At 39.3% G+C, this 72,089-nt stretch overlaps 1 protein-coding gene across 1 annotated transcript; it reads right to left on the bottom strand.

Moving 5' to 3' along the window:
- Positions 1-19,822: 19,822 nt before the first annotated feature.
- On the bottom strand, positions 19,823-50,584 carry LOC148015516 (CBL-interacting protein kinase 32-like). The gene is made up of 14 exons (XM_087665629.1): positions 49,803-50,584; positions 49,411-49,473; positions 40,982-41,053; positions 40,776-40,883; positions 40,602-40,682; positions 39,427-39,480; positions 39,226-39,351; positions 21,459-21,548; positions 21,199-21,321; positions 21,011-21,121; positions 20,821-20,940; positions 20,344-20,400; positions 20,186-20,260; positions 19,823-20,093 (listed from the first exon to the last, which is right to left on the bottom strand). Exons 1-14 carry the CDS (start codon positions 49,971-49,973, stop codon positions 20,019-20,021), a joined length of 1,326 nt encoding a protein of 441 aa, XP_087521755.1. The 5' UTR covers positions 49,974-50,584; the 3' UTR covers positions 19,823-20,018.
- Positions 50,585-72,089: the final 21,505 nt, after the last annotated feature.

Raw genomic sequence — 72,089 nt, 5'->3', positions numbered from 1 at the left:
ACATCTATTTATGGTCAGATCTCATACCACACTTAATCTTAAATTTTAATATTTCATTTTAGAGAAGAGTCCCTTTGGAGTATATTTATCATGTATTTTGTAAAAATCTTGTGGTGTTGTGTTTTCAATTTTCAACCTAGAAATCTTATACATTTATTTAGGTTTTGTTAATTTTGATTATTTGTAGATCCACTTTTGTTTGATAACATTTTCTCTTTGTAGAACTATTCAATGTGGCAAAGAAAGATGGCAAATCCAAAAAGGAGACCCAACCCATTGATGGAGTTAGTTGTGATTTTGTGTATCCATGGTATGTGGATGTTTATGATAGTCAAGGAAAAAGGGCTAACAATGTTCTCTTATTTACTTTACAAAGCGATATTGCATTTTTTCAACAAGATTGTGTCATAGAGAAGATAACATATGGATGTGTTGGAAAGGAGGGAATACCATGTGTCATAGAGAAGATAACATATGGATGTGTTGGAAAGGAGGGAATACCATGTAATCTTATTAAGATCAAGGGTAAAAATATAGTATACAAACGTGATCATTTTTCATTTCACTTTGCACGTATTAAAGAGAATGAAGAATACTCTTTGAAAAAAATGGGTTGGACCTTATTTGAGGAGGTAAAGGGCATAGACATTATATCAGCATTCCAAGCTATCCAAAATAGTGAGCTTCTTTCCCTATCAAGAAAAGGTGATTGCCCCAACAAAAGAATGGAGCTCCAAGATAAACAAATAGACTTGAGATCTTCAGTTGCTCCTCAAGAAGAAAATAATTCACCGAATCCCACATGCTCAAAGTCAAAATCACCTCAACAAAGTTCCTTGTCACAAGCTCTAGTTGTTAGTATGGCTGCTAACACTACTGAGAATGATGTCACTTCAGCTTCCATGCTGGAAGTTACACCTGCAAAGCCAATAATTTTTCTTTAGGTCAAGGGAGTAGAAAGAACATTTGACTTTCCTAAGATACTTAAGAAGAAGGGTAAGAAGGAAGAATCTGGATTTCACATGCTTGAAAATTTCTTTCCATTTGGTCCAACAACACAATTTCATATTCTCATTGATAGGTGCTATGAGGCACTCCTTTGTATGCTTATAGGTCAATATGTTGGGATTATGTGGAGAAGCTAACCACGTCATTCATAAAGAATCCCATGAATCCAGCAACAAAATAGCATATCTTATGCCTTTTATACAAGACAACAATGAGAAGAGACCCATGCATCATGATGAGCTGGATGCTACTAAGTTGGTGGACACTTATAGTTATTGGATTATATTAGCGCTTCACTGAATTCATGCAGTAAAGATATATATTCAAAGTAATACTGCACGTTGTCTAGCAACCAAGCATTTATACACCATGAGAAATGCTAGAATACTAGTTAATTGTCTTGCCAAAATGTGCATTAAGCTTTCACGAATGACAAATATGGAATCACATAATGTTATGAAGAATGCCGCTTATGTTGAACAACTTCAACAATTAAGAGATCAGTGGCTAGTATTTGGTTCTCCACCAAAACCCCAACAAGGGCTTTCTAAGATAGGCTCTCAAAGAGTACCATTGCAGGTAATCACATATAAGCTTACCTTCTCTTTTTGTGAAGATTAGTGTGATGATCTTTCTTATGTTCTATGCTCACTATTTTGATCTTTTTTTGCAGAGATTTATGGCATACATTGGAGAAAATTATACATCTAGAGATTGCCATATGATTGTTAGCTCCCAAGAAATATTTAATAGTTGGATCAAAATCATGAAGAGATACTCTAGAGGTGAGCTTATATCCTAGGAGGAGAGTTCGAGAAAGAAGGGAAGGCAACCTTCTCCTACTGCATTTCGTTGCCTTATGGATCTAAAGGATGGAGACATTCTTACACTACAAGAGGAGATCAATGAAGGTCACATCCTTTTTCTTCGAAATGAATGGGACAAGGAAGATATGATTGACATGGAAACAAGGGCTAAGCAAATCAAGCAAGATAGGGTCCTAAAGGAGGAATTAGTCACTCTTTTCAATGCCTCAATTCCAACAAGTAGTGTCATAATGAAGACTTGGGAAGAGCTTGTTGATGACTATGATATTAATGATGGTCTATACAAATATTTTAGGCATTTGCAATGATTGGGTATCAAAGAAGCTCACATGTGGAGCTGATGCAGGGTCCCTATCAAATGGAGCAAAAGATATTGTGAACTTCCTAATTGGAAAAAATTAAAATCCTCTTCAATCCTCCACTAGTTTGCCTTAGCGTGTATATGTTGTCGGATGTAATCTCAAACCTTTGATCTTATACATAATGTTTATAGAGATCCAATTACCATTGGGGTTGTTGTTCTAGATGCAGCACATGGGGTTGAGGGAATGAAATGGGACTCCATAAAGTTTGGAAAGGTTGTATCCACTCTACTACAAATGAAATGTGAACCTAAACAACTCATGTTGTTATAATTTCTTGATCAAAAGAAAATGGTAGCTTTGGAAAATGCTATTGAAAGCATTTCTTACAAGTATCACATGCTAGTTGGTAATGTTGACTTCCTACAAATGGATAAAACCTTTGCTTTTGGATCTATAGAATTTTTTGTGATTTTGACATGAGTGACCATGGAGAAAAGCTTCATCAATTTTAAGATATATAAACAATGACAGCAATCCAAGATATAGCAAGTCTAATTATGAAAGAGAAATTAAATGCTACTTCAAGTATTTAAACTTCATTCCTTCTCCTTTCATCAAGGAAGACACGATGTAATTTTGATTTTTTTTCTTGAAAAGTTACTTCCATTAACATTTGCGATATTTTCTTTCTTTGGTGATATTACTTAAAGAAACTATGTCTTATGTACCAAACATGTTTGGTTTAAAAGATCTATTTAAGTAAATCTTTTGCTAAAATAGTATTAAAGAGCTCATTAAAATGCATCATCTGTTTAAATGAGATATTGTACTCTAGTGTATAAGAATACTTATCATAATGAAAAGTTTGAGCCAAACTCTTATATGTGTTGTGTAATGATCTTGTCATGTTAGTTTTGGTTAGATTTGTCCACATGGTCAAATCTTTTATCTCTTATAACCTCTTTTACTACACCACTAGTGTATGTCTATGTATGTACCTTAGAATAAGAGAGCCAACAATATCTTGCACACCCCAAAAAAGTTTCATTGCATCTCCCAAAGGAGTTTTACCTCACTAGCAAATATTATAACAAAGATTTCACCTCTAATGTATCTTTTGAGATGTGTATATGGAATACTAAGGTAAAATGCTTGTTACAATTCATGAGTTTAAATATCTATGGGATATAACTAGTTCAAAAATAGAATGGTTAGTCCTTAAAAAGAAACTATGAAAACTTATCCAAATATAGTACAGCTTATCTCAATTAAATTATCATGTGTCACTTATACGTGACAGTAGTTTTGTCACATGATCAAAAGCATCATTTTTATTTTTATTTTTAATAATTAGAACTAATAAACTCCTTTGTACATGCCATTTTGAAGGTCTTTTTGAAATCTGAGTATGTTTAATATTATAATGATAATATAATTTTTGTAACTAATTACAATAACCTATTATTAGTATCCCAAGTATAATTATAATTAGTGATAACAAGTAGGTATGGAAAAATGACTTTATTAGAATAGATTTTACCTCAAAGAAAACATCGTATATATTTTCTTCACCTCTTGATATTACTCTTGGTTAGATTTGTTGACATGGTCAAATGTCTCTTTTCTTAAGACATCATTTATTAACTAGTACCTATGTACGTATTTGTCAATATGAAGCTAAATTGCTTTAGTGTTCTATGCCAGTTTATAGCTCAAACATTAACAAGAATGATGAGAAAGTAAATGAATCTAATGTGCTTCTTTTTCTTCTTTGTAACTTCAACTAATACATCTATGGTTGGATATCTAACATATTCAACAGTAGAGCACAATGATGTGATTGATGTGTCCTTGATAAGAAATGTAACACAATTATGTGTAATACTTGATCTCAATGGTTTTCTTTTACAACAATGCTTTGCTAAGTCTAAAAAGTTTCAAAGTTTTCAAATGGGAAAGCAATGGCTTAGGATATATTGAGTTTCTTGAAGCTTTATTTGCAAGATTCCAAGTGAGAGTTTGATCACCAACTTTACATAACAATGTCATGGTAGTTATTAAGAGATCCATACAAAAAGGAATATCCTTTATTCATGATTTGGGGCCAAGAACAATGTCATAGATATCAACTCAAAATCATATATAGGTCAGATAAGATGGGAGTAAAAGCAATGTTCAAGCCTCTGAAGTATGTATGGGATCAATATGGAGATGTACGTGAAGTCATCAAGTTTGATCAATATGAAGAGGAGCCAGTTTGATATGGACATGAATTGTATGCAAAATTCAAGGTTTTCATTTATGAATGAACTAGAGCAGAGAATGATGGTATTACATCTTCATCATATCCGGTATCGCACAAGATCATGATTAATAAAGACGGTAGATATATTCAACCTTCAATCACTTCTTACTTCAAGAGGCCATCTATTATACAAACATCCTTAACAAATGTCTCAAGTCATCAGTCTCTTACACTGAATAGCTCACAATTATTCAAGTTGAAGCAAACTCATTTAGTGTCTATTTTGAAAGATATGGAAGCAATGCAACTTGCTTATGAGTTAGGATATCACAAACATTTCATAAATGGTAGTGCAAAGCTAAACGTTTTATCCAAAATCTACAAAAGTTATCTTTTTCCAATATACATGATATAACAAGGTAATGACTCTATATGGACTAATTTTAACTTCCATAATAAATATATCCCTTATATTAAGAGCTTTTGCATGGTTATGAAATATATGCTTGTTAGAAATTTAAAGTATTTTATGTAGTTACCTTGGTGTTTTTAAACACCACCAATATCAATGAGAGAATCTACTTAATGTTTTTTATTCTTTTAACAACATTAGTTAATTGTGTTGAAATTTCTTATAAAGTCGTTTAAGTCCAATTTTGTAATTTATATCTTAACTAACAAATAAGTCTTAATTGATAATAAAAATTATCTTCTTCTTTTTTTAAACAAAAACCATTGGTCAAATGTTAAATCTTTGGTCTTAGAAAAATTATAAACTTTTAGCTTAGTGTATAAATCTTCATTTTATGATATGAAAGTTTATTTAGCTATTCAAAGTGTTAAGCTAATTGATTTTGGCCAAAGTCAATATCCATCTTGTCTATATATTGTTAAGATTGAACTTTTGAACAAAAGACATTTATAAATCATGCATATACATACAAAAAATACAAATGGAATGAGTAATTATTTAACATACTTGTGTCTATTGGTTTACACACAAAAAACCATCACATCATAGGTTATCCAAACTTATTACTATATGGTGTTAGATCAAGTTATTAAACCACACCTAGTTAGTGGTGACTCTTTTAAGGTAACTTTAAATCCTTAATATTATAAATTTTGGCCATAATAACATATATTCATATAATGTTTAAGCCTCTTGTATTCTAAATTCTCTCTATACTCCTTCAAACCTTTGTATTCTTACATTAAACTTGAAAAATTTTTAAGTATATTCTAGCTAAGCCTCCTTGATATTTCCACAACCATACAACATTGCATGTTGTTAGTATGCAAGAAAGGATAGAGGTGAAATCCAAATCTCCTAATAGCCACATAGCTTACACTTCATCACTTAAGCTCTCAAGATGTGTAATCTCATATTTGTAACATACAAAGTGCCCTTTAAAGACAAACATAAACATAGTGCTCCCTTCCATTCACAAAAGAAAGACATTCATTAAAAGTGGGACTTGGAAAATTTCCAAAATCTCTAATTTGGTGTTTCTACGTGTGGATCTTGTTAGAGAGTGAAAAGAGAATGGTCTATGTTTCAAGTGTGATGAAAAATACATGATAGACCATGCATTTAAGTGTACTGATAAGAATGCCAAAGCTAAAAACTATAATATGATTGTAATTGAGGATGTTGATGAGGAAGTAATTGAGAAACCAACTATGGATGCACAAGCTAAATTTGAAGATCATGATGAGGATCTTGAGTAGGATTAGTCTTATGACCTAGCAAATGGATTTCCATTTGATCCCTGTGGGCATGTTCCATTTGATCTAGGTGGGACAAATTTGCATACTACTGCCACTATCATTTATTCTATTTCCATGGATACTTGAACAAGTTCTAGGAGCCCTAATACAATCCATATAAAAGGTACCATTCATTGAAAGGATGCGTTTATCTTGATAGACAGTGGTAGCATATATACATAGTTTTGTAAATAAGTCGGTTGTTGATAGGCTGAATTGTCTTCCCACCATTGATAGGTTGAATTGTCTTCCCACCATTGATTTACAACAACCCATAAGAGTTCAAGTAGCCAATGGTGAAGAGAAAATCAAAACCCAAATGTGTCTACATATTCATATATAGTTGGATGAAAACTATGAAACAAAGGTGAACCTAATTATCCTGAAAATGGAGCCCATAGATGTAGTACTTGGGTGTGATTGGTTGATGACTTTAGGGAGAATCGCTATAGATTTTTCGCAATTTTACATGGATTTTTCCCTTGATGCGAAGTCTATCGATCTATAGGGAATCCATAGTAAGTTAGATTTTCAACTTATCACCACTAAGCAACTCAATGAGTATAAGAAGCGCTCTCAAATTTTTATTTTACACCTGAATAAAGATATTGAAGATCAATCCAAAGAATCAATTGATAATTGAGCACTAAAAGCTCTACTTAAGGAGTACTGGGATTTGTTTGAGATGCCTATGTCATTACCTCCTAAGAAAATAGTGGATCACCATATAGACCTAGAGTCACATTCCAAGCCAGTCAATAAACCACCCTACAGATTTTCTAAATGTGAGCACAATAAAGTGGCCAACCAAATCAAGAAGCTTCTAGATATGGATTCCATTGAGCATAGTTCTTCACCACTTGCTTCACCAATCTTCTTAGTGAAGAAATATGGATCCTTTAAGATGTGTATAGACTACAAGGATCTGAACAAGATCACAGTGAGAAACAAGTATTCAATTCCTAGAGTGGATGATTTGCTTCAAAAGTTCTTTACCAAGATTGACTTGAGATCCAAATATCATCAAATCCGCATACGAGAGGGTGATGAGGTTAAAATAACCTTTAGGAATTATCATGGGTTATATCATTTCTTCGTGATACCATTTGGACTAACCAATGCCCCAACTACCTTTCAAAGTCTCATGAACAAGATTTTGGACCCTCTCCTCTTTAAGTATATTCTAGTATTCTTCAATAACATATTGATTTACAACAAGACATTGGAGAATCATTTATTACATATCATGAAGGTTTTTTATATATTACGGCGCCACAAACTCTTTGCTAAGGAGAAAAAATATTCATTCATGCAAACGGAGCCTACCACTACTACTTCTCTTAGAGGATTACTTGATCTATCATCATTATACTGCATGTTCATAAAGCATTATACAAGGAGACACCAAAGATACGAATGAAAAAAAAACTATGTTTAGTATACTATCAACTTAAAATTTTGAAATTTGCCTCTAAAACTAAAAGGAAGAGGTGAGAAAACCTTTAAAATGTGCAAGATTTTAGCATAAAAACCTTCAAAGAAAATCCATTTATGTATACAAGCTTATGCACACATTTCAAAAAATAGCATGCAATCTAAAAAACTTCATTGCAAGGGGCAATCATGATTAAAACTACAAATCATCATAGCTATATTGCAATGAGGTCCCTAAATTAGTATCACAATGTTGCTATAAAGGAAATCAGGTGTGGCTCTCATGGAACCGATGCAAAATAAAGATCATTGCTCCATGCTTTTTTTTTTCTTATGCTACATTTTAAAATACAAGGTATCAAGACTAACTTCAAAGTAGAACAAGGTAAACTTGAGGTTAGAGATTATACTATTATAGCATTGTACTTTCTTAATTTGTCAAGCTCTTTCCTTTTTGTGCATGATAATGAAGCTCTTTTCTTTATATATAGGATTGGAAGGAAAATAGATGGGGCATGGAATCAATACTAATGCCACAAGCATGTGAAATTTTAATATTGTGCTTAGCATCTGGCTTAGATATTAATGAAATGTGCACATGTGATGAAAGTCAATCAAGTCATAATGATAGGCCAAGGAACTCAAGATGTTATTGGATGTCAAAGAGAAAAGTTGTAATAAGTTATATTGATCAAGCACTACGTGGTGCCTAGTGTCAGTTTTGGCCTAAGGCATTTAATTGACCAATAAGTCTCAGTGGTAACATTAGGAACTAGGATATGCATGTTTAACTTTCTTGGCAAGGTCAAAGGCTAAAACTAATATTCAAAATTATTAATTTTCAAAATTATTAATTTTCAAAATTAATTGAATGGCCTTAAAATCTATTAGAAGATTGCCACTTTGTAAAACTTGCCCATTCAAGTGAGGGAGAGGTTGTTGGAGGCTAGCTAAGTCTCATTCAAGTATTGTAAAGAGAGCTATTGCTACAATTTTCCAACCATTGAACAATCCGACCATTGGAGATTGGCAAAGAGCTACCACCAACTCATCAAGAGGCCATTCAATGTAGGCAACATCCCTTGTAGGCTATTTATAAGCAGGCAACAATAATGTTGGGATCCACAAGGGCAAGTGACTACATCTAGAGCTCCTTTTGATAATGAGCTACAATCATTTAGCCATTTCATACATGGCAACAACAAATTTGAGCACTTTCTTGTTATAGAAATCAACTAATCACTACAGTTTTCCAACCATTGGTAATCAACCCAACTAGTAGAGACTAATAAAGAGCTACCATTAGCTTATCAGGAGGCCATTAGATACATATGACAACACTTGTAGCAATTTTGAGGCCTACAAGGACAAGTGACTATCTATGGGGCTCCTCTTGATGGTGGACTATAGTGATTCAACCATTTCTTGTAGGTTAGGAGTAGATTTAAGCACTTTCTAGCAATAGAAATCATAGATTTCTCTCTTCTCTACAAGAAATCCCTCTATAGATTTCAACCTATTTTAAGGTCATGCTAAAAAGAAGTTATGTTTTGTTATTGTAAATCCTAATTTACAGCAAAAATTAGGGTTTAACAGCAACCACCACAGTTTCCAAGCCAATATATTAAAGGCTTAGTACCTGAAATCAATAGTAACTAAAATTCGAGGAATTGCGAGATAATTCATGAAGCCAACTGTCCCAATTGGATTAGGATTAGATTTGATCAACCAAGGATTAATTAAAGGCTAATCCCAATTGGATCAAGAGTTAGATTTAACCAACCAAGAATTTGTTGAAGACTAATCTCTTGGGTGAATTAAGGGGCAAATTGATAAGAAGGATTGCTAGTCATTTATGATAGCAGCATTGGACAACAAAAGATATTGGAGCAATCTCAGTGTACTTCATCAAATTGCAATATAAGTTAAAGAAATATTGCAACATGCAAAAGTTTTTAGAACTGATCAAGCATCAAGTATTCAAGATTGATTCGTAATATTTGAATTTCAATTTATGTGAATTTCGTGCTTGCTATGAATAGTGCTTAATCAAGTTATTTACCACTGTATTTGAGAAGGAATGTTAATTTCATGATTTCATTGTCAGAATACCATGACTTCCTTGAATTGACGAGCCCATGGCACCTGATTGGGAGTCAAAAGCATTGCTTTGATGATGAAATTATAATCAATTGAGCATTAAAGGAAGAATGGTTTTATAAAATGGCATGGGATCAAGCAGCAATAATGTCTCTCAATCTAAAAATTTACAAAAAGATATTGGGGGAAATGCAATGCCTAATCTTGGAGGAGGTACTCCGCAAGGCCAACAAGCAATTAATGTTAGTTTAAATCAAAATGCATGCCTTTCTTAGCATCTTCAAGCTAATGACCAACAAGAGGGACAATCAAGCAAACCTTCCTTCTCAAAGAGTTTCGTAATTATCTAATTTAATCAATAATTACACCAAGTAATTTTAAGCACATAAATTAAAATGCATATTTATCACTTAATCTTGGACAACGAATAGCCTATTGGTCCCTAAAAATGATAACTTTGGTAGCATTTTGTTATCTTTTATGGTAAATGAATGAAGTAAATTGCGATTATTTAATTTTCTCCACTGATCAAATTGCCATAAATGACCAACAAGCCTTCAAACCAATTTACCCCTTGGTTTGCTTGTGCATTGATCTTTAATTATGCTCCTATAATAAATTTAACCCCAAATGTTTATTGGCCAAATGATCCTTAAATCTCTTAAAATTATTACGATTTCATTACCTAAAATTCAAGTCTCTAGGTCTTCCATTTCTGAGCATGCTTCTTAATGCAACTATCAATTTTTACTCTAAATTAAGGTTTGCATGACAAACCTATCAAATCTCAATCTCCAATGACTAAATTTGCTAGAAATTGCTAAGAAAGGATGATAAATGATTCAAAGCTTGAGAGAGAAGAAAAAATTTTATACATTTTATTACAAGATTCTCTTCAAATCCATTTTGGCGCCCTATTTTCAAGGGTGTTTGCTACTCTCTCTCTCTCTCTCGTGAGAGCTTGCATAAGGCTAGAATGACCACCTCTTAAGTTTTCCGCAACCTTTTCTCCACTTGCATAAGCAAGTTTTATCAAACAAGCATTATTTCTCATTCAAAAAAATAATTGACTAGCCAACAATTGAATTATCTAGGCCAATTTATCACCAAGTGAACATAAGCACTTCATTATCCTTGAAACTGGCATTAATTAATTAGTTAATGTCAATTCCTTAGCATCACCATTGACACTTATGGCTAAGTAAATGTTCTAGGCCAAATTCTGACACCATGTACCACCTAGTGCATCATTAAAAAACCATCTCCAAGCATTAAGTTCTTATGTCTCTAGCCATTACATATTCAATCATATACATTCAAAATTTTAATCAATAGTATACTGATCTTTCATAGTATCCAATTTAGTGTGATATTCCATAGTGAATCAAAATCTGAAGCTTACATGACAATGTCATAAGCCACCATATTATTTTTCCCATGCATGTGCACAATTTGAAAGTGAAACATAGATACTAAGTTGGCCCGTCTCATCTACTTCTCAAACTACTTAGTCTAAGGCAAAAAGTAATGTAGTATCTAATGGTCTATCTACATCGAAATCGGCCCATAAGAGATTATGTTTTCATGTCGAAAGTGTATCAATTATAAACCTACAAATTCCTATGTACACCACAAAAAATACAACTATCATATACCACAACTCGATCATCCTATACTATTTTGATATGCATTATACTACAAAACTAATAACTTTCTTAGATCATGCAACATAAGCATAGGATATGAAGTCATTTTTTCTTTTAACTTCTCAAAAGCTAAAATTTTCACCATAGTCCACTTAAAAGGCATACCGTTCTTCTTCAAAAGCATACAATGGAGATTCAATTTCAGTAAAGTTGCGCACCACTTCCCATAATAAAACATAGACCCAAGAAACTGTGGATCTCATGCACATTCTTCAAAGGTGACCATCAATATATTGCCTCAACCTTTGTAAGATGTATACAAATGCCATCAAACAACACAATATCCTTCAAAAAGTGGATCTTATGCAAAAAAACTCTCTTCTTGCCATTTATAACCATTGTATGCTATGTAGCTCATTGAATTGAATAACCTAGTTCAGATGAAGGATGGATCATGGTGTATATGCATTGTCTATTGTGCTTTGAATAAAATCATAATAAAGAATTAGTTTTTGATCCCTTGGACCGATGATGTTATGAATAGCTGGCAAGGGGTAGCCATATGTGGTCATGTTGATTTAAAAAATGAGAATTATCTACTTCACATTAGAGCAAGCAAAGGATACTTATAAGACAATTTTAGGACATCTTTTGGGTTATATGAGCTTCTTATTATATCTTTTGAAATTACGAATTCTCCTGTCCCATTTAATCAGATGATGAATCACATCTTTAGACCATATTGGGGATATGTAAAAACCATTTTGATGACATGATTGCCTATTCAAAGAATGAGGCAAAGCATAAACAACATTAGCACTAGAGAACAAAAGGGAGATGAGCGAGCTTGAATCAACCCTTTTTCTAATAGCTCATTTACTTGACTCATTATCTCCTCTGGATGGGCTGCAATTACCCTGTATGGTGGCTTATTAAGAGGGCCACTTCTATGGATAAGATCTATGCTATGATCTTCTAGTCTTTCAAGTGATAGAGCTGCCCTGAAAGTGACTAAGAAAAGCAATTAGCAAACATCTTCGTAAATGACATGCAATCCTTTTCTAACTTAGACACGTTCCCAATATTTTCATTATTAACCTTATCCTTAGTGAAAACCAAGTGCATTGAAAGGTGATTTTTCATTGCTTTAGAAATTATAGCAACCAATATAACAATGATAGATTCCACTTTTAATATTACATCCAAAGTATGGGCCTTAGCCTTATGTTGAATAGTGATCAATTTAGTATGTGAATCAATCAGTATATGCACATGATGACACGAAGGCATACCAACAAAAAGACATCACAACCCTCAAGTAGTGCAATGAAAAACTCTTCACTATCCACATATCCCTAAATGTGCAATCAAATCTTTCTAATGAGCAATGTGACAAGCTCTATATGGCCCTTGCATGTCATACAAACTTCTCCCATGTGTCCCATCTCACCTTGTCTGCTGCCTAAACTGTGTCATGTCCATGAAGATAAAGTTGGCTCATTCCCATTATCAAATAAGATTAATGCATACCAATCTTTGATTTTGCCTCATTCTCTATATAACTCAATAGCATCATCATTGGGGTGATCACTAATAACATCACACACCAATCCAACATATGTTTTGGGCTTCTTTCCCTTCGAATCTCCCTAATTTTCTAATTTTTGAGCTTGCTACCTACTACGACAATCCTTAGCGACATGCCATTCCTATTCACATACAAAGCATATATTTACAGCCCTTGATTTTCCACATTGTGCAACTGCTTTTCACCCTCATTATAGTCCTTTGTTACCCCTTAAGAAGTTAAGTTATCATACACTAAATGTAAAAAGGATGCATTTTATTGTATGTACATCGTGATCAGCACCATAAAAAGTGTTTGCATGACCAACACTCATTTCTTGAGACCCACAAGCTCTTGGGGATGCATACACATTACCATATATGCCACTTTGTGTCTTAGGCATCATATCAATGCGGCCATGCATGGGTTTATGCATATTACCAACCATCCCAAATACATTGGGCCTTGCATTCCATACATTGGTTGCTACATACCATAAGGAGTTATGCCATAAATTTCCATATGTGGTTGTTGACCCACCATAGCATAACAGAAGTATCCCAGCTGTCCTATAGTTGCATGCATACTTAGCTGGGCAAAACCCGTTAGATTGGCACTACTAAGATAGCCTTGAATTTGCGTACCCAATACCACTGGTACCGATTGCTTTTACTCATCAGTAGTCTTTGATGCATGTCTAGGCTTCAATGGTGGCTGCTCTTTCAAAGCTTCTTGCTACCTCAATTTCTTTGAAGATGACATCTTCTCGCTCTTGTTGTCCTTAAGAGAGATCAAAAATTTATCAAACTGTAAAACTTTGGTCTAAGCAAAGATCTCATCTGTTTTCTTCAACTATACCTTAAACTATTGATCATATTCCTTACCTCCCTGCTGATCATTAGCAACTTCTAGCCTAGAAGAACTTGCTTCTTGGTCAATAGCCACATTTTCTTATTGGTGCCCATACTGCACGCCTATTCCAAGATAATGCATTGCATTTTTTCCTTCATTATGTGCATTTTCAAAATGAGATGCATCACTACTCGTTAATCCCATCTAACTATAAGAAGACATGCTTACTATGAATGCTCAATTGAGCATAATTTCACTAATAGAGCAAAGCTTTTGCCCTTCAATCCGGTGCCCAGATCCACCAAGTCAAGGGAATTGATGGTATCTCAACAAAGGGACCATGACCTCCTAAGAGAGAGTATTGATTTAATGCTGAGATCTCGCCTGCAGCTGAGACATCCAAATTAGTTGTCACCTTGTACTTGGATGCAATTGCCCAACTGTGGAGGGTCCAAATCTGCAATCGCCTCCTCCAAAACTCACTCGTGGTTGGTTGCAATGATTGAAAATAGGTTGGCTATGGCTGCTCACAGCTCTCATATTTGCTACAACAAGAATCCTCTCATTTTTCCTCTTCTTCGGCCTTTTACCAACCTGTATTGGCAAGCAAACCAAGTGGCAACCTTCCCAAATAGATTTTTCAACATTATCCATCATTAAATATTAATTTTTAATATTTAATTACTAAAAATTAATCTAATAATTATTTCATTGTTCGAAAAAATAATCTGACTGATCAATAATTAAATTGGCTAGGCATCTTCCACTCTCAAGTCTCTCTAAGTCATCTTTGACCACTAAATCAAGGTTAGATACTATTAAATGTCACATCTCTAGTGTCACCAAACTGACACTTATGGTCAAATGAATGACCTAAGCCAACAATTAACACCAGATACCACCAAGTATATGCACAACATAACTTATAGCAACTTTTGCCTTTGACATTTTGTGATTTTCTCAGGTCTCGGGCTCGTAAATCCACTCTAACCCCAATTCCACCTCACATGTGCAACATTCACTTAATTATGTGATTAAAAATTAATTCACATATTAAGTGAGATTTCAAAAATACATGTCCTCATGACATCCTAATCTTCCTTCCGTGGATGGGTGGTAAATCCCTAATTATAACTTAATTATAGTAGCAAACAATGAATGCAAATCTGAAAATACAAATTTACCTACTGATCTTGGACAATGCGCACCCGATTGGCCCCAAAATAGACGCTCCTTTTGGCATTTCTTTAGCTTTATTGAAGAAGAAGTTGATTTACAATGGGATTCTCCCAATCCCCTTCGCAATCGAAACTCCCCTTGATGTCCAAAGTGACCAGCAAGTCTTCAATCTGTTTTGCCCCTTGATTCGGGCACATAATTGGTCTTCACCCACTTCATTGACGATGAAAATACCCCAAATTCAATGGCTGGCTAGTCCTCCAAATGAATTTAGCTCAATTCACTTTCAGCCTTTAAAATCCCAAGTCTTGGAGCTTCCAATATCTGTCACACTTCTTAAGGTTGCGGCTAAACCCTAATTTTTGTTGTAAATTAGAGTTTACAATTGAGAAATTTGCAATTTCTCAACCTCCAAGCATCCAAATGCTGAGATCTTCGAAGCAAGGCTGTGAAATGACTGGGAGATGAGAGAGAAAGCTGTAGAAAGAAAATTCAAAGTTTTGTCGCAAAGAATGACTGAAAATCAATCAAATGCAGTTGTTGCCTTGCCGCAAGAGCATTAAATGTTATACCCTACAGCTAAGACATCTAAATCAGCTATCACTTTGTACTGAGATGCAATCGCCCAGCTAGGGTGGAGGGTCCGAATCTGCAATCGCCTCCCCAAAACTCACTCATGGCTGGCTACAATGACTGAAAATAGACTAGCCATGGATGTTCACCACTCTCCCTTATTTACTATAGCAAGAATTATCTTGTTTTTCCTCTTCTTCAATCTTTTACCAACATGTATTGGTAAAACATCCTGTAATTTTCTCGAGTCTCGAGCTCATAAATTTACTCTTGACCCTAATTGCACCTCACATGTGCAGCATTTAGTTAATCATGTGATTAAAAATTAATCCATATGTTAAGTGAGGTTTCAAAAATACATGTTCTCATGACAGTCCAGCCTTCCATGGATGGATGGTAAATCCCTGATTATAACTTAATTACAACAGTAAATAATAAATGCAAATTTGAAAATACAAATGTATCTACCAATCTTGGACAATGCACACCCGATTGGCCCCAAAATTAGTGCCCCTTTTGCTATTTCTTTAGCTTTATTGAAGAAGTTGTTTTAAAATGGAATTCTCTCGATTCCCTTCGCAATCCAAACTCCCCTTAATATCCAAAGTGACCAGTCACTAATTGGCCTTCACCCACTTCATAAACAATGAAAATGCCCAAAATTCAATGGTTGTCTAGTTCTCCACCTAAATCTAACTTCCATTTTTTTGGCACACTTTTCGAGCTTGCTGCTAAACCCTAATTTCTGTTGTAAATTAGAGTTTACATCAAAGAAATTTACAATTTCTCAACCTCCAAGGATCCAAATGCTAAGATCTTCAAAGCAAGACTGTGAAATGGCTGGGAGATGAGAGAGAAAGCTGTAGAGATAGAAAATTCAGGGTTTTGTCGATCGCGAAGAATGACTGAAAATTAGTCAAATGCAATTGTTGCCCTGCCACAACAACATTAAATGATATTGTCTACAGTTGAGACATCTAAATCAACTGTCACCTTGTACTTGGATGCAATTGCCCAGTTGTGAGATCTTAATCTGCAATCGCCTCCTCCAAAACTCACTCGTGGTTAGTTGCAATGATTGAAGATAGGCTAGCCACGGTTATTTACAACTCTCCCACATTTGCTACAACAAAAATCCTCTCGTTTTTTCTCTTCTTCAGTCTTTTACCAGCTATATAGACAAGTATGCCAAGTGGTAGCCTTCCCAAATAGTTTTTTCAACATTATTCATCATTAAATAAATATTTTAATCTTTAATTACTAAAAAATCATCCAATAATTATTTCATTGCCCAAAAAAATACTCTGACTGACCAATAATTAAATTGGCTAGGCATCTTCCTCTCAAGTCTCTCTATGTCATCTTTGATCACTAGGTCGACGTTAGGTACCATTAAATGTCACATCTCTAGTGTCACTAACTGACACTTATGGCCAAATGAATGACCTAAGCCAACAATTAACACCAAATACCACTAAGTACATGTGCAACATAACTTGTAGCAACTTTTACCTTTGGCATTCCGTGATTTTCTGGAGTCCTGGACTCGTAAATTTACTCTAAACTCAGTTACATCTCATATATACAATATTTACTTAATCATGTGATTAAAAATTAATCCACATGTTAAGTGAGATTTTGAAAATACATATCCTCATGATATCTGCCCCAAATGTTTGCTAGCTAAATGATTGCTTGAATCTTCTAAAATTGCCCCAATTTTAATTATTGAAATCCACATCTCCAGGTCTTGAATTTCTAAGCACACTTCCCAAGATTACTTTCAAACATAATTGCTACCATCATCTACTATCTTGGAGCCTAAAATGAACTGTCTCTAGCCCAAGATGTCCTTGCTAGTTACCAAGTAATCTTCCCTTGTTGTTGCCTACTGTTCTAGTCTCTAAGCAAGTCGCTAACTCTTGGAGAGCAAGGTTAGAGTGACTCTTAGCCTCCCACAGTCTTTTCTCCACTTGCATAGGCAAGTTTTGCCAAACACCAATCTTTCTAATCTATTTTTTAACATTAGTAAAAAATTAATTTACTGAAAAAAATTATTTAATTGACCAACAGCTGAGTCAATTTATCACCCAAGTGATCCTGAGCACTCATTAGTCTCAAAAGTCGTAGTAATTAATTACTTAATGTAAATTTTCTAATATTATTATTTACAATTTTGACTAAATTAATGTTCGATGCTAGATTTTGATACCATGTGCTATCTAGTACATGTAACGCCTTTGGTCTTTGGTATCAACTAATATCTCAAGGTTTTAGGTCACACATTGCGAAATAACTAATATGTGTCTCACATGTGAAAGTCACATTTACACATTAGATTAAGTATTTAATTAAATGCTAAGCAAAGCACCAAAATTTTACGTCCTTGTGAAGAAAAAATTTGATGGCCAATTTAAGAATCATCTAAGGACAACTTTTCAAATGTTTGTGCAATTGGCAAATGATCGTCCACTTTTTGAACTTCCCAATTGAGGATAGCAAAGAGAAGAAGATGAAATTATCTTCTACAACCTTTGAGCCAACAAGTTGCACCAAAGAAAAAGCCAATGTAGCAACATGATGTTCCAAATGTGGGTAATAAGTATAAGCAAATGATGCCAGGAGGGCAATTGATGCATATTCAAGGCCAACTTGAAATTCCCAATCCAATGCTTTTGGGATAGCAAGACATGCATGATATGGATTACCCCGGTACTTTGGTGATGGTTTAGTTTTCCAAACAATGGCTAATAATGCTTTAGCCGTGGGAATGCATGGACCAAATGTATTTGATATACAACCACCTATGTAGAGTTTGCCAATAGCCACACTGACTGAGAAAAATGCAGAGTTTTGAGACATTATCTGGAATGTGTTTGAGGACCCAACAACGTATAGGAAAATTTTTGGAGGTCTGATTCATGCTACTTCGATGAGACGAGATACATGTCATGATGCTGGACTATTAAGTCAATTTATGGAAGTGCCATGGAAGCCACACTTGGATGCTAGTGCAGCCAATGTACCATTTTTGGCAGCAATGTGAAAGTCTAAAGGATCTGTGTGGTCCAGAGGGACAAAGGCCTAAAACCTAGCAGAGGCTTCGAGGCAACTAAAGTTAGAGGTAAGTATCCATGTGCTACTACGTGAAGTTTCACGAACAGTTTCACCTATGGAAGGATGCAGATGAATGGAGGGTGACCTGGTAGATCACCCTCAGTGTTGCACTTTACCTTAATGTGTTTCAATTAGAGCTGAATTTGGATCAAGCTCATTCAGGTTCAGTAAAGCAAGAGGATCGCCTAATGCTCAAGGGGGACATTGCATGGTCCACTGCTTGAAAAAAACTTATTTCCCAAAAGGTGAAAGACCTTTCAATGAGGAATTTAAGAGGTAAATACCAATTCCTAGAAGCCCTGTTATATCAGTACTCCTTTCTTTAGGTATGCAAGCCAAAGACAAACAGTCAATAGGGAGGGTGACAATTATCCTTAAGGGATCGAAGGTTAAAAAATATAAGACTCCAAAGGTGAAACGAGACATACACATTTGGCTCCTCGTCTTGTAGACTAGGGAAGCAACAAAAAAACAAATAGATTTGAGCTTGAACACAAACATTTACATCCATGCAAGAGCCTAATGTACTGGTGAGGAAGCTTATTTGTCTCCAATTTCGGAAGATTGAACCAACAATACACAGCCTGAAATAGGCTGAGAATGACAAAGTTTGAAAGATGAGACTACTTGCCGGTATGTGCATGTCTATGGACTTATCGGAGACTCTTGTAGCCTCCTATCCCTGTAAATTCGTGTTGATAAAAAATCTGACTTCCCCCCAAAGTATCAAAAATTTGGAAGATGGACCAACAACACCAGCCCGAAATGAGGGAATTTTGCTTATGGAGGAAGTACTGAAACACAGAGCTTGTCTTGTCAAAGAGAATATCTAGGAACATTGAGAGTACAAACGGATTGGCATGTTTGCTCCAACATGTACTTTTTGGTCATCAATGACATTTTAACAAATTCAAATGTGTTTATACCCACTGCAGGCATAATGGCCCATAGGCGTCCCTTGAAGATAGAATGTGCTGAAAATAAGCATAATCACAAGGTCAGTATTTCATGATAGATATTATATTCAATGAAACTGCGACATATCTTATAAGACCTCGTAAGGTACATAGTTGCTTCAACAATATTCCTCAGCCAATAGTCGCCAAGAGAGCTAAATTTTATGTTTAGCATTACACTTGAAGGTATACATGGGTACAATGATACAAGGACGCATCATCACCAATGCTGGTGAAAATTACTTTATGCTTCCCCGGAAAGGATAAAAATAGATAAGATAGGATACAATGTTGAATAGCATACACTGTTCTTAACCCCTGTTCCAACCACATTGTACAACTTGGGCATGTGGGTGTCATGAGGGTCATAGACTGCTTCAATGTACAAATTTTGTCATGCTGTCTATTTCTTGTGTTTCTTGTTCTATCCTGCAAGCTGTCACTTTCTGCCACCACTCTCCAACTCTGATTTCCAAACAATGTCTTGAATTCCTTTGGAAAACTTCTTATAGAACTGGAACCACATTCAAAGTCGTTTCAATTTATTGCTGTCAATTCCAAAGTTTGGTGCAGTCCTTCGCTCTGAACCTTAAGCAGAGAACTTACCTTATGAAATTCAAGTGTGTCGCCACCTGCTTTGCGCACCTCCACCATAAAAAGTGACGGGGCCACTTGAAATACCTGCCAAAATGAACCAAACCATGAGTACCCCAAATCAAAAGTTTACTTAGAGGTCTGGTGCAGTGTAATATGCCAAAATTTACCTCTGTTGCTACAGAAAGGTGACCTTTTCTCCCTGTTTTTGCCCCCTGCAGCTTCATCTGTGATAAAGATAAAATTTGAGCATCACAAAAAAAAAAAGGGAAAACAGAGCCAGCTAATAAAATTGGAGGTGACTTTCTCACTTACACAGACCATAAACAGAGCATTGCTAACCACTGGAACTAATGGACTCATACAGAAGACAAGGAATTCCTGAATCTAATTGGATTAACTATCACTCAACCTCAAGTAGGAGAAGTGCTTTAAAAAAGAAAAGGCTATCTGGCTGCTGAAATGGTCAGTTTCCACTTGTTTCAAGCTTTGATCAAATGTCTCAGATGAAGCAAGTGAGAAAATTACGCCAAAGTGAACAGCAGAAGCAAAGCACAGCCCATCAAGTTATTCAAAAACTACATAAAAGTTAAGAGACCATATCTGGCTCAAATCAAGTATTAACTTGCAAGAAGAGTAGATTCCACCTTGTAATTCTTTTTCTGTACATTGAAGCCTAATGGTTTGGCTGTCTCCTCAATTTTTGAGACAATTTCTTGTGCAGGATGTTTTGATGTAAATCTTGTCTCTCGTTTTACAAGATGTTCCTGCAAATTGCACCTATTAGTTCCCATCCTTGATGCATCAAAAATCACCAGTGGAACTAGAGTTTTGCACCTGCTGTGCTTCAAATAAGCTAGATAGGTTGAGGCCCTGCGACATTGAAATCAGCTGAAATGCATTCATCATCACAGGCTTGGTTTCTTTCTCCTTTGTTACTAGATGCTCCTGCAGTCATTAATCCAAAGTTATGTAACGGATTCAGAAATGAAAAGGTAAATGTCTCGCACGAAAAGGGCACCTACTTCTGAGTTGTTGAAAACGGCATCAACATCCTCAAGATTGACGTCTTCTTCTTCATGGAACTGGGGTGGTTTATATCCTTTCTTGAACCATTGATTTTCAAGAATGTCTGGAATAGTTATCCTCTGCAAAAACCAGTAATTGGATAAGCTATAGTGGTCTCCATTTACAAGCCTCTTTTTGAATCTTTGGAAGAAGAGCTAAACCATCACATTCACACGAGAATGTTCTGGAAAATCTGAATACCAATGACAAAACTTACAGTTTGCGGGTTTGGGTCCATGATCCTCCGTATAAATCTGCAAGCGCCATGTGTAAACCATGCAGGACAAGTGAAATCAGCTTTAGTGATCTGCAGAATAACAACCCTCCTGAGATCACAGTTTTAGGTGCCGATCATATCAATCTCTATTCACGAATTTGATGTGAATGAAAATCAGTAAGTTGATCACATCACTTTCAAGCTGTCAAGAAAAAGTTAAACACATCATTTTCAAGCAGATGACTAGGAAGAGAGGATAAATGAGGATAATAATCAGACTGCTATTGTTGGCAAAGAGTTTGTTTATAAAACTCATGTACCTGCAGATACAGGTACGGCCCTTTACATGCGGATACAGGTACAGCCCTTTCATACTGTAATGCCCGAAGCCCATAGGAACAAGGTTAAAAGGACAAAGCAAAAGCATAAAGAGATACAAAGTTTCTTGCCTCCGTTTACTTCTCATGTTGTCATCAACTGCTGTCTAGCCACCATTGAAATCGACCATGAAGATACCTTAATCCATTAGAATTGCCTCCGCTATCTGCGCTATGCCGATGCGCAACGTGGAGTGAGGGCAATCGCAAAGTTGGGCCCTGGATGGGGAATGTTCTACTACCTGACCAAAGATCGCTGTTTCTCTAAGCTCCAGCTCTGTGGCACGGACAGCTAAGAGCTGTTCCTCAGATAGGATGACGCGCAAGGTGTTTGATTGGGGGGCACTCGTAGAGGGAGGGAGCAATTGGGCGGGGGGGGGGGGGGGCTGTATTTTTTGTGCTAGTGGGGGGATGCTGGACATTGTTGGAGGCCGGTTCCGAACTGACACAATGCAAGTTTGGGCCTGTTGGGCGGGGCCGGGGCTGGGGCCACAGGTGTGGGAGAGGCGACGAGAAATTGGATATTGGGGACGCGTGCCTAGGAGTCCTTAATGTCTATGCCACTACTGAGGTTAGGGCACGCAATAGGTTTTGGGTGGAGATCGTGGAAGGACTCCCAAGGTAGACTCCTGGATTGTTGGAAGAGACTTCAACAACCTGGAGGCTTTAGAGGACCAGCAGGGCAAAGGCAAAAACTACCAGGGCATGGCTGGGGAGAAGCAAGAGGCATGGGAGGTCTTTCTACTGGCAGTAGGAGCACGCGATACTTGGAGAGACCCTGCCTTCCACAGGAGGGAGAGGTCGTTGGACTTCTCTTGGGGATACAAGCGGCTAGGTGGAGTCTTGCTGGAGCGGTTGGACAAGTTCTATGTAGGAGAGTGGGGATGCTCTCGTGGAGGCTAGGTTGGGCAGTCGGCACGCACCACATTGTCCGATCATTGCCCGGTTCTCTTGACACTTGATCCCCCAGCATCTGCCCTAGACACACGATCCTGTCGGATCCCTGACGCAATCTATAGGAGGGAGAAGGTGAAGAGTCAGATTGAGGAGATTTGGACCATGGAAGTGGAAAGGAGAGACCGGATCGTAGAGGAGGTTGCAAAGGTCCTAGCTGAGTCGCGAGTCATATCTACTAGGAGGCAGCCCTACGGGCCAAGCAGCAGAGCTGAGAGAAGGAGAGAGCACTCCGACAAGACCTTGCAACCACGCAAATATTATTACAGGAGGTACTAGGGAATCCCACCCTTCACGCAGAGGAGGTGCACGTGCGAGCAGCCATCACCGGCCTTGAGGACAAGCACTCGGAGTTCTCATTCCGCACCCTAGCAGCCTTCTGGGTACGGAAGGGGGACACGATGTGCATGGAGTTTTTTCAGTGCACCAGCCCCACACCTCAAGAGAGCAGATACGCAGCCCTCGGGATCAGTATGGGAGGACTTGCTCTAGCCTAGACGAGGTGTTGGAGATTACCACCGACTACTACAGACGCCTTTTCCAGTAGGAGGCAGCCTCAGCTAGAGAACAGCGATGTAGATAGCATGTCTGGGATCACATCCCGTCCCTCGTCATGGAGGAGATGGGACGCTCCCTCCTAGCTCCCTTCACAGAAAAGGAACTAGACGAGGCTTTCCATACACAGGATGGGCAGAAATGCCCAAGAGAGGATGGCCTTTCTAAGGCTTTCTTCACTACCTACTGGGAGGTGGTGAAGGACCCCTTACTAATGGCCTTCCAAGAAATTTTCACTTTAGGACAGATGCCACGAAGTCTTTCAGCAGGCCTCATTAGTCTTCTCTCCAAACGATGAGACCGCGCGGCTGGAGCTTTCCCAATGGAGACCGATCACTTTATTGTCGGTGGCCTATAAGGCACTAGCAAAGATAATTGATAAGCGACTACGCCCTATGCTTCCAGACATCATTCATGACACACAGACAGGCTTTGTCCAGGACAGGAGCATCCTAGACAATGTATTCAACTTCTTTGAGGCAACAGAGTGGGCTCAACACAGTGGCAAGGACTAGCCATACTACTGGATTCCAGAAAGCCTACAACAGGGTAGACTAGGATTTCCTAGAGGGCACCATGGTGAGGTTGGGCTTCCCCCAAGCATGGATCCACGGGGTCTCCGCCCTTTACAAATCAGCTATCAGCAAGGTTCCCATAGGTGGCAAGCAAAGAGAGGAGTTTCGGCTCGAGAGATTGATCCGGCAAGGCTGCCCCCGGCCCCGTACCTGTTCCTACTCTTTGCACAAGCGATGACTCACTTCCTCAGGTCACGCGTGGGCGGTTTACATGGCCTTGGACTTCCAATGAGAGAGGAGACAGAGTTGTTAGACTCAAAGTATGCAGATGACACAATACTCTACATAAACAACGATGAGTTGATGCTAGAGAGAGTGAGACTAGCTCTTGAGGTGTTCTGTACTGCAGCGGGAGCGAAAATCAACTGGCGAAAGTCGGTTGGTTTCCTTACAGACCCGGACTCTAGTACGGAATGGGGCGTCCGCTTGGGATTTAGATGGGTGAGCAGAGGGCAAACTGTCCGTTACCTAGGGTTCCAAATGGGACTCAACATCACTCCTGCCCAGCAGTTTCTTCCAGTCCTCGACTCTATTCAAAGGAAGCTAACCTACTAGAGTATTGCTCACCTATCCCTAGCAGGCCGAGCCCTGGTGGTGAACCAAGTCTTCCTAGCGACGGCCTGGTACATCGCCTCGTGTTGGTGCTTCTCCTCATCCTGTGTAGTGCAACTTCACCGCCTAGTACGAAACTTCCTTTGGTTCGAGTCAGATGGTTCCAACGATTCTCGGGCCAAGGTGGCGTGCCGACATCGGTCAGAGGGAGGGCTTGGGATCATAGATCCAGAGTATCAAAGTATGGCCCTCTTGGCCAAGCTAGTAGTCCACGGCCTCAGTCCAAGAGGGCAGACCAAGAAGGTCCTAATGCAGAAGGGTCTTCAGGATTGTAGACCAAGGCTTGGCAGTGAGTGGAGGCCGTCCCTGAGATGGATCTTCACGACAGCCCAGATCACCCCCCCCCACTCAGATCCCCCTTCCTACGTAGCTTGCTCCGTATGTGGTAGGGCTTCCGTAAGGCCATAATCCAAAGCCCCCCAGGTTGCAAGGAGGAGATAGACCGTCAGTCGGTGATCTAAAACCCCCAAGTCAGAGATCGGGAAGGGATACATATCGACAAGCGCCTCCATGTCCAGTGGGCTAGTTGGGAGGCTCGCCCGGCACGTACCATCAGGACATGGCGAAAGGTGTACAGGATGGTGAAAGAGGAGGTGCTGCAGCAAGTAGCAGGCTGCCAGAGAGGAGTGGAGCTGAGGAGAAGAGAGATAGACGCAGCAATACCTCAGGAGTGGCTTGCTTCCCTGATTCGAGAGTCAATAGAGCATGGGGAGGTATGGGCCGCTAGGTTCTCACCAGCACGTATCCCCCTACAGGTGGCAAGTAGAGTGGGCGGCTCTCCACTAGGGACCTTTACCGTGCAAGGGGGGGAAGGGGGGTGCATCTGGCCCTTGACAGAGGGCAGCAGGATGAGGGGATAGCTGTCCTTTCATAGAGAAGGGTGCGGGTGATTGGCCTTCAGGGGAAGACATGGCGGCCGGACCCTTACGTCTTCTGGGAGGAACTCAGGGAGTGACTCCTCTCGATCTCAGAGGACAGGCTACTTGATGAGCTAGAGTGGGACCCGAGAGAGTGGCTATGGCCGGCCACTACGGTCGCCAAGAAGTACACTGCCAAGTCTGGTAGACACGTACTGATGCAGGAGAACATGGATTGGGCACCATCACCTAGCAGGCAGTGGGCGGAGCACAGCATCACGGAGCCTTTTCAACGGACCTTCTGACACCACCTATGGGATGGTTGGAGGCAAAGGAGGGTATCGTATTTTTTATGGCTGGTGGCACACGGAGGCTTGGTAGTGGGAAGCTGGCTAGCCCAAATGCAGGAGGGAGGTTGTAAGCATTGCACACAGCAGTCTATGAACCCCAAAGCACTGCCTTTGGTCGTGCGAGGCGGCATAGCTAGTGTGGAGAGGAGCATGCCGCATCCTTCGCCGTATAGCACCCAACCTTGGATATATCTCATGGGGAGCTTTCTATTGGCAGGCAATCAGCCAGGGCCGTCACTTGCTATATGAGGCTAGGATGCAGGACACAATATTCATTATTGAGGCAGGGTCGTGCGCAGGGGTCGGCTTGGAGGCTCTACCCATCCGCCAGGTACTAGAGCCCAAATCAAACCACTCTGTGGTATGGGAGATCATAAGGAGTCTTACTAGATGGCATATCTAGAAGGCGCGATGTTAGGAGGCTTTTGGCGGAGAGAGACTTTCAGCACAGGCAACCTTAGCAGAGCTCTGGACCTCCATCGTCCACTCTCTCCGCGGCCAATGGGACCAGGTGCAGGGCGAATCCAAGGCTCGGCATGAGCTCCATTGTCATTTCTTGCGCACTTGGGTCGACCAGGACCTGTTTTTCATGATGCACGCAAGCAGCCCCAGATAGCGATATACCCCCCTCCATGGCTTCTTGCCCCCATCTCCCCTAGACCGCCCTGAGAGGCTTGTACATCTGATAGATCTGTGACTTTGCATCAGCTCCAGCTAGTCTGCTTGAGCATGAGCACTTCCTTGTATTCAAGATTTTTCTGAAGTAATATAATTAGCCACATTTTATTTGCAATATATATACACACACTAAATGACTCATGTGACCAAGAAAACAAAGATTGACATTATTCATTATTCTATACAATCCAAATGAGCATTCAACATAGCATCAATATTTGCATGCATCATGGTCCACTATCCATGCCCAACATCAACTTTAGTTGTAAAGGGAGCCATCAATATATGCAAACATCATGTATAACAACTCAAAACAAAACTCTGACAATCAATGCCAATATCCATATCAAGGTGTCAAGTAAATCCATGATATAATGATGATTACAGGAGTCCCAAGAAAATTAGGGTATGGCATTTGTGAAAGTTTAAAATAGGTGTTTCAACGTTTATGAAATGCCTAGGTATGAAACGAGTTTCCTAACTTTACGAAATGGCTTTCTTGGCAACTACGTTTTAGAGAGAGTGTGTGAAACCCCTAAATTTGGAGGGTCATTCCACTTCTATAAATAGACAGGCTGCCCCCATTCAGTCTTCATCTGTTCATGCAAGTTTCTCACTCTACCATGCAAATTTCAGCCATCAACCACCTACCATTTGCTATTCAGCCATCACCGACTGCAGCCCATCATTATTCAACCCTAGGTGGCCTATTTCTAGCTATTGCCCTATTATTTGGAGGTCTCCATCTTCTGTGTCATCATAGCACCTAATCAACCTGTGTTTTCAGCATCTGGTGCTAAGCCACAAGGAGCTGCCATCTCTCCCACTGGGCGACTGCTCTAATACTAGCCTTTTTGCTGTCCAACACACTGCCTCTCATGTTGTCTCCTTGCAATTCTCTACCTCAGGTGATCAATTCTTGGCCTTCTCTAGTGGTACACCACTACATTTACCAAAATTTGAACTCCGACCACTATGTTTTGGTGACCAGCCTGCTGCCCCTCATTATTCAGCACTCTCTCGTCTCCAACTAGTGGCTACAATACTTGGGTTCGGTCTCCAGTGCATGTCACTCTCCGACACTATTACTCTGCCCTTGGGCACCTTATACACTCTTCATTCATTTACAGTTTTCATTCACTTGAAAGTCGGGTTCTTTCTCTCTCCTTTTGCTTGTGTTTGTTTTTGTGTTTTGAGTTTTGAGTTTGCGCATCTGTATCTATATCGTTGTGTTTCTATCATGGTTGTACACTCTGTGTTTCCTCAATGTAAACCCTAGCAGCTGCTACACACTTTTCTTTACATGGTATCAAACCCAATGCTTTTGTAAAGAGTATCTTGCAGATATTGTGGAGTGCTAGGTTTTGTACAAGGCACATGAACGACCCGTAACAAAATCACAATGTCTCCGTCTACCTTCTTCTTGGGACCCCATGATGTCTTATGGGCATGGCCTCTCTTGAGAAGAACAAGTACCTTATGTTGATTGTTGATGACGTTAGTCGTTATGTGTGGTGCTATTTCTTGGAGTACAAGAGCAAGGTGTGCACCTGTTTTTTGCAACTGGAAGGTGTTTGCTAAGAAGCAAATATCCTTCAAAGTTTCTCCATCACTAGAGGCCCTAAGGAGGTATTATGGACTCCGCAAGGAAGACGACACCCCACCACCTTCACCTTCTTTGATTTCTCCTATTCCAAATTTCAATCTCATGACAAAGGAGGAGTTTCAAGAGTACTTGTCATCACGTACTTATGCCACTCCTACTAGCTTTGCTACTCCATCCGGACCAGTTGATGAGGCTAGCCACCACTCCGATCATGGAGGACATATGACACTTGGGACAACTGGCGACCCATCTTCATCATCTCAACCAAAACCTCTCACCACTCAGACTAAGTCTGAGAGATGGCATGCTTGGTTTGGCCACCTCAATTATGATTATCTTCAATTAAAGCCAACAACCCATTGACTCACCTCTACGCTCACACAGGAGTGTCAATGATCCTCGGTAGGACACTTGGGCACTTATTACTCTCCGTACGAGAGGTTTTTTCCCCCAGATTTATTCCTTTTATTTTATGTGCCCATGTTACATAGTTTGGGCACTTATCATGTTTTACACCCTTCGAGTGTGAACATCCTCTTACAACCCTAAGGTTTAGGGGTTGTACTTTGTACTTGCACTAGAGATTTCTGCATTGGGTGTCGTGCTATCACACTCTCTTCACTATCAACTATACTTGTAGCTGAGCTCGAGCTTCGATCCTTATGCATTCTCTCACCTCTCACATTTGGTATCAAAGCTCAGCTCCTGGCCACCACCGAGCTAAGCCACCAACTCGCAACTCCATCTTCTTGGCATTCAGCTCCAGGTGCCACCAGCTCATCCATGGGTCTCCTCTGCCTTCCAGGCCAGCACCGCCAAGGCCTAGCATGGCCTTGTCTGCCACCACCAACTCTGTCCTCAACACCTGCAGCACCGCCCCCACAGGCAGCGCATCCGCCCCTAAAGCGCCCAGTTTGCCAGACAAAAGCCAGATCCTAGCGCCGCCTGCGCAGGCAATGCCTTTGCCTGCGGTGCCCCCTGCCTACCGTGCCTTTGCACCTTGCACCTCGACACCACCTAAGCCACCTACCCCAACCCACAATAATCCTGCGTCAAACCTGCCAAGTCCATCAACAGAGGAGTCGCCCGTCAAACATGCCTAGCCTATCTGCCCTTGTGCCAGACCCTGCAGCTCCCCTGTGCAGCACCTCCAGTTGCATTGCTCGCCTAGCCCCTAGACGCCCCTAGACTACCTCTACGCAGCCACCATAGGCACCCGCCAACAGCCTACACAAACCTCATCAGCGCCCGCCACCTTAGCCATGTTTGCCAAGACTATCAGTTCTGCTCCAACTCTTCTCAATCACACTCAAATATAAAAAAGAAAATTTATTAATTTTTTATTCAGTGAGTGTCTGGAACACATTTTACACAAATTTTGTGCAATTTTGAATCAAAATTTTGGGGCTTTTGTAGTCAGCTCAAAGATTGGCAAATATGCATCATTGACAATCTGAAATAGACTGATTTCGTGCATTTTGGGACAAAAAATTTTGGGGCTTTTGCATTTTCAATGCTAGTGAGCACTTTTTGCACCTTGGACGGTGTGCATTTCAGACAGCTTTTCGATAGTGTGTGATTAACTTTGCTAATTACAGCTCACTGTTTGTTGTAATTTTTGAAAATTCTAAGATTTGCAGGTTCGTTCAGCTTGAAATATTGCTCTTTTGCTCTTTAATCAGTGACATTTATCATGGAAAATCAGTGAGGTGATGTATTTATAAATGTGTCCAAGGAGGATAGGTTGGATGGCAACAACTATTCCCTATGGTCCTTTATGATGCAGAATGTGCTGATTGCAAAGAATCTTTGGGATTATGTCAGCGGTGAAGTTAGGCCCGAAGTTGAGGCTTCTACTACACCTCTAGGAGGACGTGGACAACGGGCAACTCAGCTTGTTCAGCCTGCTCCAACTCAGCCACTTCCCTAGCGATCAACGACACAAGGATACACATGCTTTGTCGTTGATTGCATTGGCAGTTCAACGGTCTATCATCCCTCACATTCGGTCTGCAGCTTCTTCACGAGAAGCATGGCCGACCTTAGAGCAAATGTTTGCTGGAAAGAATGAGACACGCATCTCTTTCTTCAAGAAAGAGCTTGGGACTGTGAAGATGGATGAGGGTGATTCTATGTGCGTGATCATCTAAATAAAATTCAAGACTTGCGTAAGCAACTTATGAATGTAGATGAGCATAACTCAGATGCGCAATTGATATCTACTACCTTGAATTCATTGTCGTCCTTGTATTTGGCCTTTCATACGGCCTTGAAATCACCATGGGGATTTCTCCACGGCCACTTACCTTCCTTCAGTTGATCAGTTTACTCTTAGAGAAAGAGCAGACAAGAAAGAACACTGATGTGGATGTTATAGCCTTTGAGCAAGCTTTTATGACAAGGCAGAAGGGCAAGGGGAGCCAAGCTAAAAATGCTCCACAGAGCTCTGGGACTTCAAGTACTTCACAGGACAACAAGAAACAGGGGGCACACAAGCCAAGAAGGGCAAGTGCCACTATTGCAGGAAGCCAAGACACTACATCACAAAATGTAGAAAGCGCATAACCGAGGAGGAGGAGTAGTAGTCAAGAATATCTGTTTCCGATGCACCCTCTACTGGTATTGAGTCTGCGTCCTTTGTTGCAAACAGGGACTATTGTTTTTTCACATGCAATTATGACTCTTCTTGGGCTAATAGAGCATTCATCTCTACTGAGGATGCGAGCGCATGGTTTTTTGACAATGGTGCTTCCAAGCACATCACATATTGCAGAGATTTGTTTTCTTATGTTATTGAAGCCCCGGTTGGCAAGTCTGTATTGTGTGCCAACAATGCATCATGCCCTGCTAGAGGCATTGAGGAGATTGTGTTGGCAGTCATTGATGGCTCTATTCTCTGCTTGTAGGATGCCTTATTTGTACCAAGCATAAAGAAGAATTTGTTATCTATTTCTTCTTTAGCAAGGTGTGGTTTGCAAGTCACTTGCAACTATCTGATTACAAATTGTGCATTCGGATATATGTGGCCCTATGCAAACAAAGTCATTGAGTGGTTGTTACTATTTTGTCACTTTTATTGATGACTTTACTCGCTTTTGCAAGGTCTACTCTTTGGCGAAAAAGTTAAAAGTGTATGATGCATTTTTGGCTTTTGTAGCACTTGCTTAAAATCAACCTGGCTGCAAGGTTAAGACTCTTCGTTTGGACCGAGGGGAGGAATATATATCTTCTATGCTGAATTCTTTTTTGAAGCAGAAAGGCATTGTTCATCAATATATTATTGTTTATACTCCACGTCAGAATGGGGTTGCAAAGATGTCACAACTCTATAGAAACAGAATTTGTATCCTTTTTTCATTAATTTGTCTATATAATGATTTATTAAATTTGTTTCCTTTGCACTAATTAGATATAAAGAAAAGTGCATTGGAGCTGGCCACTGATGAGTGGTCACAGGTTATGGTGGACCCACGTGGTGGGTTAGAGAAAAGATAGTTCACACTTCCACCTATATGGCCCGATTGGGCGCCTGTGACCAGAACTCACGCATATCAGGGATAGAAAGGATTGATGCCTTGAAGTGTGGGCTAGATCCGCCAGAACAGACAGTTACAATCAACAAGATGGCATGATCATGAAATGCTTGTACAATGTGCATGTGTGGGCTGAAAGCTTGAAATGCACATTTCTTTGCATAGGAAAGTCACATGAAGATTCTGATACCGTTTTTGCGATGTACACGGAAAAAGCTTTCATATGACATCCATATTGGGGGGTCCCTAAATTTTAGGAGGTCCCTAAATTTTAGGAGCCTCGAATTAGCCTAAAAATGCTAGTCCTAAAAAATAGGGATGTCATTCTAAAATAGTAAATTCTGTAGTCTGACTGTGCTTACTAAATTTGGTTGTTTCTATTCTTGACAATATTCAGCCCAAAAAGGAAGGCCATAGAGAAGAGACAAGTGTCAAGACACTTGTCACACAAGTTTCCAAGTGTCCCACCACTTGTCACATCTCATGACATGTGGCTGGACACTTGTCTTGTGCTACTCCACTTTCCCCTTTTGTACTAGCTCTTCCCTCTCCTATAAATAAGAGCTCGTTTTTCTTCATTCAGCATCATTTTTCTTTGCTGTAAACTCATGTACAGCACCCACAGATAGCCAGAAACTGGCCCCATCCATCCCCATTATCATCCCGCACTTCTCCATTATCAAATTTCTCCATATTCCCTCTTCTATCACTGCTGTTTTACACGATAGCAAGCCTGTAAATTCATTACAGCACCTCCTTCTCGAGCTCTTCCTTTCACTCTAGCAACAAGAAGCAAGCCCTATCCATGTACTGCTGATCAACGATGAAGAAAGGCTGATTTCCCCTCTTTCTTCTCTCATACTGTAAAGAAATAAGTTCTTATCATTGCATAATAGATAATGCATGTGTGTTTGTACATCTTTGCATGATCTTGTGAGAGTGAGAATTACTTCTTCTCACTCTCAGGTTGATTGTAACTGAGCTCTTCCCTAAGGGACTTGGGTTGAGCAGAAATACATTCTTTCGCGCGGCCGGGGGGGGAGGGGATTTGCCCATCTTCAACCCTCAATCTTGTCTCCATTACTTTTACATTTTCATGGCTGTAATTTTGTGAGTAATTTTCATTTTCAGCTTTAAGTGTTCATTCTCTTTTATATTAAATCTCAAAAACAAGCGAATATCATAATTGTTAAGCATACTACGTTGTTCGGGGCGTTTACAAAAGAGGAAGAATCAGTCACTCATGGAGATGGCCAGATATATGCTGAAAGCAAAGAGCTTGCCACATAATTTTTGGATGGAAGCAATTATGTGTGCTTGCCATGTTTTGAACAAGTGCCCCACCAAGGCATTAAAGAATGTAACACCTTTTGAGGCTTGGAACAGCCGGCTTCAATTAGACATTTTCGTACTTTTGGGTGTCTTGCATATGCACACATTCCCAAGGTACTGAAGAAGAAGTTGGATAATAAATAAGGCTGTTAAATGCATTTTTATGGGGTACAACAGTGAGAGAAAAGGATAAAGATTATATGATCCTGTCTCTAAGAAGATATTTGTCAATTGGGATGTGGTTTTCAATGAAAAATCAAAATTATCCCTTGCTGGTTTTGATACATATCAAGCTAACAATGATGTATTTGAAGGGCTGCTGCCTGTTTCTTTCAATGACATAGCTAGAGTTTCAACAACTGAACTTGATGTTCAGCCAGCTACTCCATTGGGTAATGCAAAAAATCAGCCCATGGCTGATCTGAATATTCAGCAAGGTGCTGAATTTGAAATTCAACAAGAGCTTATACACAGTCAAGAGGCAAGGCAGATGCCTAGATGGTATTTGCGGACTATGAAAGATAGTCATTTGGATGCTCCTATTGCCGGTCGTACTAGAAGGCAAGCTCGTATGCATGATGGTGCGCATACCATGGAGTTTGTTATGGCAGCACATACACTTGATGACAAGGAGCCTGAATGTTTTGAGGATGCACAACATAGAGAGCATTGGATGGCAGCAATGCAAGCTGAGTTTGATTCCATCATAAAGAATCAAACATGGGATTTAGTGTCCTTGCTTGTTGGGAAGAAAGCCATTGGTAAAAAATGGGTCTATAAGCTGAAAAGAAATGCAAATGGATCCATTGACGAATATAAGGCTAGGCTTGTGGCTAAAGGCTACACACAAAAGAAAGGCATTGACTATGAGGAGACATTTGCTCCTACATCCCGCATGACTACCATTAGGTCTATGGTTGCTTTGGCTACCCATTATGGATGGACTGTGCATCAGCTTGATATAAAGACTACATTTATAAATGGGGAATTTCAAGAAGAAGTGTATGTACAGCAGCCCATTGATTTTGCAGTTGTGGGATCTGAACACTTGGTGTCCAAATTGAAAAAGGCTTTATATGGTTTGAAGCAAGCTCCTTGAGCCTGGTATGCAAAGATTAATGCCTTTTTACTAAGCCAAGGGTTCATAAACAGCTCATCAGAGTCTACCCTTTACATATGTAAAGAGGAGGGATCCTTGCTAGTCATATCTCTATATGTTGATGACCTTTTGCTTAAAGGGACACACGAAAATCAAATTTCAATATTCAAACTAAATTTGCAAAAAACTTTTGAGATGTCTGGTTTAGGGCCTTTGCATTATTACTTGGGCATTCATTTCATTCATGATGCTAGAGGCATTGGATTGTCACAGTCTAGATACATTGGTAAACTTCTTGAGAGATTTGGCTTACAAGATTGCAAGCCCGTTTGTACACCAATGGAACCTGGACTAAAGCTATCATTGCATAATGGCAGTGACTTGTTTGATATCCATACATATGCTCCAACAGTTGGATGTCTTATTTACTTATGCAACATAAGGCCAAACATACAGTTTGCAATTTCAACCCTAAGCAAATATTTGCATCAGCCACGCCTGTCACATTGCCAAGCTATCAAGCGTGTTTTCCGTTACTCGCAGGGTACTAGGACTCTTGGATTACTTTATGCTAATGGCAGACCACTGCACTTACATGCTTACAGTGATTCTGATTGGGCTGGTGACTATGATTCTCGTCACTCCACTCTTGGTAATTGTTTCTTTCTTGGCTCATCTTGCGTCTCTTGGCTTAGCAAGAAACAATCCACTATTGCCACTCATGTGAAGCTAAATACAAGGCAACTTTCACTCCCATAGTTGAATCGTAGGGCTTTATACGCTTGTTAGCTGATTTGGATGTATCTATCATGGAGTTCACTGACATTCTAAGTGCAATTGCAGTGGCATGGAACCCAGTGTTTCATGCACGCACGAAACACATTGAGATTCACTACCACTTTGTCAAAGAGAGGCTACATGCAGGTAATATCAGCCTTGTCTATTGTCCTACCACCAGTAATGTGGTAGACATCTTCACCAAAGTTCTTCCTCGTTATAAATTTGAAGCATTCTGCAATGCTTTAAATTTGATCTACTTTGGTGGATGACCCTTGTATATTGATCACTCTTCACTCCAAGGGGATTTGTTGGGATGACTCACACCTACGCTCATAGAGGAGTGTTGATGATCCGTGGTAGGACACTGGGGCACTTTTTACTCTCCGTACAAGAGGTTTTTTTCCCCATATTTATTTCCTTTTATTTTATGTGCGTATGTTACACAATTTAGGCACTTATCGTGTTTTACACTCTTTGGATGTGAACACCCTCTTATAACCCTAAGGTTTAAGGGTTGTACTCTATACTTGCACCTTACACTCTAGAGGTTATTACATCGGGTGTAATGCTATCACACTCTCTTCACTATTACTTGTACTTGCAGCTGAGCTGGAGCTTCAATCCTTATGCATTCTCTCACCTCTCACACGTGAGTATCCTACATCCATGGGAAGCAAACTCATGATGCTCTTCCCAACAAGGCTTCGAGGTGGTCTTCCGCATCCTTGGATCTTGTTTCTACCCATCTTTGTGGGCTGATGCGAACGGAGTCCCTTAAAGGGAGCTTGTATTTCACGCTAATTGTGGATGATTACAGCAAGATGACATGGGTTTATTTTTTGAAGCTAAAGTCGAAGCCCTTCTCCAACTTCACGGATTGATTACTCTTAAAGAAGAATCGCTTGGGTCAGAAACTAAAGACCTCACAATCAAATAAGGGCGGAGAATTTGTTTCTAATGAGCTTGCTCGTTTTTGTGCAGATCGTGGTATCCACTAGGAGTTAGCCAACACGAACACCCCTTAGGAGAATGGCATCTTGGAGCAGAAGAATCGCAGTGTGATCAAGATGGCCCATACCATGATGGAACATAGACAGACACCGAAGTGTCTATGGGTTGAGGTTGTGGCTACTGCAATCAACATCCTTAATCGCTCTCCTACTTCTCTTGTTGTTGGTATGACACCTTATGAGGCATATTTTGGATCTAAGCCACATGTCTCTTATTTCAGGGTTTTTGGGTGTGATGCCTATGTTCACATCTCGAAACCATAGTATGACAAATTTGAAGCGGCTTCCAAACGACCAGGGTTTTGTGGACTATAACTCGCAATCCCAAGGTTACTAATTGTATAATCCCATAAAGCAAGATGTCTACAAAAGCCGTAATGTTCAGTTCATGGGGATTCCACCCTCAAAAGGAGGTAAGATACACCCTGTTTTTTGGCGATTCATGAGATAGTTGGGCACCAGCGACTATACCTCTGGAGCCCTTGCCTTTTGAGGATTCTTCTTCACATGAGGAGGTTCTTCCTCCACCACCGGACTCTCCGATTGCACCCCACCAACAATCAGTGGACATTTCAAAGTCTTTAGCCCATGGGGAGTGACGGGAGAGATCCGGCCTCCTCCTCGTTGGGCCCATGACACTCTTCATGATGCAAAGATTGAGGGGGTCCCCGAGGAGTGACAGCCGCACGATGGTCCACAACGTTCTCAGAGATACCAAGCACATTTCACCAAGCTTGTATACACTAATTACTGTTTGATGACTCATACCATGCAGGATAGGGAGCCCACCTCCATGAAGCATGCTTTACAGCATGATCATTGGCGAAAAGCAATGAAGCAGGAGCTAGAGTCGATTGAGAGGAACGACACTTGGTATCTTGTGCCTAAGCCTTCTCATTAAAAGTTAACTAGAGTCAAATGGGGCTTCAAGTACCGCAGTGATGGCATGTTAGACAAACGCAAGGCCCACCTTGTTGCTAAAGGTTTTGCCCAACACCCAGGCATTGATTTCCATGATACTTTTGCTCCTACAACTCCGATGGCCACTATTCGTGTCGTTTTTGCCTTGGCTAGCCATAGGAGCTAGCCCGTCTATCAACTGGATTTGAAGTCTACCTTCTTAAATGGGGAGTTGAAGGAGAGAATCTATGTAGAGTAGCCTCTAAGCTTCGATTCTTCTGATGGTAAGGTGTACAAGTTGAGGAAGGCCCTCTATGGCCTTAAGCAGGCTCCCCGAGCTTTGAACAAGAAGATTGATTTGTTCTTCCAAGAGAGATTGGGGTATCGGCATTCCACGGCCGATCCACAGCTTTACATACACACCTCAGGTAGAGGTCGTGTGTTGTTTGTCCTTTATTCAGACGAATTAATTGTGACAAATGACCATGCTCAAATGGTCAAGCAGACAAAGACAGCACTTCATGAGAAGTTTGAGATGACGGATATGGGGCTTCTTCACTTCTTTTTAGGTCATGAGATCTATCAGACTCCCAGGGGGATCTTTCTCTCCCAGTAGTGGTATGTGTAGGAGCTCTTGACTACGTATGAGATGGAGGGATGCAAGTCTATTACGACCCCTATGGATCCAAACTAGAAGGCCATAGCCCATTCCGATTTTCCTTTGGTGGGTGCTATCTGTTATAGGCAATTCATTGGCTCTTTGATATGACTTCTCAACACTCGTGTTGACTTATGTTATGCTATAGGTGTGCTTGTCGAGTTCATGAGTCAACCAAGATGGTGCATTGGCAGGCTACTCAAAGGATTTTGCAGTTCCTTCGGGGGACCCCTGATCTCGGGATCTAAGGACTAATCAAATACATCTATCGTTACAATCCACTTTCGGCATCTTGTCGTATAGCCGAAAGGAAAACAAAAAATGGGATAAAGTTGTAATATTGCACTCTCATGACTCATAAGAGTGTTACTATAGCAAAAATCAGTACATGTGTACAAAAGAGGGGCACGTGAAATCCCTTGTGAATCAGCAAGGACCACCTTGCAAGGCTAAATACTCCTCAGTGACCGATAGCAAATCTTTCATAGATTTAGTTCTTGGGAGGTGGGGTACGGAAGTCTCTAATGATTGCTTTTCCTCCTCTATACATTGCCCACTTGCCGTTCTTCCTTGCCTCTCTGACTTTAGACATGTTGGTCAATTCTTTGGTTGGAGTGGAGTCAGCTCGTCTTCTATCCATACCTTCATCCCTTGGAGAGACTCCGTTTGCTTCATTAATGCTATTTCCTCTATCACATCCATATACATTACTCTTGCTTGTGTGCCTTTGGGTATTATACCAATGGGCTCTCCCAAGTCCACAAATGGGACTGCTTTACTCAACTGTTCCTCCAATACATCTATTTCAAGGATGAAATCCCCCTCTAATTCTGGTGAAATGTTGTACCTGTCCCATCCTGGGGGAGCCCTCCAATTCTAATCTCCTTTTTGTTGCTCTCAATCCTTTCGTTTTCTTTCATTACTGAGACCAGTTGTGTGAAACAATTGTGCTGAATTTGAATTGACCTTCAGCTCCATTTGGAGTCTCTCTGGCATGGGTTCCTCCTTAACTTTCTATTGGTCAGCCTGCACTTCTTTCACTTGTTCCTATACTTACATAATCTGCTCTTCTTTTTTTATTATTTCTTGCTTCATGGCTGCCATCTCTCCCTGTAGTTTCCTTAGTTCCTGTAACAAATAGGACTCCCATGCTGATGGTTTACCAATGGGGAGAGGGACTGAGGGTGTTGACAGTGGCGGCAAAAGACTTATTATTGCCCATATTGCTGCTGCTGAACTTAGAGGGGAGGCTGGAAAATCATGTCCCCCAAGGGGGTGCTCTCTCCCCCCTTGCGCTGTCTCTAGTAGGTTTTTACAAAGCACAAGGCAGCCAGCGGCAGGTCAGGTGAGGGTGTCACTCATGAGCTGCCCTATCTTGCATGGACAGAGAGAAAGAGATCCATGGGTGTAGCTCGGTTGGTAGGTTGAATGCATGGGTGACCAAATGGTCTTGAATTCAATTCCTACACCCATATGGTCATCCAGTAATGGGAATTAAAAAGGAAGATTTGAACCCCAGTCTGTGGGTTGATAAAATAAGTTGCTTACTGCTAGGTTAGCCACTTAATATGGAAAAAAGTGGCCCATAATTTTATATCCATTTATCCTCTTGTTCTTAAGGAAAAATAGTCCTACAGAAAAACAAGTGCACATGCACAGCGCGTGCGCGCACGAGAGAGAGAGAGAGAGAGAGAGGTCATGCATTGTCAATCATCATTTCGTGCAGTTAAAATGAGCTGTAGAATATTAATTGTAGCACATGTCCAGCTGATTCCAGTTTGGAGTGATTCTCTAAAGCTCGAACAAGCAAGGCAAACAATTACATAAGCATGCCCTTGTGGCCCAATGCTAACAAATTCAATGGTCTACTTAGCAGGCCCAAAAAGTTTACCTTGGTGTATAGCATCATAGTATTTTCTTCGTCAAACGGCAGATAGCCTGCCATCAAAACGTACAGAATAACACCACAAGACCATAGATCTGCAGTTGCACCGCTGTAACCTTGATCATTTATGACCTGATATAGTGCTAGATTTAGTAACTTATCTATAGACATAAACACAAATGCATGTACAACAGGAATGATAAACACCTCAGGGGCTACATAGTTTGGGGTTCCACAAGCAGTGTGAAGCAAGCCATCCTCCTTCAAAAATCAATGAGATTCAAGATGATGTTAGAGATAGAGACATATATCCTGTAAACCAACTGAGAATGGCAGAACAATCCACAAGTGCAAAGCAACCAAGAGTGTGAATGCCGCAACTATCCACAAGTGCAAGACATGAAATAAACCAACAATAATGAGTTGCTTGATGATATGGACCAGCAATAACCATGATCTAGACCAGCATTCACAGAAACATTGAACAATCAATAAACAGATTCATGCTTGAATCCATATCTCTTTGATAAAATTCCCAGCACACATTGATTTGACAGATGTTTAGTTTAACTAGTTTGGTGGTTTTCATAAGACTTTAAGCTCTCAAGTTGGAGCTTGAGAAAGACCTTTTCCCAATCCTTATTTTAAGGTTTGTGCATGACCGGGTTTTTTTAACTAAAAATAAAAAAGATGTTGAATTTTACCACAAAATGTTTATCAGCCCTCAAAATTTCTACAGCAAAGCAAACTTTAGCAAGAATTTTCTCGTTTCAGCTGGAAAAATGAGTTAGAAACTGGGTTTTGTAAATATTGAGCCAAGGTCCAAAAGTCTTACAAGAAAGAAGAAAATCAGTAATTTGTTTAGATGTATGTTCTCATAAGATGCCACAAATGTGTAAGCTGAAGCTTGCATAGATAGGACAACCACCCAACACTTTTCTAAGATGTGAGCATACCAAATCCCAGAAAACAAAAAGCATGAGAGTTACATACATCCAGGTCAGATGACATCATGTCTTTGCATAGCACCAGGTCAAAACACATAAAGACTCAGGATGGAACAGACCTTGTAAAAAGAAGTGCTACTAAATAATCTCAATGCTGAAATTGACACCAAAACAACCACTAAAGTTCCCATTGACATAGCCATGAACTTCTAAGATCCCACAAGAGTAAAAAGTGCAACCATTCCAAAAATTTAAGATTCCTCAACTGCAGGAGGTACAACTGTAACCATCCTTCAATTGTAACCATTTTGAAATCTTAAGATTACTGAATTGCAACAATAGTATATGCAACTTGCAGCATGATTTTACAAACATGTATATAAAATAACTTCATTAAAAACAACCAGGAAAAAAAGATGACAGAGAGCTACTTACTCGAACTTGCTGTGAAAGTGCACTTAATCCAAAGTCGGAGACTTTCAAATTACCTTGTGCATCAAGCAGCAAGTTTTCTGGCTGTGATAAATACCAAAAAAAGAAAGCCAGCCAATTGTCATGAAAAAATCCATGAGTCTACACTAGTCCTAAACCTAATAATAAATTACAGACCTTCAAATCTCTGTGATACACTCCCCTGCTATGGCAATAGTCAACTGCATTTATGAGCTGCTGAAAATATCCTCTTGCCTCACTTTCTTGTAATCTGCCTTGGTCAACCTTCAAATCATAACTTCAGATAAGAAGAATGAATATCCACATCTATACACGAATAACTAGAGGCAGTAGCTTGCAGGTACTTTGGAAAAAAAACTTACAATTTTATCAAAGAGCTCGCCTCCAGTTACAAACTCCAAAACTATATATATCTTATTTCTGCTAGCCATCACCTATGTTTACAAAATGAACATGTTAATTTTTGCATGATCCTACGAGATCCATAAAAAACAATTCATTTTCCAAACTGCATTATGGACTAGAATTTGGCATATGATCAAATGTGCTCATGTTATGTACAAAGAAGCACACGCCTGCAAATGCAGATAGAACCACTGTCCATTAATTATAATCTACTACCACTAGTGATGTCGAATGTATAGGGACCTTTAGTTCAGCTGTTTGCTCACCCACAAAGGCATAATGTATAACATGCTTCTTACGGACAGCAACCAATTCCTTTGCCATCTGCACATCCAGGTTATTTTGGGGCTGGTTCACTGTTTCAGGCTATGGATGCCACGGTATGTGGCAATGTTAGGATGCAAAATATAGCCGGTTTTCAGCCACATGTGTAAGGTGTTCAACTGCAAAGTGTGAAACTTCACAAAGAATTTCAAGGTTATCATGGATACAAAATATGCTGGGTCCCATCAATCTAATACAAAGTTGATGTTTTACAAAGAGTCTAAGATAGTTTACAAAGGCGCTTGCAGCTAAGCATAATCCCTGGCAATTCAGACTGCCAAAGAAAGCCAAACACAATCCCAAGGAAAATGAAGGGCATTTGCACACTATATATGCCAAAATGGATAATGATTTCATACTTCCCCTGCAATGATGGTAGAATGCCAGACTTTCAAAAAAGAAATTAGTACAAAAAGTGAAGATAAGCCCAAAGAAAAGGGACCCCATTCAGCAAATTGTCATACATACAAAATCATATCTCTAATGAATGAGCATGCCTCCTATGCCCAAGGATACCCATGTCATCCCCTTGAGTTTTCCTTCTTTGTAAAAAGCTTATCATTTAGAAAACCTGAAACATTCATTGCCATTGGCCATCGAGACATTGCTTAATGGAAGCTGCATATTCTGAATCTCACTCAATACCTTCTCCAGCATCCCTCACTCTTCAACTTATTGTAAATGTACCTTGCAAGTTATGGAAACTGCAAAGCATATAAACACATTTTGGGAAAGGTCCATGGTACACCACCTCGAGTTGCATTAAAAAACCAAGTTTTCTATTGCATCTCGATTAAACTTTTAAAACAAGAAGTTCAAAGTGGTTCCATCCACCTTTTTAGGTCTTGGTAGGCCGTTGGGCAGCCAATGACCACCCTTTGTCCAATGCCTCGACCTTGGGGTGACCCTTTGGGATTCCTTGTTAAGATAACCATTGCCTCCATAGTCTTGGTAGGTCCTTGGGCAATCAACATGTACCCCTGGCCCAATATCCCGACTGCTTTGGGGTGGGATGCCTTGGGGTGATTATGGGCTTAATTAAGCTATGCTTTGCAATCCCTTCCTGGTTCTAGTTTAGGGCCCAAGAGGGGGTGTTGAGCTAAAAATGCATTATAAACTGATTAGCTCTTTTAAACAGCCCCAAAACATGTAAATTACCAAACTTTCATTTTAAAAAATGCATTCCTAGAGAGGATCTATATCCCATAAGCCAAACCCTAATTTGGGAGGATCCACTCATCTATAAATAGACATGCTACCCACCACTCAGCCTATCCTTGTTTTGTAGATTGTTGGTATTGCGCTAAATAACGATTAGCATTACATGCTAAATTAGCCTCTGAAACAGCCCCAAAAATTCTTAATCAATGAAAACCCAATGCACAGATCGAGAGAGTTTAAAACGGTGCATGCTACAAGGTCCTGAAACTTTCTATAAATAGGTAGTTTGCCCTCCATTCAGCCCAATCTCATTTTTGCAAGTTTCAAGCCCTCTAGCTTCGCTGCCCACACTGCCATTCACAAAGGACATCTCAATGAAGCTGCCCGACACTGCCTACACCCTTTCGGCACCTATTTACAGCATTCATCATGCAGATGCAGCTGTTATATGGACTACCATGTCATCATACTTGTGTTTTTACTGCTGTCAGCCTACCACATCATCAAACTTGCATTTTTGCTGCCCTCAACCTGCCACATCGTCATCAACCTACTAGCTTGCAGTTTTCTCTCTCCTCTACCTATTCGACACTAATCCGGTATCACCCATATTGCGCTTGCTATTGTCAAACATCTTGGAGGCTTCCATGCTTCATTTTGAGATCTGTCAGGAGTACAACGCACTGTTCCGCTCATTACCTCTGCCTCAGTCCTCGGGACACAAGTTCAAGGTACAACATTCATTCCTTGCACTGTTTGTTTGTTGCATGAGCATTGTATATTCAATATTCATTTATTCGTTCAAATTTCCACTATGTTCATTGTCTCTAAGTTACCCTAACCCTAACTATGTTCTATTGAGTTTATATTTTGTTGTATGCTTTCATTAATGTTTCTACATTAGGATACTTCTTCACATGGTATCAGAGCAAGGTTCTCTTCCACAAAACCGCGACCTTTGATCTAAAAGCCCTTCATAAGAAGCAGACTTGGGCTTCACAACTTACTCCTCCTTCCAACATGGCCAAAGAGTCTTCGAACTATCATAGTGACTCCATAGACCATACGAGATCTCATGAGCAAAATATGATCTCATCCTCATGTATCGAGCTCAACATCTCATTGAAGGTAAATTTCAGTTGTCCCCTTTAGATTCAGAGCACCGGTCTAATGATTTTGCATGAAGGACGAAAGCTCCACAAGGACTAATCACCCTGACATGGAATTTGGCATGGAGTACAAATCATTTTTCTCTACCACAATCATGTCCATCTCTACCTCTTTCATCTTTTCCATACACTTCTCCACCTTCATTCACTCCTATGTTAAGCATGCATATCAATACTTTTAATCTTTTGAATTTACTTCCTCTTTTCTGCAAGATATTGGTGATGCTCAAGATGAAGGAACTCTTCGTACCAAGTATTGGTTCATAAGCCCTAAAGAGGATAGATTTTTCCATTTGAACTCAAAAAAAGATAAGCAAAAGTTACAAGATTTATCGATGAGTGCTCCTTCATGTTTTTCTTCAACTTTTACATCTCATGGTCAATTTGATTATGGCGAATCATCTTTTTTTTCATTTGCATTTAACGGACGAAAGGAACCTAACTCATTTCCACTACTACACAAATAACGCATCCATTTAATCTCCCACTCATCCCACCCACTAGTTCGATTGCACCTTCCTTTGAGTATCCATTAACTACACCTTTCATGTCTTCACATATCACACCGGAAGGTCCTTCACCCTTAGGCACACCCTGTTGAGAAACCCTTCACCCGCAGTTTTCAGCCGAGTTAAAGGCTATTGAGAGGAATGGCACTTGGTCTCTTGTGCCTCGTCTCTCTCACAAGAAGGTGATTGGTGTCAAGTGGGTCTTCAAGACCAAGTACCTTAGCGATGGTTCTTTGGACAAGCACAAGGCTCGCCTTGTTGCTAAAGGTTTTGCTCAGCGCCCAGGTATTGACTTCCATGATACTTTTGCCCCCACTGCTCGTATGGCGACTATTCGAGCTATTCTTGCCTTGGCTGGCTATAGGAGATGACCTGCTTATCAGTTGGATGTGAAGTCGGCCTTTCTCAATGGTGACTTGCAGAAGGAGGTCTATATTGAGCAGCCTCCTCGCTTTGGATCCTCGGATGGAAAAGTTTACAGATTGAAGAAGGCCTTGTATGGCCTCAAGCAAGCTCCGATGCATGAAACAAGAAGATTGACTCGTTTCTTCAGTCGAAGTTGGAATATCGATGCTCTAAGGCCGATCCGCAGCTTTATGTGCACACTTCTGAGGTTGGTCATGTGTTGTTCGTGTTATATGTTGAAGATTTGATTCTAATAGGGGATCATGCACAGCAGGTCTGAGAGACCAAGACACCTTTACATCAAGCATTCGAGATGACGGATTTGGGGCTTCTTCATTTCTTCTTGGGTCACGAGATTTATCAGTCTCAGAGAGGGATTTTCATCTCTCAGCAGAGGTACACTCAGGAGCTCTTGGTGACTTTTGAGATGGAGACTTGTCAGCCCATTACTACTCCTATGAATCCGAATTGGAAGGCCACTTCACACTCAGATTCTCTCGTGATGGATGCTTCATGCTACCATCACTTGATTGGATCCTTGATTTGGCTTCTCAACACTCGTGTTGATCTTTGTTTTGCTGTGGGTCTTTTGGCAGGGTTCATGACTGAACCCAAACAAATGCATTGGCAGGCTGCCCTGAGGATTCTTCGGTATTTGAGGGGGACCTCTGACTTAGGGATTTCTTATCCCGCAGGTTCAGATGCTTCAGATCTGGTTCTTGCAAGTTTGAGTGACTTGGACTGGGCCAGCGATGTGGACCACCGACGGTCTACTACAGGCTATTATTTTACCTTGGATACAGGTGTTATCTCTTGGAGTAGCAAGAAGTAGCCCACGGTAGACCTTTCTTCTACTAAGGTAGAGTATCGGGCTGCGTCTTCCACCACATGTGAGGTTGTGTGGCTTCGGAGATTGTTGGAGGAGCTTGGCTGCCCCCAGACTCGTCCTACTCTTCTGCGGTGCGACAATGAGAGTTGCATTGCCTTGGTACGGAATCTTGTATTCCATGCCCGGACGAAGCATGTTGAGATCCAGTATCACTTCATTCGGGAGAAGCTTCTGGATGGCACCATTGATATGGCGTATTGCAAGACGGAGGATAATCTTACAAATTTGTTTACGAATGTGCTTCCCCAGGCTCTTCTTTGGCAGCATTCCAAATCCCTCAGTCTGATGCCTCGTCCAGGATCTAAGAGGGGGTGTTAGCGGTAGAGTCATCCCCTGGACAGGTTGTGTTAGGGTTTCTGCTCAGTTAGGGTTTGCTACAGCAATACGGCAAAGGGCAGAAGCCACGTCAGCAGCAGGCAGAGTACAATGCTACGTCAGCAGACTGCGCAGGTGCCAAGTGGCAACTTGCGGTGCAATCAGACAATTATTTGGCATTATTTTATTGCAATCGGCTACATTTAATGCAACCGGCTTGGTTATTTTTATGCCTTTTATTTCTACTTTATATACCAGTTCTCCAACACATTGTTGACACATTATTCAGTGATTTCAAATTATGATCTTGAGATCTATTGGCTGAGATAGACTGTGCTCAGGCTGACAGAGATCGAGGTCATCAAGTCGGATACATACGCAGATATTTCCTCTGCCCCGTTGTATATTTCTATACTCTTATACAGCATACTACACCGCAAATTTCTGCGTTTACACTGTCTCCTTTTCTTTCTCTCTCCTCTCTGTGTTCACTCTCTCTCAGTCTTTGTCCTATGCTTCCGCATCGCTGCACTTTGACAGAATCCAAGTCTTGGAGCCTCCAATTTCTGGCACGCTTCCAAAGGCTCCTCCTAAACCCTAATTTCTACTGTAAATTAGGGTTTACAGCAGAGAAATTTGCAATTTCTCAGACTCCACGGGTCCAAATGCTGAGATCTTCGGAGCAAGGGTGTGAAATGGCTAGGAGATGAGAGAGAAAGCTATAGAGAGAGAAAATTCAGAGTTTCTTCACGTCACTTTGGACAGCAAGGGGAGTTTGGATTGCAAAGGGGATCGGGAGAATCCCATTGTAAATCAACTTCTTCAATAATAAAGCTAAAGAAATACTGAAAGGGGCGCCAATTTTTGGGCCCAATCGGGTGAGCATTGTCCAAGATCAGTAGGTAAATTTGTATTTTCAGATTTGCATTTATTGTTTGCTGCTGTAATTAAGTTGTAATCAGGGATTTACCACCCATCCACGAAAGGAAGGCTGGTTTCATTAGTAGTGGAGGATCTTCACACAAAGCTGCTCCCAAATCAGTTTTCTGCTGTCCATGACCTGTCCCAACTGCCACAAGTTGATTCAAGGGCCGCCACAGGCTGGTGACACCTGCTACAGCCTGGTGACATTAGATTTGCTGCAGTCAACCTGATTGGAGGCACAACCACTGCTGCATTTTTCTGATCAGAGGTCGCCTGCTGCTGTCCATAGTTTCCAGCCTGTGTTTTCTGCATATACAAGCCACCCAGCAGCTGCCCAGCCTCCTACCACTGCATGGAGCACTGATGTCATCTTCTACAGCCAGATCTGCGTTTCCAGCCTGCTGGACCTGCGTTTACTGCTGCCATCTTCTACATGTCGTCATACACTTAGCATTTTCTCTGTTTGCCATACCACACTTTACATAGCTGTCATGTGAATGCAAAGTATTTGCTGCTCTCTTGCAATATTGAGATGGATTGGCCATCCCTCTGAATCCCCTGTTATGTTCTTACACTTGCTGCTACGCCATGATTTTTATTCTACAGCTATGGGATTGTTGTGCATACGCTGCCCTCAAGCCTCTTCTACATTAGCCACTCTGCATTTGGGTTCAAATCCACGATCAGGCTGAAAGCTAAGGATAAAACCAATGACTTTTATGGAGCTCAAAATAGCCATTATCAGACTTGATCAGTGCATGATCATTGTAGCCAGTCAGAACCTGAACAAAATTTAGGAACTGTCAAATGCGGTCAGTGCATGATTGCACTAGGTCAGTGCAGGGCTGAAGCTGATGCACCCTGACACAGAAACAGTCCAAGATGATGTGGCTGATAAGATGCTGACTTGTGTAATGGAGAAGGCGCTGTGCTGAAAATGCAAAATTGGGGGTTGCACAAATTTCCCATGCATTAAATACCCACCCGAACACCTCTTTGGGTGTGCACTGAGGGAGCATTACGCTCTGATACTATGTGACATGGAGAAAAGTTGAACAAACTTGATTATATTTAAGACAGAAGAAGATAGGTCAAACAGTTGCATAAAGAACAACTATGCACATCTTTGTAACAGAGAGAAATCTAAAATTCTAAGATATCTAAGCAGGACATTATGAAGTGTTTGGTTTATGAATAACCCATTGCCTCACTTATAGGGTTTGTAGGGTTCAATTCAGTTGGCAAAACTCACTCAGGATCAAATTTCAGTTTTCAGTGTCTAGAATTTGTCCTCTCTCTTAGTAGTAATTCTCCTTCATTACAGTCTATCTATATTATAGATTTTACTACCCCATTGGCACAAGTTGTCTAGCTTCCTATAGTATCTTCTCCAATTCCTTCTTCAGGCTACTTTTTATTTCCTTCTCCAACAGAATCTGATTTAGTAGTACATCCCAGTTCCACGGTAGACTCCAGACTTCAGGATCAATTCCACTTCCAGAATCAGATCCAGCTCCCACAAAACAGATCCTTCAGCAAAAGAGCAACAGCAAATCCCTGGATAGAAGTTTGCATAGAAATTGATTCGCAGCAAGGTAAGAAACTTGCAAAATTGTGTGTGTCATTAACTGAGTAGTAGTGGTATTCAAATCTCAATTTGATGCAGTCAGAAGAGACTCAGTAAAGGAGTTTGGGACCATAATTGAGTCATTTCCCGATATTCACACATAAGTATACTCACAGTGTGAATGTATATGATTGGCCAGCATATCAAGCCAACCTACTGTGTGACACTTTTCAAATTTCAGGGTTATAATAACCCAATGCCCCTACAGGAGAGTATGACCAGAATGACGCTATAATAACCCAATGCCTCACATGTGTCTGCAGTATGATTTTTGTAGAACTTGCTCACAATCAAAGGTCAGTTTTCATCTTTCCTTCTTCAATGCATGCAAGAGCAAAGATTAGCACTCGATTAGCAGCCCATGACTCTACATAGTTGTCCTACAAGCCTTCCATTCAGCACCAATTTTGACGTTTGCAAAGAAGCAAGGAATTCTCAACCATCCAAGAAATTGATCACACACAACAAAGGTTCACTATGTAAGGGCCAAATAGAAAACTACTGTAAATCATACCAACCCAGGGTCTTCAAATCTCAACATTGACACAACACAAGTGCATCGAGTCTTCCTCTATATCTGAATCTTGCAACGTTATAAATCCACCATATGTGCCACTCTTACCAACCAAGGGGCTTCAAATCTCAACTTTGGCAAGATGCACCATGCATCAAGTCGTCCTCTATAACTGAACCTTCCAATGTTACAAATTTACTGCACGTGCCACAAGTTCAGTAAATCTATCCCCAGGCTCTCATGAACATAAGAGGGAAGGAGAGTACAAAGCTAATCCTAGAATGAGAGTGATGGGCCTCCGGTGCGGCAAAACCTTGCATAACTGCTTTTTATGGAATGGCTATCGATCACACACAACACATATAGAGATGCACACAGGCATGCTGTTGAAATGCGTGGCACAAAACATACATGTGCAGGCATATAAAATTAAAGTTACTAAACTCTATGTAGGGAAGCGTATCAAATTTATTTGAAGCAAACAGGAAAAGTTATACTGCTGCTAAAAGGGCTACATTACTAAGCAATTAGAATCAAGAAGTAACTAACCTCAAAAAGTTGCACCACATTTGGATGTTTGATGAGCTTCATTGTTGCAATCTCCCGCTTGATCTGCAAACACAAGGTCCATCCTGATTAGTCACACTGAATCCATACTTTGATGAGTTGCGCGTACAAAAGTAAGGCAAGTTCGTTCTGCTGTGCATTGGATACAAACTTTTAAAAGCCTTGTGAGCATGACCAAGGCGCTCAAAGATAACAGTCAAATAGCATGCAATTGCAATATGCCAACCCCTTTATCGAAAGACCACATACTTAAATGCAAGAAAATGGAAGAATCCTTAAAGAAACGAGAAAACAATCCAGCATCCTTCAATACTTCTCGTCTAGCAGGAAGAAATCAAGAAGAATCCTTCGAGAGCAAGAAAACAGTCTCGTACCTGATCAACCATCTTGTGTTTAAGAACAGTCTTTTTATCTAGTATCTTGATGGCAACACTCTCACCGGTTTCCATATTTCTGGCAAACTTGACCTTCGCAAAAGTACCCTCCCCAAGGGTACGGCCGAGCTCATATCGGCCAACTCTTACTCGTGTGCTTGAAAGGCTCATCTGGACAGATTAAGATGACAGATCGGAACAGTGCGTCAGCCTCTTTCCAGCAACAATCGGAGAAAATGTGGAGGTGTTTGATAAGGCACTCTCCTCCTTGACAAACGGTGAACGGTGTGCCGGAACAATCTGTTGGCTGGCCTGTTGAGATGGAGAATGCTCATTAAAACAGCTTGAAAAAGAACCGTGGAGAATCAAAAGGACTAGAGGCCGATTGAGGCGGACAGGGAACTGGACTGCATCCAAGGTGCTTTCCTAGATAGGGCTAGAGGCCGATTGAAGCGGACAGGGAACTGGACTGCATCCAAGATGCTTTCCTAGATAGGGCTAGCATTTCAGTTCTCTCTCTCTCTCTCTCTCTCTCTCTCTCTCTCTCTCTCTCGCGCGCGCGCGCACCCCAGATGCCTATTGAAGTGGATAGAGAACTGGCATGCAACCAGCTTCCCTGAACAGAGATACCATTTGAGCTCGAGTTCTCTCTCTCTCTCTCTCTCTCTCTCTCTCTCTCTCTCTCTCTCTCTCTCTCTCTCTCTGCGTGTGCACTGTGAAGCTGCCTTGACTTCTGCCTGGACAGAATCATTGACGCTCTATCCGCTTGCGTAGAGAAAAGCGTGCACTGCAATAGGACTCAATCATGAATTATGGTCGTTCTTTGTCGTCTACTTCTTCTTTTATTTTTTTTTAGGTAAGCTGTAAATTAATGTGTCAGAAAGGTAATGGATAGTTACAAACAACAGGCCCCAGGGATGTGCCAATGGGGTTGTACGGTAGAGGAGCCACTTATGTGACACCCCTAGTAGAGATGAGTCGCTCCCCAACAACCCAGGGCAATTGATTAAAAAAATTCGTTGAGTAGTGTTACTCATGTATTGCGCGTTTGCAGAACAAAACATTTCTTGCTCAAATGTTTCACATCGCAACGGCAAAGGCGAAAAGTAAAATCGTTATTATGTTAATATAGTCATTTTATAAAGTCACAACCAAGCACTGAAAAAAAAACAACTATGACTTGAAAGCGTGACGACTTTGAACTCATATCCTGCAATAGGAAAGCTCTAAGGCATTCACATAAGCCATAAAACCAAATGCCCATCTATACTACTTGATTATTTGAGCTACAGGTTCGGGAGGTGTCGAAGCACCAAGGAGCTCCCAAACCTGCCTCCCAAACCAAAGCAAGGACCTTATTGATTGGAAATCTTGGGAAATTGTGTCTATGATTGGGAAGGTGTCATCCTTCTCCTCTCTCTGTCGCTCACACTTTAATTGCTCATGATTGGGAAGTTAAGGTGTACGTGCTCTCTTTCCTCCTCCTCCTCCTCCTCCTCCCCCTCCTCCTCCTCCTCCTCCTTTGTCTATCTCTCGCTCTTACTTGGTCTCTTCACTGCTCCTGCTCCCGCTCGAAGGCAGCTCATCACCAGGTACAACAACGGTGAGATTCTCTCTCTCTCTCTCTCTCTCTCTCTCTCTCTCTCTCTCTCTCTCTCTCTCTCTCTCTCTCTCTCTCTCTCTCTCTCTCTCTCTCTCTCTCTCTCTCTCTCTCTCTCTCTGTGCCTTCGACTTGCATCATATGTCTGTGTCAGGCATCACCACTACACTCTCTGTCTTTCATTTGCTCTATGCAGCAATGTAGGTCATCAGCACTGCAGAACGGTGTCAATGTTAGCAGCAATGTCAGCAACGTCAGTGTTAGTAGCATCAACGACGTCAGCAATGACATCAGTCCACGATGTCAGTCAAGAAAATAGCATCAAGCAGCAACAACTGCTCATTAGACATGCATCAACGTCAAGTCAGGATCAGCATCAACGTTGGCAACGTCGGCAAGGTCAACATTAGCGTCGTCTCAACAACTGCAACATCAACGTCAACAAGATCAACATCAACGTCATTAGCAACAACAACGTCAACGTCAGCAGCATCAATGTATGGTTGGTTTGTTAATGGTACACTGGTCACGTAGGCAAATAATGCGGCTTGAAGGCATAGAGAGAGAGAGAGAGAGAGAGAGAGAGCGTTTGTATTGTTTAAATTATTTATAGTTATTAGTTATTTTAATGTTTCTTATGTTATTAGTTATTTTAATGTTACATTTGTATTGTTTAAATTATTTACAGTTATTAGTTATTTTAATGTTTCTCTCTCTCTCTCTCTCTTCTTTAGATAGTTTGGTTTGTCTATGATTTGATTAGATTAGTTATTTTAATATTTTATTTATAGATTTATAGATTATAGATTAGTTATTTTAATCAAGTTAGTTAGTTAGAAAGTTTGCTTTAAATTGTTTAAATTACTGATCAATGATTAAGAGAGAGAGAAAGAGAAAGAGAGAGAGAGAGAGAGAGAATTTTGTATTGTTTAAATGGTTTATGATTAGTAAGTTAGTAGGTTTGTTTAAAGTAGGTTTGTGTATAGTTAGTTATTTTAATATTTTATTTATTTACTTTAAATTAATTAAAAAACATTGATCGATGATTAAGTTTGTGTGTGTGTGTGTGTGAGGTTTGTATTGTTTAAATTGTTTAGATTAGATTGGTTACTTATCTTAGATAGTTAATTGATCGATAAATTAGATTAGTTAGTTAGTGAGTTATTGATTAGTAAGTTAGTCTAGATTAGATCTCTCTCTCTCTCTCTCTCTCTCTCTCTCTCTCTCTCTCTCTCTCTCTCTCTCTCTCTCTCTCTCTCTCTCTCTCTCTCTCTCTCTCTCTCTCCTTTAGATAGTTTGGTTTGTCTATATTATTGCTAATGCTTAGTTGGGTTAGTTTTTTTTTTCGGGTTTATTGATTGATTAGTTTAGATTAGATTAGTTATTTTGATGTTTTATTTGTAGATGTATAAATTTATTGATTTATGGATTATAGAAAATATATTTTAGGGATATATATTTTTTAATCTTTTATTTATAGATTATTTATAGATTTATCTATTAGTTAGTTAGTTAGTTTAGTTAGATAAATTGCTTTAAATTATTTAAATTATTGATCAATGATTAAGTTAGAGAGGGAGAGAGAGAGACATTTGTATTGTTTAAATTATTTACATTTATTAGTTATTTTAATGTTTCTTATGTTACTAGTTATTTTAATGCTTTATTTATTTGCTTTAAATTAATTAAAAAATCATTGATCGATGATTAAGTTAGCGTGTGTGTGTGTGAGGTTTGTTCTATGTCTTGATATTTAATATTTAATGTTCAATGTGCGTGTACGTATATGTTGAGCCATGCCTTCAATGGAATTTGTTGATAACAAATTTTGTGGCCATCTAGTCAATATGGGATGTTCGCATCGAGCAACTACCAGAGACTATGTGTTGCGTGTTCGTAGGGGTGTGCTTACCTCCATAAGGTATAAGCGACGACAGATTGCTAGGCTTAAGGCTCGAAAAGGGGTTTTAGATCATAGTAGATCCATTTATAGGGATGTTGAAAACTTGCCTTTTCAACAAGGGATTTCAAGTGGTCGTCATGACCTAGACCAACGACAGTTTGATGTAGACCTGCCTAATGCTTTGCCATCATCGGTTGGTTGTAGTGCCCGATATCACATGGATATAGAGAATCATGTGATTGGTGGATCACATGTTAATAATGATTTGACATTTAACTCCTAAAGAGGGATTTCAAGCCATGATAGGACCATTAGGGGATATTGCCAAAGGATGCATGATGTTCAAAGTAGGCATTTTCACGTTGAGATTGCAACTGGCAATAATGAACCAGCTCGATGACAATTTGGTGTGGATTTGATGAATGCTTTGCCATCGGCAGGTGGTTGCAATGGCCTTGATCGTGTGATTATCAAGCCACATGTTAATAATGTGTCAATGTCTAACTACCAATATGGAAAAAATCATAATGGAGTGGTTTGTGAGAGTGTCTCTCGCCGTGTTGAAATTGCAAATGTGGATAATGAGCCAATTGAACAGCATGTTGATATAGATTTGGCTATGATACATATTGGGAATCACTTGGGAATCACCACAATGTGGGAAATTTCGTAGTTAATGAGTCACGCGTTGATAATATTGCTATTTTTGATCCCCAAAATGGTGGATTGTGCTCCATTTTACATGCTTTGCCTACAACAGATGTTCATCCAGCAACAACGGTATTGCTATTTCAAGAGCCTTATGTGCATTCCATGGGGAGTCTTTCTGAAATATGTGAGAGGTGTTTAGCTAAGTTATGGAGATGCGAGACTCGGGTGCAAGGGTCGATTTTGTTTGGAAAGCATTGTTCTCAAAATGGAAAAGTAATGTTGCCATCATTGCAACATCCACCGCAACCATTGCATGATTTGTTGCATGGTATGCACCCTCAAAGTAAGGACATTTAAAAATAACATATGAGCATACAATAGTGCTATTGCATTTGTATCACTCGGAGCTAATGTCGATGAGCTGCCTGTTGTCGGGAATGGCTACACCTTTAGAGTGCATGGTTCTATTTATCACCGTATAGGTCCTTTGCTTCCTCTTGAAGTGCAGCATCAAGAAAGGCCGAGATTTGCACAACTCTATGTTTATGATACCGAGAATGAGTTGTTTAATTGGTTGGGGGTTATGCATGATATTATTACCAAATTTGCAAGGGGAGCCTCAGTGTATGATGCATTGACACAACATATATTCACTGGCTTTTAGGTCTGTGGGTGTGCAAGTGCAAAATAATCCCATGCAAGAATTAAGAATGAGTATTTTTTGTGTTCAAAGAACCGGCAAACAGTACTCTGCTCCTATAGCACAACTGAGGTTGTAGCTATCATGTCGGGGCAGGGTGACGAGAGTACTCTTGATCGTCAAGATATTCATGTTTACACTCGGGTGGTCAATGTGTTGCTATTTCAAACTTGCATAGAGCATATATGCCAATGCTATATGTCCTCCTTTTTCCTATGGGAGATGATGGTTGGCATATAAAGGTTTCCCATAGTAATGTCAGTGTTCCTGTTGACATATATGAATCGTCCAATAAAAATTGTGTCACCCAAATGCAAATTTTATGCATTCCGTCTTCAGATGCGCAAAGATACTGAGGTATGTATGTTGCATGGTGGTCGACTATTGCAACACTTTATTGTTGATGCTTATTGTAGTATAGAGCAATGCAGGTTAACTTGGTATCGCCAGAATCAATTAGTGTTGCGATCAGAGGTCTACAAAGACTTGGCAGACATGGCGGGGGCAAATGATAATGGGCCAATTCAGATTATTGGTGCCTCTGTTGGCAAGAGGATAGTTTTACCATCATCATTCACGGATGGGCCAAGGCAAATGTATCAATTATATCAGGATGCCATGGCTATAGTGCAATGCAAGGGGAAACCTAGCCATTTTATAACAATGACATGCAATCCAAAGTGGTTGGAGATAACTAATGCTTTGTTACCTGGACAAAGTGCTTATGACCGTCCAGATTTTACTCCTCGTGTGTTTCATAAAAAATGCGTTGATTTAATGTACACATTGTTGTGGAAGGACCTCTTTGGAAAGGTTGTGGGCTATGTTACTGTGATTGAATTCCAAAAGAGGGGGCTACCACATTCTCATACTTTGCTCATTGTAGAGTGGTCTTTTAAACCTTCTAAAGCATGTCACTATGATAGACTGGTTTGTGCTGAGTTTTTGGATATATTTTAAGTTTCCACCCTTATTTGAGACAATTTCAAAATGCAACATTCATGGCCCTTATGGAGGATTGAATCCTAAGAGTCCATGCATGGAAAAGGGTAGATGTACTAAAGGCTACCTACGAAAATTAGTGAGCATGACAATGGTTGATAGTTCTGGCTATCCCATCTATCAAAGACAGGATGATGGAAAAATTGTGATTATAAATGGTAATGTTATTGATAATCAATGGATTGTTCCATGTAATCCTTACTTGAGTAAGAAATACAATGCACACATAAATGTGGAGGTGTGCTCGACGATAGCGGCTATTAAGTATGTGTATAAGTATGTGTAAAAGGGGCATGACCATGCAACCGTCAGATTTTCAATTGGGGTTGATTCAACACGGATTGATGGCAATGTTCATGAGGTGGACGAGATTCAAAGTTATTTGGATACGTGATATGTTTTTGCCTTTGAGGCATGTTGGCGGATCTATGATTATGCATTGCACGATGAAAAGCATGATATACAGCATTTGCAAGTGCACTTACCTGGTGAGAATTATGTGGTGTTTTGAGATGCAGATAGCGTACCAAATGTTGTGTAAAATGAAGACCTCCAAAAAACTACTCTTACTAAATGGTTCGTGTGCAATCGCATTCATCCAGAGGCTAGGACATTCGCTATCAGGACTTTCTAGTGTATTGGGTGTGGAATGCATGACATAAGATGTGGACTAAGAGGAAGCGTGGGAATACGTGTGGTCAAATGTATTTTGTGGCGCCCACCTGTGGTGAGTTCTACTATTTGCGGATGCTTTTAATAGAGTGTCAGGGGTCTACTTCTTTTGAAGATTTGTGTACTGTTGATGATGTGATCTATGATACTTTTAGGGATGCTTGCATTGCAAGGGGTATGTTGGAGAGTGATGATGAGTATATTGTGTGCTTGGAAGAAACTGCTCTGTGCAAACTGGTGCTCAACTCCGTACTTTGTTTGTTGCAATTTTGGTCTTTTGTGAGCCTGCTCGGCCTGGGAATCTATGGGAAAGATTTTTGGTGCCAATGGTAGAGGATATCATATATAGATTGCAGCTATAGCATTGTAGCTATAGCACGTGCACGCCTTTCTTTGTGTTCTACAACATGAGGCATCTAACATGGCTTTGTTACATCTGCAATACCTTTTATGCCATACATAAGGGTACTAAGGCTATTCGGGAATATGAGAGTGTCAATAGATTAGTAGTGTAGTGGACAATTGGTTCATTTGTTAGATTCAAGGAATAGGGGATGGAGTGGGTATTACTGAAAATTTTGATAAGTTGTGTATTCCACCAGGCATGGTATTGAAAGGGCAGTCTATCAAAACCTTGGTTGGTACCGTCTACAATGACACGTCTAATGTGGGTGACTACGCAACATATTTTAGTGAGCGGGCTATACTTGCCTCACAAAATACAGAGGTGGCTACCTTGAATGATCATGCATTGCAACTTATGCCAGGCGAGGTTAGACAATATTATAGTGCAGATTCAATTGCAGAGATGGATGACTCATTTTTGTACTTTATAGAGTATTTAAATACATTGGACCTTAGGGTGGGTTTCCTCCTCATTTATTGTTGTTGAAGATAAATGCACCTATTATTCTTCTTAGAAACCTAAACCCAGGAAGGGGTATGTGCAATAGCACATGGTTGATATGTAGGGATTTCAATAGGAAAGTGATAGATGCTGAGATAATAACAGGGGCAAATGTGGGTGAACGAGTTTTTATTCTCCGAATTACTTTTATTTCCAATGTTATACAATTGCCATTTACAATGAAACAGAGGCAATTTCCCTTACGGTTGGCATTCTCTATGACAATCAACAAGTCAAAGGGGCAGACTCTGTCCATTGTTAGGCTTTATCTAAAGGTGCCATTATTTACACATGGTAAGTTGTATGTTGCATTTTCAAAAGTAAAATCTTTGCATGGTGTGAAAGTCCTATTGGATGAAAAGGATGGGGATATGACCACAAACATTGTATACAAGGATGTATTTCGAAAGGTGTAGTAATGTGCATTGCTTTCTCTACGGAGATGTGATTATTGATGACCATGTGGGAACCCTGGTATGGCGTATGTGTGAATTACTCTTTGTGCCATGTTTCGATAGCATATACTCTTTTGGAAGTGAAATATTTTTTGTATTTCACTATTTATTTGACTTTTGCATATGGCTACCCTAGAGTGGCACTATTACCCAACTTTTGACTATCAATAGGAGCTACATGACATGTTGCGCAAGGTAACGAGTGATGATATCATAAGAAGGACACTTGCAAGAGTTGTTGAGTATTTATATGATGATGTTAGACATCAAGCTCCCAGTTTTTATTGAAGTTGTACATTGTGGATACACACAATGTTTTCGGGTTCATATGTATGAGGTTGACCATAAGAAGAGGTTTCAACACTCTCATACTAATAAGATTCCGAGGCATTGGTTTAAGTATGGGTTCAAGGGTTTGGGTTTTTTTTGTGATGTTGCATCAACGTTTGACGGTACATGTTGAATGGTTCACAAATGCTCAACCATCTATTATTATTGTTGAAATGAAATAGTCTTTGTTAGTTGTTTCACGTACTTATATTATGATTTTTTTTCCAATGCAGGTGCTAAAGAGAGAGGCAAGACTATCGCATCGCCCATGCGATTACCAACAAAAATTGTGGGATCATTCCCTGCTTTGCCTCCACATATTTTGCGAAAGGGTGAAGATTTTTCTAACGATTCCTTGAAGAAGAGAAAGCTTTGTTTCTATTAGGCATCTTGGAGGCATTGTCTTTTTTGTTAGCAATAGCCATTTGCCTATGGTGCTTGGAAACAACCCGGTGTCCTATACTTGGCCTTTGTGGCTTGCTAATACAAGGTAGGGTGTCTTATACCTTCACATCATGTCATAATCAGTGGAAAGAGGCTAGAGATATTGGAGCCTGGCTCTACTTCATCTATGGATGTCTTGCTTGGAGATAAGAACGATTCTTTAAAAAAGGAGAGAGCTCATTTTGAGTAGGTCTCTTAGAGGAATTCTTTTTGTGGTGCTTGGTCTTTGTTTCAATTGTGACCCATTTCAGTATAATATTGTTGTTTCTAAATATCGTGCGAAGCAAGCATATGATTCCTTACATTCATGTAAAGAGGAAAGTTTGAAAATATGGTGTATAGAAGAGATTCTTTCTGTGTTTGGCAATTTGTATTGCAAATTTTATAAACTACTTTTGGTTTTAAGTTTGATGAGAGAGAGAGAGAGAGAGAGAGAGAGAGAGAGAGAGAGAGAGAGAGAGAGAGAGAGAGAGAGAGGAGATGAGAGAAAATATAATAAAACAAAGGGCAAAGATGAAGAGGGAGAAATAGGTTTCATGGATAGAACTAGGGGGAAAGAGAAAGAGAGAGCGAGAGAAATAAATATCTATTGGAGAAATTCTTTTTGTGGTGCTTGGTCTTTACTTCAATTATGACCTGTTTTGGTATAACATTATTGTTTCTAAATATCGCGCGAAGCAATCATGTGATTCCTTACATACATGTAAAGAGGAAAGTTTGAAAGTATGGTGCATAGAAGAGATTGTTTCTATGTTTGGTGTTATGTATTGCAAACTTTATAAACTACTTTTATTTCGAAATAAACCTCTTGGAAATGGAGAGGGGAAAGAGGAGAAAGGGGAGAAATGAATTATTGAGCGAAGTTGCTATGCGATAGCACGACAACTTCTTTCGCGCGCGCTAGTGTTACATTATTGGAGCTCCTCAATACCGAAAAAGTGTCATCTTACCAGTACCCATTTTTAAATTGGCTCATTTACCCTAGCTCAAGTGGTTTGAGCATGTGGGTGTGTACAACGGGCAATTTCAATTCTTTCTTGCAAAAAAAAAAAAAAAGGATAGGGATGTAGCCTATAACAATGACACAACTTGCTTCCTAGCCAAAGTATGGACCATTTAGAGCTTGGTCGCACCCATGCTACTTTGATGTATACCAAATGTTAGCTTGACCTCACTAAATTTCAAGGTGATGCCAAGGGAAATGGGGGCAAAGTTTAGTTCTTTTATCATGTTAGCATGTGAATAGGTTGGCTCATCCCTATTCGGAAAAGGTCAATTTCTTCTCTTTCCAATAGTACTATTTGGATTTTCTCAATTAACACACACACACACACACACACACACACACACACACACACACACACATTTGAGTACAAGTAGTTTTCAACATACCTCATTTCAATAGCAGCTTGCCAAAGGGAACATGCCTAGTCCTTCTTACAATGTGTCCTGCCCATAATTCAATCAACTATTGTCAAAATCATTGCGTTATGGGACAATGTACAAGCCTCATCCGCACGCCCTTTGGTACTACAATGGATAAAGGAAGAGGGTGACCTCATGGACCATTTCATTCACTCACTTTTTACTTTTCTTTGAGGTGCATCTATTTCTATTTAAAGGCAACCAAGATTTGAAAGGAACTTTAGAGGATAGGTTCCACATCGATAGAGAAAACTAATACATAAAACCAAGGTGATCTATTCGTAGGAACCATTTCATCTTCTATGCTTAAGAGGACAACGAGTGATGGAGGGAGTGATTCAGACTACTATGTCCCCTTTTCACCCCATCTATGACTTCCTCAATGCCAATTTCCAGCAAGGAAACATTCTTGCACCCCTTTATACCATGCTTGGCTATATTTTCATTGTAGAGAAGAAAGTTACCGTTGTCATCATGCTACTAGCCTCAAGAAATACTCATGTGCACACGGCAAATGGTTTTGGATGTGGCCAATCTTGTCACAAAATGTTTGCACGAGTTTATGGATTGCATTATGGAATATGGTTTCCATTTTATTTGTTGGCCTTCCATTAAAAAGGAGCTTGCAAAGGTAAAAGATTGCTTCAGATCCTTTCATGACTTGTTGAAGTACTATGGAGCAAAACTAATTGTACACATATAAACTTGATTCTCCCCTAAATGAGAATGGTACGCCTTGGTTTGATTATTATTGTAACTTTAGTATAATCATCCGTTGCATATGTGATTCATGTATGAAATTCTTAGATGTCAATGTCAGATGGCTAGGCTCCACAAATGTCAAGTGTATACTTAAGTGTACTAAAGAACTCTAGCCTCTACTGCCTTTGTGAAGGGCACTAGCACATTTAGGGGAGCCACTTGACTACTTGGGACTTTTCATTCCAAGATACATCATGGGTGATGTAGGCTTTTTGCTTTTTCCATGGTTGATGACCTCCTTCCCTCATGAAATGTTGGATGATCCCTACATAGCTCATTATAATTTTTTTTCAATCCATAGCTTGCATCATTGTTGAGCGAGCTCGTGGACAATTGAAGGGCACATTGAAAATTTTAGGGGGAAAACTCACCTCTCCGAACATAGATTCACTTCCCCTTTTGATAATTGTTGATTATAAATTGCACAATCTTGTAATTGATGTCTTGAATGAGCCATTGCTATTAGATAATATTCCTATCAACCTTAGTGATCCTCTTATAAACAACCTTTTTGCATATGTCGGGTTAGATGATTCCTTGGATGCTTTGATTGGCGCAATCATCCAAGATGACTTTGTTGAGTATGTATATCTACAATGTTTTTGAGTGATAGCACCATCATTTTCAACAATTTTCTTTTATGAAAATGGTTGCTCTTTTCTCCTATGTATTGAGAGTCAATATTTTCTAACAACTTGCTATTAAAATATGAAAATTTTAGTTTCAATGCAACTTTATTTGTCATAATCATTCTTGCTATTTTCAAACTTTTTCATTTTGAAAAGAGGTTTTGCTTTAAGTACACTTGAAACAATGGTTTTTCCCAACTTTGGGTAAATAACATTTCAATTCAAACTTACATGCAATGCATGAAGCTTCAAAACAATCTTTTTAAAGAGTCAAGTTTTTTAAATTGTACAATAGAGATGAAAAACAAATTGTAAAGTCGATTGCGTAGCATGGTTGCTTTTATAAATAATTCTTATCATAAGCAATACAAGAAACATAAATCTATCAAGTCTACATATTTTTTGCCATCATTTGCAAAACCATAGCCATGCCTTGGATGCCATCAGTAAAATTTGAGGAGATCTCAAGTTTCTTGAGCTCTAGGTCCATCTCCTTGTGCCAACAGACTTGCACATCCATGATAGCGTTAGGGTGCTCCTTCTTTAATGCCCCCACAAGATCCATGGCTCATGTTAGGTCCTAATTCAAGCCCACATCATGCATGTGGGTATGCTTGCATCTTAAAGGTGCTCATGCTAGGATCCCATAATGAAAATGAGGATAACATCAAACCCTCAAGGAGTGGTGGAAGTGCTGCTAAGGAAGATGAGGATTGAACTTGGCTATCAAATACCTCCTCCTAAGAGCTTGTGTTGAGGTCCACCTTTGATAAAGAGGAGTGCTAGGAGGCCTAGTAGTAGTGTTGCTCCTCGCATGAGAGGACCAAATAGTGTGAATGGAAGCTAGAGAAACATTTCTTTCTTTGGCCTAAACATTCATGGCACAAAATAACTTGGATCTATTTGTTGAAAATAAACATTTTATGGTGCAAGCAAAGCATAGCATGTGCAAATTTTGAGACTTGGGAGAGGTTATTTTGTAAGATGGACCCTATGCACCAAAGAAGGTATTTGTAAGCATATATTTGCAACCTATTCTCCTACTATTGGGTAGGATTTCATTTTCCTACTATCAAGTAGGATTTCATTTGGCAAGTAAAATATTTAAATTCATTTGGATAATTAGTATGCTAAAGGATTTTATCCAAGTAGCAAACTAGAAAACACCTCCTAAAATTGAGAAGATTGAGTTTCAAACCCTAAAACCTTAAGCAATATATACGTCTCATTAAAATATATGTCTCATGATTCTCTACCACCCAAAACAATTGGTTCTTAAAATTATGTGAATGGCTACATGCATGCCATTTGTAGACCTTATAATGGCAATGTATTTGCAAGCACATGATTTCATTAGTCTCATGCAAAGGGCTTACTAATTCATTAATAATGTCCCTAGGGCATAACAAGGTCCACATTTTACTTGAGTTGAAGTTTTAGAGGTAAAAGTCGATACATTGTACTTCAAGTGAATAATGATCTAGTTTCCTACTATTTGAGTTTTCCTTCTTTGTTTTACAAGTTACAATTAAGTTTGATGAAGTTTTGATTTCAAATTATAATCTCCATTTTTTAGCTCATCAAGGATACGTATTTTGCTAATGGATTGTGTCCAAGTAGCAAACTAGGAAATAACTCTTAAAATTAAGAGGACCAAGATAACCCTAAACACCCATATCTTTAGACCTCCTCAAATTGTGATCATGATCGACATGTGTGAATCACTTGAAAGGAGTTCTCACTCAAAGTTCTTGGTTAGGAACACTTAAAAAATGATCATTGATTTGCAACCACATGCTAATGCTTTTATATAGAGATAATGCAACAAACTACACAAGAAATGTAGGTTGTCCATGTGAATTGCTTTATTACTAAATTTGTATTTTGTTTAAGAGCACTTAGTCAACACTAAGGACTCAATCTATTCGAATTTACCTAAATGTAATCACTTTGTATTATGCATTCCCTCTTTATACCTTATAATGAAAATGTATAATTTGTGAGACCATTTCATTCCATCAAAGTAGTGAGAATGGGATAAGTGAAAGAATTGAGAGCTCTAAATGTTGTGTAAGATGTCAAATCACTTATTCTTTTTGGCTTTTTACAAAGAATTTGGAAACATAAATGTACACATTTGAAGCAAGAGTTAGTGACGTTGTTGGCACAAAATATGTCATCCTCCATGAGGACTTTCAGAGATGTTTCTTGTAGGATCTATGTCTCTAGGTAGTGCATCAATCTATGTATCAAATGTCCCCTTTTGGATTACTTTGTCCTTGGTTGAAGATACATCCTAGAAGACACTTTCGAAAGAGCACCTTGGTAACCTTGGCAACTTGTGTGCATTTGCATTTCTACTAATAGTTAATGGGAGATGGAGGGTGTGTGCCACACCCCTTTCGTACTGTTGCCCGAGACCCTACAAACCCTTGCAATGCAACCCGCCACACTACCGATTGTGCCCAATTTGGTGACAACTGACCTGCTCGACTCTGCTGCCCGCGCCCACCTAGTTGCTACCCGCTTGCTCGCAATTCGATCTTCTCGATCCATTGCTTCTCTCAACATCGCATGTGTAGGTTGCAGGAAATATATTAATGTTAATATGCTTGAATATTGTGCATTAATAGAGATATTGTGAAATACATTCTTATATGTGTTAGTGTTTTTATGTGTGATAATATGTGTTGTGTGTATTAACAGGTGTGTTAATATGTGTGTTAATACATATTGTTATGTGTTACGTGTTGATATCATTGTGTATAATAATATTGTTAGTATTGTGTATTAATGTGCATAAATATGTGTGTTGTGCATTGTGTTAATATATTAATGTATGATATGTATTAATATTATTATGTATATTTATATTGTCTAGATGAAGATATTGTGCGTGTGTTAGTATCGTGTATTAATGTGCATGAATGTTTTGATTTTTAATTTGTTATTAGTCTCTCTAACGTTTTTTTTGTCACAATGTGTCTTTCATGCAATTCACTCACTCTTTACATCTTAGTCTACACTATTCTTCTTTTTTTTTTTTCATTTTTCACACTCTCTCTTTTCTTTTCTATACATTTAATAGTTTCAAATCTTTTTCTAACTCATTTTTTATTTTCTTATGTAGTATATGTAGTAATCACACTTTTGCTTTCATCATCAATGCTACTTTTCTAGGTGCATCTATATTTTCATCTCTCTCTCTCTCTCTCTCTCTCTCTCTCTCTCTCTCTCTTAAGGTCCCAAAGTTTGAATTTATTTAAATATAATTATTATTGGCAACCTTTGACTTTTTCTTTAGGTATGAGCCATGCTTATAAGAATATTTATTCCATAGACCATGCTTATAATGCTTCAGTGTGTAATTGTTTTAAATATTTTTTATGCTTTAATGCTTCAATGATGTATATTATAGCTCTGTGTGTGTGTACATATACATGCAATGTATTTATTAAAGGTTCTATTTCTCATGATTACTGTATATGAAATATCAAAGCTTTAACGTAAGTATGCATATTGATGCTTTAACTATGTGTGTGCATGTGCATGTGTATTATATATATATATATATATATATATATATATATATATATATATATATGTATGTATGTATATATATATAGGATCATGTGTATATTAATGTATACTCTTTGTTTTAGATACGTTTGTGTATTAATGCGTGCTTGGATGTTTTAAATATATATATGTGCAAACATTTGTTTTATGCGTACGTGTCTATTGATGCATACTCTTGGTTTGATGTGTGTATGTAGATTTATGTATGCACTTCTCATGATTGGTGAATGCATGTATATTAGTGTATTGATTTATGTGTGTATATCATAGCTTTAATATGCAATATATTTATTTGAATTATTTATATTAAAATATTAATGCATGGTTAAATGACTTGATGATGCATATTGAAGATGTTTGTATATAGGTTTTATATGTTTTGGGAGGTGTGTATAGGATTATGTGTATATTAATGTGCTTCAATGTTTTAAATATATGTGTATATATATGTATTATATGCTTTTATGTATGTGTGTGTATTAATGTATCCTATCGGTTCAATGCATGTGTGTATATTTATGTATGCATGTATATCAGTGCATATAATCAATCTGTGTATATCATAGCTTTAACATGTAGCATATTTATTAATATATAATATAAATATTGATATATTAAATCTCTTGACGATGCATGCTAAAGATGTATATATATAGGCTTTGTATGTTTGAGTATGTGCCACACACACACATTTGTCATGATTTTGGGTTTCATGAATCTGTGTATACAAATACATTAATGCATGGTTAAATGTCTTGATTTTACATATCAAAGGTGTGTATACATACCTTTAATATTCTTAGGAGGTATGCATTAATATATTCTATTGGTTTTAAGTATGTCTATATATTACTGCATGCTTGAATGTTTTGAAATATATACATTAAAGGTTTGTATGTGTACATTTACACGCGCGCGCGTGTGTGTGTGTGTGATGATTCTGGGTTTCATGAATTTATGTATACAAATAAATTGATGCCTGGTTAAATGTCTTGAGTTTACATATTAAAGATGTGTATATATACATTTTATATGTTTAGGAGGCGCGCATTAATAAATTCTATTGGTTTTAAGTATGTTCGTATATTAATGTATGCATAAATGTTTAGATGATGCATATTAAGAGTCTATATATATATATGTTTTATATCTTTAGGATTGTGTGTATATTGATGTGTATTGTATGTTTAGTGTTTGTGTGCATATAAATGCACACTTATATGTTTTGGTGCATGTAAAAGTTGTATATATGTACATTATGTATATGTTTCCATTTAGTAGTTTTAATAAAAAAAATTGGCATGTATGGAGTGCAATTAATAATGCTCCTCTCTTGCATGATTGGTGAATGTATGTATATTAATGTGCTTTAACCTATGTGTGTACTTTAATGCTTCAACATAGATATAGAGTCATTGTCCCTCTCTCTATCTCTCTCTCATGATTATTGGTTAAATGTATGTCTATACATTAATTGCATGGAGATGGAGTTTAGGGAGCCTGTGTGTGCTTGTGCGTATGTGAGTCTTTGTTATTATCATGTATATGCATTAGGTTTTTACCTTTGTGACTTTTCTATGTCTTGGATAGGTCTTATTTAATGGTTGTCCAATCTAGGAGATACGAGGAAACTGGTGGAATAGATGGTGCACAATTAGAAACCGGTGCGGCCATAGAAAGATGCCTCAGAGGGCGTTGCACAATGGAAGGGGAACGGAGCATAGATGGCTCTTGCTTCGGGCAATCGGTCATCACATAAGTGGCTCTAATAGAAGAATCCCCAACAAAAACAGTCATCTTAGTAAAGACAAAACGAGTCCCGAGAGGAACGCTGTCATGAGGACGTGAAATTTTGAGATGCTTTAATCTTGTTGATAACATTTGATTAAATTACTAATCAAATGTACAAGGTTATTTAGCATATGTGATGCACATGGCAGTTATTTCACGGTAATATCCCAAGGACCTCAAGGATGGAGTGGGTGCAAAAGGGAAAAGTTGTGATAAGTGCTAGCTGAGCTTTGAGGGTCATTTGGTGTCAATTTTGACCCTAGGACACTTATTTGGCCAATAAGTATTGTTAGTAGTGACACTAAAAACTAACATTAACCTATTAATTAATGCTACTCCAAGGGCCAATAGAGATTGGGGACCACTCCAGGTTGCAAACGACCTAGCCAATTTAATTATGGATGGATACATTTGATTTTGGGCTGGGTCAGAAGGACTAAAATTAATTTTAAAGATTATTTAATTCTAAAAATTAATTAAATTATTGGATAATGTTAAAAAATGGGTTTAAAAGGCTGCCATTTGGCAAAAATGCCTATGCAAACTGAGAAAACGTTTTTGGGGACTGGGTCTCAGTCATTTAGTTACTTTACAACTTGAGAGAGAGAGAGAGAGAGAGAGAGAGAGAGAGAGAGAGAGAGAGAGAGAGAGAGAGAGAGAGAGAGAGAGAGAGAGAGAGAGAGAGAGAGAGAGAGAGAGAGAGAGAGAGAGAGAGAGAGAGAGAGAGAGTTGTTGGTCCATTTTTTGACCAGAGAACGACAATTTGCTCTAGAAGACAACCATTTGGGGCCTCATCAGTAGGGGACAACAAGGAGTCACCTTCCAAGGTATGACAACATCATTGCTGATTAGGTAATAGTATTTTGGAGGTGTCTAGCAGTAGGTGACTACATTAGATGTAGGTTGGAGCAAGCAATAGGCAGAATTTAGGGTCTTCTCATGAAGAAAATCAATTTCTCTCTCATCTTGCCTTTCTCTCACCTTCTCCAACCCATTCTCAAGAGATCTTAGCATCTCAGTGTTTTTTGAGCAAGTCTCAACTAAATTTGGTGGGAGGTAGAGAGATCTTTGCTATAAACCCTAAATTTCTATCAAAATTAGGGTTTGACAATCGGGACCCATGCCAATTGGTGAAGGCATTGTTTATTGAATTTAGTACCTAAAATTTGTGTAAGTCAAGGAATTCAAAAGCTAGCTCATTCATTGTAATTTGGGGCAGCATATGGCTAGTTGGAGGTTCCATTTGTATAAGTCCTAGGTGAAAAATCAAGGGGCGATTGGCCCGAATCGATTGTTGATTGTTGCTACAACAAAGAGGCTTTTGGAAGAGCAAAGGAGATTGTAAATCTTATCTTGTATCCATTCCATTAGCAATCAAGCTAAAGAAATACCGAAAGGGGCACTAGCTTTGGGGCAAATAAGGTATCCAATGTCCAAGATTATTAAGATAATTTGTGCATTTTAAGTTATGCTCATTTGATGATTACTATAATTACATGCTTGATCAGGAATTTACCACCCTTTCCAAGAAGGAAGGTTGGTTTCATGATTCCATTGTTGAGGTACCACTCAATCCCTTGATTTGGTGAGCACGAGGCATTTGATTGCAAGCTAAAGCTTTGTGCTAGTGCTAATGTTTACTCTTAGATGAGAAATTACGGCAATATATCTTCATACAGTGAGATGCAATCAAGCAATGATGATGTCTCTCTTAGTATGAACATTCGCATGGGAATAAATAAAATGCAATGCCTAATCTTGGACGAGGCTTAGACCTTGGACAACAAGCTGAAAATGTTGCTATTGGGCAAGATACAAGGTCTTCATGGCTTAATGAGGCTAATGACTAGCAAAGTGAAGAGGAATTTGATGATGACCAATTCAAGAATCAGATGAGGACAACATCAAACCTCTTTGCTGAATTGGCAAAGGACCCCTAGTTTACTCGATTTTTGAATTATTTGAAGAAAGAAGCAAGGGCAAGAAGAATAAGACATCTTCTAAACCTTTGAGAAAGCAAGATGCACCAAAGGTAATGCCAAAGCCTTCATTTGAAGCTCCAAAGATGCTAATGAAGTGAAACAGTTGGTACCTATAGGGTAAGCAATGCAAATGCAAGGCCATCATGGAAGTGCCAATCCAATGGATTTTGGATAGTCATGCATGCATTCTATGATGGGGCAGCCAAGATACTTTGGTGAAAACATGATTTTTCATGCTATGGTTGGATACAGACCACATACAAGGATGTATGGCACAAATCCCTATGGTATGCAAAAACCAATGCATGGTGTGTAAGGCCCAATGTATTTGGGTATGGTTGAACATGTGCAAAACCCTACTTATGGCAACATCGGTTTGATGGTTGGGGCACAAAGTAGCATGTTTGGTAATGCATATGTACCTCCGAATGCTTCGTTGGGTGTTGGTCTTGATGTAAATTCAATGAATGCACCCTTTTTGCAGCAGCTAGTGTGTGACAACTTGACAACCAAAGGGGGAGCAAAAGAGTATGATGAGGGGGTGAAAAAGCAGTGAAGTTTGAGTCCTTCAGCGGTGCACAAGATAGGCTAAAAGCTTGACTTTCATTTAGCAGTTTGGTGTAGCCTATTCAAGGGGGGGGGAGACTTTATCAAGTCCTCGAAGATTCGAAATGCAGTCACTGTCTTGAAAGGGAATGCATTGTAGTGGTGGTCCACTCTTTTAATGCAAGGTAGAGCACCATCAATAATGTGGGTACAATTCAAGTAAATGTTTGCATCAAATTGGTTGACAAGTATCTTTGAGGTGGACATTATGACAACTTGAAATAAGTTGGATGCTAAGTAATACAAGAATTTGGAGCAATATAATAAGAAGTTTTAGGATGCATTGCTGTCTATTACTTCTTATTGCCCAGTATCCTTTCATGAGCAAGTAGAAAAATATGTTTGTGGGCTACCTAACGGAATCAAGGATTTTTGCATTAAATCCATTGTGCCTAGCATGTCTCAACTCATAGAGATAGCTGCTACAATCGATGCTTTGCTACATGGGAAGGATTCAGGCTTCCTAGAGAGTGGGGAGAAGCCAAATAAAAAGTTGTTTAAGGCTAAGAAAATGGGCAGATTTGAAAATCACCTTGTAAAGAGGCCGAAACAACAAAGAAATGACTCAAAAACATTGGAATAACGTAGAGAATTGATGGCTGCAAGTAAATGTTTTATTTTTGAGAATAGGAGGGTTACATTGCAAGGGATTGTCCAAATAGGCAGCAAGCTAGAAAATTAAAAAATCAGGAAGATTCTAAAGGAAAGAAGCCCAAAATATAAGTGGGATTGGTGCTCGATATCGTTATTGATTAGCCCAATGATGATGCTACTGAGTTGTGTAGAGCATGGGGAAAAATAGGGATGTAGGGATCAACATGCATTGATTTTTTCTTATAATGGTGCATGAACCAACTTCATCTATGTAGACATGACAACCCGTCTAGGCATCAGAGAGCATGAGATGGGACCCATGCAAAGCCTATCACACACCTCATTGGAAAGCTTGAGTTGCATATATAGGGATATGTGGACAATGAAGAGTTCTTCATTGCTGCACTAGAGGGTTGTGATGTATTGCGTGGTATACCGTGGTGTCACCATATGCATGCAATGATTGATTCTCATGTGAAAAAGATTACTATTTAGCATAAGCAAAAGGCGCTCACACTTGATGTAAAGTTGAAAGGTGAATTTATTCCTATTGTATCTACAACTGCCATTTCTAAAGTAATGAAAAATCATCTTTCAGCGTACTTGGTTTTTACTAAGGATAAAGATGATACTAAGAATGTTGGAAACATGTCTAAGTTAGAGAAGGATTGCATGTCATTTTTGAAAATGTATGATGGTTGCTTCTCTCAGTCACTTCCAGAGTGGCTACCGCCCTGCTGAGAGGCCAGAAGATCATGGCATAGACCTTATCCCTGGAAGTAGCCCACCTTATAAGCCATGCTGTAGAGCTAGTGCAGCCCAACAGGAGAAAATTATGAGTCAGGTGAATAAGCTATTAAAAAAAGGGCTGATTCAGCCCAACACATCTCCTTTTTGTTCTCTAGTGCTTTTGGTACAGAAAAAGGATGCTTCATGGTGTATGTGCACTAATTATCGTGCTCTGAACAAGATCGCAATAAAGAATCACTTTTTGATTCCTTGGAGGATGGATGATGTTGTGGATAGATTATAGGGGCAACTATATTTAGCCATATAGATTTGAAAAGTGGATATCATTAGATACACATTAGACTAGAAGATTGCCTAAGATAGCTTTCAGAATATCTTTTGGATTGTATGAGTTTTTTGTTATGCCTTTTGGACTTTTGAATGCTCATGCCACTTTTACTTGCATGATAGATTGCATCTTCAAGCCATATAGAGGATTTGTTGGCACTTTCTTTGATGACATGATTGCTTATTCAAAGAATGAGGCAGAGCATAGAAGACACTTGGACATTGTATTCAATGAACTATGTGAGCATAGGATGGTTACCAATGACAAGAAAAGTGAATTCCTTTTGCATGAAATCCACTTTTTAGGACATATTGTATTTGCTGATAGTATTCGCATGGACCCCACAAAAGGTCGAGGCAATACAATCATGGCCACCTTTAAGATATGTGCATGAGATCCATAGCTTCCTGGGTTTATGTTATTATTATAGGAAGTACATATGTAGGTTTGTTGAAATTGCATCTCCATTGCATACTTTGTAGAAGAAGGATGTGCCATTTAGATGGATAGTAGTGGTAATTTTAACATTTGAAAAGTTGAAAAAAAAGACGACTTTGGATCCTATGCTTGTGTTGCGCCATCTAAGGAAGTCATTTGTACTTCAGTGTAATGCATGTGGTAACAACATTGGGGCTGTTTTTATGTAGGATGACTGAGTTGTGGCTTATGAGAGCCGAAATCTCCATAGTGTAGAAAAGAATCTGCAAGTCTATGTGAAAGAGCTCTTGACTGTCATTCATGCACTGTGTACATGGAAAGGAAACACTATTTGTTGGGGGTTGATTTTACAATGCAGATAGACCATCAAACTTTGAGGTACTTTCTGACGCAGACAAAGTTGTCAGAGAAGCATATGAGATGGGCAAATTTTCTCTCTACGTTTCATTTTCAGATTATACATATTGATGGCTAAAAAGAATGTTGTGATTGATGCACTATCACATAAGCCATAAATTTCAGTCTCATCAATATGGTTTATCACACTAAGTTAGATGCTATGAAAGAGCAATATGTTGCTGATTTAGACTTTGCTAATGTTTATGCTTAGCTTTGCAATGGCCATAGGCATGAACACTTTGTGCTAAGAGATGGATTTTTGATGATGCATGGATGACTGTGTGCCACAAAGCAGTTAAGGCCTAGAGTTATCATTGAAAGTCATGCTCCTCTGTATGTA

Source organism: Lygodium microphyllum, chromosome 24, assembly GCF_053477565.2.
Source record: "Lygodium microphyllum isolate KBCC chromosome 24, Lygodium_microphyllum_v1.1.10, whole genome shotgun sequence".
Lineage (NCBI taxonomy): Eukaryota > Viridiplantae > Streptophyta > Polypodiopsida > Schizaeales > Lygodiaceae > Lygodium > Lygodium microphyllum.
This window is presented reverse-complemented; position numbering and strand designations above follow the sequence as displayed.

Coding starts and splice junctions, on each gene's coding strand:
- LOC148015516 (XM_087665629.1), bottom strand. CDS start 49,973: ATGAGCCTTTCAAGCACACGAGTAAGAGTTGGCCGATATGAGCTCGGC. Junction 49,474..49,802: donor AACACAAGATGGTTGATCAG/GTACGAGACTGT, acceptor TTGTGTTTGCAG/ATCAAGCGGGAGATTGCAAC. Junction 21,122..21,198: donor CCGTTTTCAACAACTCAGAA/GTAGGTGCCCTT, acceptor TAATGACTGCAG/GAGCATCTAGTAACAAAGGA.